This window comes from Amblyomma maculatum, chromosome 2, assembly GCF_055883805.1.
Source record: "Amblyomma maculatum isolate TAMU_Amacu chromosome 2, ASM5588380v1, whole genome shotgun sequence".
NCBI classification, from domain to species: Eukaryota; Metazoa; Arthropoda; class Arachnida; order Ixodida; family Ixodidae; genus Amblyomma; species Amblyomma maculatum.
The window spans coordinates 179,445,954-179,518,042 of NC_139345.1; the positions used below are offsets into that span (position 1 = coordinate 179,445,954).

A 72,089-nucleotide genomic window follows, 5' to 3' on the forward strand; every position below is an offset into this window, starting at 1 on the left:
CCTGCCACCCCCATGTGCCCCGGTACCGACATAATTTTGTGTCTGGTCTTGTTTTCTTCTTGGTTTTTAATTCTGTCGTTCGCTTCGAGATGTACACGGAGCGCGTTACGCTCAGCCCTAACATTCATGAAATTTCGACAGGCTGTTTGAGAGTCTGTGAGTATCGTTAGCGACCGCCCAGTTCTATAGTCCTCCGCCCCCGCTAGAGCAACGGCTACTTCCTCGGCCTCTGCTACTGTGCTGTATCGGATAGAGGCGCTGGTCACTTCTCGTAGAGACGAATCGACCACCGTGGCCACTGCAATTTTGTTGCGTCCTCCTCTCGAGGACGCGTCTGCATAACGGTCGTGTCTTGAGAAGCGTATGTTTTTTGAATAAAATCGGCCCTTGCTTCTCTTCTACCTTGGTGGAGGTTAGGGTCCATGTGTTTCTCGGGATTGTAGCTACCTTGAGGGACTTGCGAAGCTAGTCGGGTATTGTTTCCGTCCTGGCTATTTCTCGCATCTGCTCACAGTGTCTGAGTCTCTGTTGAGAGAAACGTTCAACCAGTTTGCGCCGAAAGGCTGCGTTGCTGGCTTCCTGTAGTGCCTCATAACCCGAGCACACAACTTTGGCGCAGACCTCAGCACGATTCAGCAGAACTCAATGTTGCAGCATGGTATTACATTCTGCTTCAAGGATATGCTTGGTTACTTGCCCTTTGGAGCCTGCCGCGCCCTGAGGGAATCAGAACGCCTCCTCAGCTGAAATGTCTTCTGTGCGCCTGCCATCTCTCAGCTGGCGGCTGCGTTTTGAGAAGTACGGAAACTGAATGTATAGCTGCTGCACAAAAGGGGAATCTGACGCCATGTTCCCAACGGCGACATACCACTCCGCATCAGGTGTCCGCGCGGATTGATATGTTCTTGAGGACATAGTCTGCTAATTCAACCAATGAAAGAAAGGTTCATTGCAGTTTTAGAAGAAACAGGCATACCTTTCTTTCCAAATGCCCCAGTATTTAATATATATATATATATATATATATATATATATATATATATATATATATATATATATATTTCAGCACCCAATATGTACTTGTGAGACCACTGCCTTCGCTCCAGCTACCTTAATGGACTCGAGAACTGTAGGTTTCATAGCGTTGCAAAACCACCAGTGCGGACATTGCTGCCTATAATACGAGTCATTCTCTTCGTTACAGCTTCCATGGGCCTGTCGAAACAATTTTGTTCCCTTTTTACGTCCCCCAGATGGGTATTACAAGTTCAGCGCGCTTCCGGCTTCGGTCTCCCTGCGGCGGTGTTCTAGTGGCTGCGGGCAGCCTGTTTCTCCTGCTTGCAGTTCCCTCGCCCACCCTGTGCGCAATTGGTCCCGAGGAGAGCTGCCAGCTGCGCCCTGTCATCCACGTTCTCAAGCAACCCGGCTGTCAACCCAAGCCCATACCCTCCTTCGCTTGCCAGGGCTCCTGTTCTTCCTACGTTCAGGTACGTCCACAAAAGCAGCCGCCAAATGGCGGGTCAGTATCACCGTCATTGTTCGAAACCACCAAACATATTTATTCGTGACTGCCCGACCAGGCTATACATGGTGTTTTACCTAACCCTTTGTGCGGTTTTAACATGCAGAGTTTCTAAATTTTGTAGTGCATGTCACAGCCAAGAAAGGTAACTATAAGCAGGTTGGTTAAGTAATAGCCAGCAGTTACCTTTAATTCGGCGGCTGCCTCGCTCTATATTATTTAGGTGTTTGCAACACAACGTAAACAATACCCCTTCCAATCTTTAGAGATTCGAAAATTCCGTAGAGGCTCTTTATTTTTCTTTCCTTTTCGTGCCCCAACATAATATACGTCGTCACCCCTGCTGCGCGATGAAATTCTGGACCCCACTGAGGAGAAACTGAAGGCGCATGCAGGACCACAGCGCATCTTCTCCCGAATTGGCGCCGCTACAAGAGACCGCAGTAGTGGTTCACCTCCATGATATATTTTAGCAGTCGACACAATTCCACTTCCTATTTACAGCTTGCTTAGAGCGCGTATTCAAATACATGGAATGGGAGCAGTTAGGCATCAGAGTTGATGGAGAATGACTCAGCAGTCTGCTTTTCACTAATAACGTTGCCTTTTTAAGTAACTCAGGAAACGAACTGCAACGAATCTAAATCATCCAGTTTGTTGATGAGGGCATAATAACTTATAAAATCACATGAAGAGACGTAGGGGTAAAAATTATTTAATGTAGCTTTCAGAGAAATAACAAGAAGGAAAAGAAAAAAAATATTTGCGAAGGCTATGAAGGCAATGGGATATAGCTTTTATTCTCCTCGTCTACATAGCGCCACGATCCATATACCCTTAAAAAGTGCTCATTAAAACTCGTCACTTATTGTAGCAGAGTTTCCCGACTTGAGGCGCTTACAAACAAGAACTTTTCTAAATCCGGCTAGCCTATGGTTCCTGGAACACTTCAAACTGTACCAGTGTTCCAGGAACCATAGGCTAGCCGGATTTAGAAACGTTCTTGTTTGTAAGCGCCTCAAGTCGGGAAACTCTGCTACAATAGAAACACTTCAAACTGTACTTTTCGATGGAGGCGAAAAGCAAGGCTCCCGTGTGCTGTGCGATGTCAGTGCACGTTAAAGAACCCCAGGTGGTCGAAATTTCCGGAGTCCTCCACTACGGCGCCTCTCATAGCCTGAGTCCTTTGAGACATTAAACCCTACCAACCAAACCAACCAAACTTCAAACTGTACGGTCACGGAGGCAGAGGAAGTGGCTACTGCACTGGCCATTAGGCAAGGTAGAGAAACGGGAGAGAGTCTGATGATACTGTCGGGCTCTCAATCAGCGTGCAGAAATTTTCAACGGGGTAAATTATCTAAGGTAGCGCACTAAATCCTTGCTTCCACAAGCCAGCCAACAAAACAATACACTCAAACACTTGTGTGGATTCCGGGGGATGCAGGAATCACGGAGAATTTGTACGCATACAGGGTAGCCCGAGGACATGCAACCTATTGTGCGCCAAACAGTCTCGCGCCAGAGGACCTGATTCCGCTTGACCCCAACTACACCACAATACTACAACACTACAGAGGCTTGCGGAAAGTATATCCGTAGCCGCATAAAAAGCTCAGCAACGAGGAGGCCATAGATCTGAGGCGGCCACAGACGGGCACCTTCATTAATTTACACATATTACACATGATGCATCCCACGACATTCAGAGAAGAGTGCCCGTGGTGCGGAAAGACCCCTACCCTGTACCACATAACATGGGAATGCGGCTCACATCAAATACAAAAAATTGAGAACCCAAATGAAAGACAGTGGGAGGCTTTGCTGGCCAGCTCTAACCTGGAGGCTCAGATCTACCTGGTCACAAGAGCTCGCAAACTGGCGAAAGCCAGTGTGCTCTGGACTGGGGGCTCGTCAGCCTCGGCTCGTCAGCCGCACGTCAGCCTCGGCTGAAGAGGCGAAGACAAAGATCCCCGAGCAGTCAATAAAGTTCACTCACTCACTCCTCACTCTCAGATAGATAGATGCCACTTTGTCGGGATATGGCGGATTTGGTACATATCGCATGGACGTGTCCAGAAATCCGGAATACAGATCAATATATAAAACGTGAAGACTTTGGGTAGAGAATACTGTTGAGATTACAACCTGAGATTGATACTAGGTCTAATCCGACTGGCCGGACAAGCCGCGTGGGTCAAATGGGACTTCAGGCCGCCGTCTAGGCGGATAGGGTAATGCCTATATTGTATCTGTTCCATATTAATGTTTTACCACCAAAACCGCCTGATGTGCTCAAAAGCTATGGTCAACGCATATTACCTTCCGCAAAAAGTGCAAAGGCGCAAACCTATCTGTCTTCTCAGTGCGTACCTTTGCCAGAGTCTCTGCTTTTCCACTTTCCAAAATTTTGCGCCTCTGACTGCTTCGAGGTACGCTTTATATTTCGCTCTCAGCTAGTGTTATATTTTATGTACAGATATGTTTTACAGGAATTCGGATATCAAGCTTGCGATAGGGCTTAATGCTTAGGCTATTATATACCATAACGGATAAGGCTTTTATCGATTTCCATTTTAGGATAAATGTTATATTGGCAAACTGTGGGCCGCGAACCGTAAACGTGAGCCGCGTCTTTAAACTACCCAGGTAGCACAAAAATGTGGGGCCCCAGTAGGTCCGATGTAGGCAAGTGGGGCTGGGGCAATCATCATAAAACCTGCATCGGTCCCCGATAGGGCAAATGTGGACAAGCCGCATTTGGGCTTGCCCCTGTTCGTTCCGCATGGGTCCCATAGCGGTGTTGCTCGGGCTAATGCAGAGCACATTCCTGCATCCAGACCGCAAGGTTCCTTTGTCGAATATTTAAGGGCAATCCAACCTAAATGTGGGCTCTTTATGGGAAAGCCCTCATAGATCCGAAATGAGGCCGCCCCCACAAAATCTCTGTGGGAACTACATCGGCCGTAGTGGGGCAAAAAAATGGACATGCCCACATGCTGCCTCAATCTGCCCCTTGTAGGTTACTTGAGGGCAGGTGAAATATGAATAAGAGCTCAATTTTGGAAAAGTCCTCGTGAATCCCAAATGAGGCAGCCTTAGCTAAACCGCTTTAGGTCCCACATAGGCTGTAATGGGGCTGGAAGGCGGGCGTGCCCGCATGGTACCAAAATCGGTCCCTTGTGGGAAATTTGAAGGCGCGTGCAACCGCAGGTGGGCTCTAGGTTCAAAACCAACACCCAGCCCAATTGGGGCTGCCCGCACAAAACTGCTTTATATCCCACATGGGCCGTAATGGGGCTGCAAGGCGGGAACGCCTGCATGATACCAAAATCGGTCTCTTGAGGGGAATTGGAAGGCACGTGCAACAGCAAGTGGGCTTTAGGTTCAAGAACAACACCCAGCCCCAAGGCTGCCCACACAAAACCGCTGTAGGTCGCACATCGGCCGCAATAGGGCTAGAAGACGTGCGTGCAATTGTGTAATGATTCTTTACAACCTTTATTTGTATTAGATGCTGTCCTATATTACTATTAAAGATGATTTGCATAACAGTTGTTGCCATGTTTAGTCGGTTAGAAATATTACGTGGCTTTAGTTCTAGCGCTCTTGCAAATTGCGCTAAAAATACTAAAACATACTGATTGCTAACTGTTGCTCCTAATGTGGTTGCTGTGGATAGCCTGCAACACTCAGCACAAAATTAATGTTCAGAACACACATCTCCATAGCCTGCACAAGATGTACACGAAGTCATTTGGGCTAGATTAATGTTAAGAATTACTGTAAATTTTAATATTTTGGCCGTTTAGAAAGGGCTGACATGCATAAAATAATTACTTAAATTTGTGCATAAATAATGATTGGGAAAACTTGGACAAGGGCTTCCCATCAATTTCCTGCGTTGGACGCCTACGAGAATAATGTGGGCAAGCCCAAGTGCGGCTTGCGCTATAGAGCCCGCATCTGTCCTATGTCATTATCTGAGGGGCTATTCGAAATAAAAAAAAATAAATGTTCATCCAGAGCGGCTTCCCGAATCTGTCCAAAGTAGGACCATCGTGGGGAGTTGGCGGGATGTGCCCTTTTGGCAATGCGGGAAAAATGTGGGCAGCCCCGCAAGGGCTGCCTGCATTGGTCCCTAGCGGGAACCACCGGGGCTTTGTCGACAGCCCCCTTCAGGTCTACGTTCGCCCATCTTGCAGCACCCACATTGAGCCCACCGGGGCTGTCCTGCATTGCCTACATCGGACCCACAAGGGGCCCGCCTTCATAGCCCACTTTGTTCTACCTGGGTATTAGATAGCGCTCGTGGATGCTGGCTGCAGTGCCATCGTGTGATGAGAAGATAGTGCATCAGCAGTCAAATATGAAGAGAAATTCCATGTTTATTGCAATTTTGAGCATTGAAATAATGTAATTTATGTCCATGGGACTGCGCCGAATAAACTTAAGGGGAATGCCTTAGTGGCTTATGACCGGCCATGTTCGGAAATAGCGTGTGATGGCAGCGAATAGATACCAAAACTATAAGTGGATTCCATATCAAAGGCTGTCGCAACTGTTTTTCTGTGCAGCATTCAGGTTGACTTGTTACCATTTTGCTTACCATTCAACATCCATGAAGTAGACAAGTTGGAGGGTAGTTTGCGATAAAGATTCTAATCAAGGACATATTCAATCTACTGCTGACCGCCGTTAATTTTAACAGAGCTGCCCACCGAGAAATGAGACAGTCAACGCACCTTTCAAGTCTTCAAACCAACCAATTTTCAGTTCGGGAAGCCGCAGTTTGCCAAATTCTGTGCCAGTCTCTGAACGATCTCAAAGCATGTCAAACAGTGCTCTCGAAAGCTTTAACCAGATTAACCACATTTAAAAAAGATTTATGTTTTTGCATGGTGATACTCTGTTCTGGCAAACGCGCGCCCTAAATATTTGTTGGTTTTCTTTCCCAGTGTACCTGAGCACCAAATAAAAACTAAGCGGTCTCTGTCGCAATAGAAAGTAAGTGCCTGCGCCAGCACGTAGAAGTATATAGGTTTTGCAAACAAATTATTGCTTCAGATTTCGAAATAGCCGAAGCCCGCCCCCTTACGTGACGTACAGAGGCCGCATGATTTTTAATACCTTTCGGCTGACTGTAAAATGTGAATTCACACCTTTTGCATTGCCCTCAGAACTACACAGCCTAGTTTCAAGAACAGCGACATAAGGTCGATGATTACCTCGCCTCGGTAGTGCAGTGGTTAAAATACCCGACTACTGTGCCACAGTACACTGGTTCGAACCCAACCACCGGTGGCTACGTTTCGACGGAGGCGAAACGGAGTGGCATCCGTATGCTGTGCGATGTCACGAGAAAAAAAAAAGACAGGTTGTCCAGAGTCACGCTCAAAAGGCTGCTTCTGATTTTATCCTACTACCTATACACATCTGTTGTATAAATTGTGTTTCTCTTCAAAGTGAACGTCAACAGCGAAGGCGACATGAAAAACCAATTGCTATATTAGACCGTTCAGTCTAAATAAACAAATTGTTCCATAGCGCTACAAAAGATAAGCCAGTGAATAGGTAAGGATAGGACAGACGTTATCTCCTTGTTTTTCGTTGTGCTTGTCATCATTGCTGTCGAACTTTTAGTTTTAAGTATGAACGTGGTCCTTTATAGGGAATAATCATGTGCCGTTGTACCGCACGATGCCTACTCACTTCCTTTTCCACAGAGCATTCATTGTAACATATTACGTAGGAACAAAACATCAATGCTCACTCCACATTGCAAAGTCAAAATTATTTTCAGCATCAACGTTCACTGTACCGCTGTGATGTTCCTTTCGGGGCAGGTGTCCGGCTCCCGGTACTGGCAAGTGGAGCGCTCCTGCATGTGCTGCCAGGAGATGGGGGAGCGTGAGGCAACCAAGGCGGTGTTCTGCCCAAAGGGTCCGGGCCCTAAGTTCCGCAAGCTCATCACTCGAGCACCCGTCGAGTGCATGTGCCGGCCCTGCACAGCGCCCGACGAGGCATCTGTGCTGCCCCAAGAGTTTGTAGGCCTTTGACACCGTGTTTTGATTCCTTTTGGGCTGTCATCATGAAAATAAACCGTCATCTCTACACGGACGCAACCACTGTATTTCTCGACCTGAAGGGAGTGGGTTAAAGTGACATGTTACTTAGGTTGTCGATTCGGCCTAAAGGAAGACTGCATGAAGACAATAAAATTTATGGGGTAGACTTAGGTTCGGCTTTTAAGGATATGACAAGATAGCGCAGCGACCACCCGAGATGCAAACCCCGCGTTGACCAAGGCACATGAATATTCCTTGGTGGCCAAGTATTAGCGTGCCTGTCCTGGCATATATGAACACTGGAAAGGGTGAATCTTATCCGCCTCCCCAACTGAAATGAGAAACGCGAGCTGGCTGCACCTCCCAACTTCCTGATATCATGTGGTCTCATCTGGTCACGCAAACCAACTAACAAACCGTCCCTGGCCATTCCAACTGCCGGCAACCGCCTGCCACGCTACGCTGAAAAGGATGCTGGATTTTCTGTATAACAGGACATTCACCACTATAGCGTTAATATTCATATAGGCTTGTCTGCATATTACTAAAGCACAAGGATCACGCAGGTCGCACTCAGCAAGAAACGGAGCTTTTTAAAGCTAAAATGCAAAAGAAAAACAACTGTAAAGGTATACCTCTTTTTGCCATCATCGGTAGATTGGCCATGTGAAGTGCACGCGTCGACAGAACTTTTCGGAATGCGGATCAGAAAGGCTGTGCTACAGCGCTGTTCCCTCAAAGACGGTTACAACCTGGTTCCTTGAACGATGGCGCCAAGAATTTGTGTGCAGTAGTGAGATGGTTCAAAATCAAACTAACCATGCGATAAAAGAGCCTTGTTCAGTCTGCTAAATTTCCCCGTAAAGTGGCAGAGACAGACAAGCAATATTTACTGACAACAACCAATAGACACGTTGTCTGTGGAGTCCATTAAATAAAGAAACCCTATTTGTACCACACGGATATAGAAATTATACTTGGAGTGTACTAATGAGGGTTTACACAGCTCTGGCCGGTACGGCTCGCATGAGGCGAGTGACAAAAAGCAATTGAAATTTGCCTCCTTCCTTTAAAGCTGTAAGGTATGAAGCATTAGCGGGCGCCGATACAACTCACAGATAAAGTAACGGATGTGGACAACTATCTCCTTCATCTTTGGGAAGCGCGGCGCAGCCTTACTAAGCGATGGCGCCGTCAGAAACGTAACAAGAAACTCCGCTTGAGGATTCGCGATCTCACCCAAAAGGCGGCTGAGTATATTGCCCAGCTCACCGACTCTAACTGGGTGGATCGCTATAACTCTGCTGCTAAACAAATGTCTAGTGGCAATACTTGGAGGCTATTCCGTAGCCTTCTAGATCCCACTCAGACCCGCACAGAAACACGAAACATCGGCAACGAGCAATTCATAATTTCAAGGGCAATACGGACGAACTTGCACAGACTCTACGGGATCAATATCTGTGTCAAGTTCAAGACACCTGTGGACAGGAATATATATATGCATGCAGAGATAATCCGGATATGGATCGTCCGTCCCAGCTCCATGATCTGCGGGCAGCTCTTGCTAAATGAAACGGCGTACCGCCCCCGGCAGGGACAAGGTTACGGTCAAACTTTTGGCCAACCTTCCATATCTAGAGTATGAGTTCCTGCTAAAATATATGAACACTATCTGGAAAGAAGAAACACCCGTCGCCCTAGAATGGAAAGCAGCGCTTGTCACCTCCATCCTTAAGCCGGGTAAGCCGATCAATACCGATCACCTCCGACCTATCTCCCTAATGTCTTGCGCAGCCAAGCTCATGGAGGCCATGGTTCGAGATCGCCTCTGAATATCTAGAGGCCCGCAATACCTTCGCAGACACGATTTTCGGATTCCGACCTCAGACGTTAGCACAGGACATTCTGCTTCAACTCAGTCACGAGGTACTCACGCCTGTCGAGCACCCTCACAACGACAAGGTTGTTCTCGCCTTGGATTTGAAGGGTGCTTTCGACAACGCGAAACTCAGTGTCATCCTCGCTCACCTCAACGAGACACAATGCGGACACAACACGTTTAGTTACGTAAAACAGTTCTTAACGGACCGTGAAGCCCTTATCCGCATTCAGGACAAGGAGCACGGTCTTTATACTATGGGTACGCGGGGCACGCCACAAGGCGCAGTGCTGTCCCCCCTACTCTTTAATTTGGCAATGCTTCATTTCCCTGCCCAACTAGGTGAGGTTCAAGGTACACAGCATGCGCTGTATGCCGACGACATCACCATTTGGGCTACAGAGGGCAACATTGGTCAACTGGAGGACTTCCTGCAAACAGCGGCGGGCATAGTACATCGCTATGCTACGTACTGTGGTCTCCAGTGCTCTCCTTAAAAATCAGAATTCGTGCATCGACGCACCTCGCCGAGATGGACGACACCAATACTTCTCTTTTTGGCTAGTGGACCCATACGCGAAGCCACTCAGATTAGAGTCCTCGGACTCTATTCAACAAAATCGTCGCCCTGACACAACACTAGCCAAGCTTCGCAAGGTTGGCGACCAAGTGGGCCGCATTTTACGCCGCGTCTCCAACAAGCGTGGGGTCCTGTGAAGCAGGGATACGATGCGACTCGGCCATGCTTTTGTGACGATTCGAATTCTTTATTCAACTCCATACCTGTACTTGCGCAAGCATGCTGAAGACATCCTGGAGGTCACTCTCCGCAAGATGATCAAGAGGGCGCTCGACCTACCGATCTCTACCTCCAATGCAAGGCTCCTTGCACTGGGAGTGGTGAACACCTATCGGGAGCAACACGAGGCGCACCTCACTAATCAATACACGCGTCTTGCCCAGACCATGTCCGGTCGTCGCCTTTTGGACCGGCTACATATACAACACAACCATCACATTGAGGAAAGGGTACGTGTGCCAGAGCTATGGAGAGGCGCCCGCCGTGTTCGACCCCTTCCTACCAAAATGGACAGAGAAGACCACAATGGATGGCGTCAGACGCGGGCAAATGAGCTGCACCGTCATTATGGCTCTAAACGCATTTTTTTTTCTATGTGGATGTTGCGGACTCGCACAATTACAGGGGAGGATGGTACACGGCTGCAGTCGTTCAAGACGAAAGACAGGTGGATGGCCTCACTTTTAAGGCCCCTAGCGCAACCCACGCGGAGGAGGTAGCAATCGCCCTGGCTGCCTCTCACCCTTAATCTAAATTCATCCTATCTGACTCGCGAGGGGCCTGTCAGAATTATGAGCGGGGCTAGATAACGCCTACAGCACAAAGAATACTTCGGAGAGCAGCTCGGGATCAGAATCCCCAGACCCGATTTCTCATTTGGACTCCAGGCCACCAGGGCCTACCAGGGAATGAGGCCGCCAACTCGGCCGCCCGCGCTCTCACTAACCGTAGGCCCTACCAATCTGGACCAGGACACTTATCGTCTCTTAACTTGTCAATAAATCTGTGCCTATTACCGGGACTCGCACCGTCAGTTCCCGGCTCCTCTCAAGGGGCTAGTGAAAGCGGGCGAAAGAATGCTTCTTAGACTTTTTACTAATACTCTACTGTGCCCGGCAGTACTCAAACACTTCGACCCTTCCTTTTCTGGCCTCTGCCCATTTTGTGGAAACGTGGCTAACACATTTCATATGGTCTGGGCATGCCAGCTAAATCCTTCTCTTTTACCCATAACTCCTCCCCCTACCCGAGAGGACTGGGAGGTGGCCCTGCTCAGCTGCCTGGATCTAACGGCACAACAATCGCTGCTCCAGCGAGCTCGTGTGGCGGCCCAGACCAATGGAGTCCCGGAATAAGGGACTCCACTTAGTATTGTAAGGGAAGCGGCCCACTAGGGGTGGCTCCCCAAGCATCCTCTCCTTTTATATTAAATGCTTACCACAGCCACCCCCCCCCCCCCCCACAATGCGCAACCTGATTTGCGGTAGCATAAGGATCTCTTCGGCATCACGTAGCGTGGCTCTAAACTACACAGTTGAGTCGCTAGTTTTTTGTTTTTTTTAGCGAGTAGCGCTTTGGCGCCCGTTCCTGTGTTTCGCGTCGTCATCGCCATCTGCGTTGTCCTTCGTAATCAGCTCCCTTTTCACTCCCACTTTCTTTCCTTTACGGTGCAATTCAGGTGTCCACAGAAACAAGTGTGGCACATACTGCGCCTTTCCATTCCTGTGAACCAATATGAAAGGTGGTGGGACGGGACAGCGGCTATTGCGGCGCGTGTATTTCTCTCCCTTTTGCTGTGCGTTGTCAGTGCACGTTAAAGAACCCCAGGTGGTCGAAATTTCCGGAGTCCTCCACTACGGCGTCTCTCATAGCTTAAGTTGCTTTGGGACGTTAAACCCCACAAACCAACCAAACCAACCATCTTTTCTTTCTTGTATATTTTCTGTTCTGTCCAGATTCGGCCTCGGCGGCTGCGTTTCCATGGAGGAGAAATGAAGAGGCGTCCGTGTGCTGTGCGATATCAGCGCACGTTAAAGATCCCCAGGTGGTCGAAATTACTCCGAAGCCCTCCACTACGGCTCCTCTTTCTCTCTTTCCACTTTCACTCCCACCTTCCTCTCTTCCCTTACGGCGTGGTTGAGGTGTCCACAGAAAATAAGTAAGACAGTTACCGCGCCTTTCCCTTCCTATAAATAAAATCTGTTCGCATGAGGCAGTTGTTGTTGTTGTGGCTGTAGGGAGAAGGAAAAGAAAATGCACGGGCCTGCTACTGGCTCTGTAGCTGAGCCACCTCCGCTGCCTCGTGCAGATAGAGGAGAATATAGATAAGAAAAAAAAGAAAGAGGGAAAGAAAGACGCGCGCCGCAACAACAGCCGTCGTCCACCACCAGCGGTGGCGTGTGCAATGACGGCCTAGAACAGATAAAAACTCGGTGCAAGGCTAGCCCCCGCCGCAAGCGGCGGTTACCCACTTGTACCAGCCTCATCAGGGGAGACAACCCTTCACATGAGGCAGCGGAGATTGCTCAGCTATATAGCCAAGCAGGCCCGTGCATTTTATTTTCCTTCTTCCTACAGCCACAACAACAACAAACCTTCCCTTACGGCGCGATTCAGATGCCCACAGAAACAAGTGTGACAAAAAGTGCGCCTTCCCATTCCTGACAACCAGTTATGAAAGGCACGCTTCAGAGCTCAAGTGGAAGACTTGACCACACATGGTACACACTGCAATGATAATTCATGACTGTGCGAGCACCCACATCGAACTGCAGGGTAACATGTGCAGTAACCGAGAATTCAAACACTAAAAGAGAAAATTATTATATTTTGATGCAGTTTGCGTATATGCAGCTAGTTCACCACGGTAAAAAAAAACGCTTTTCAAAAAATGTCTCGAATGGCATCGTTTAAGCATTAAGCCCTTTAACACCCGTTTCTGGGTGTCGCGTAGTCCTCGCCGTTGTCACTGGTAACCAGCTGTCTATAATTGTACATACATGTCTTACTAGAATTATTGCCTCACTCTATCAAAAAGCTGAGACAGCTTTTTGATAGAGTGAGGCAACTGCGCACAAATTTCACATTACGAAGTACCGTGAACGCCACCAATTTTTCGTTTTTCTTTTTTTTTTTGACGCCCTTTGGTGATCTGGTGATTCGCACGGCAGTGAGTAACGAGCCATTACTCATGACTCTCTGCAGAAAGTAGATAGAAAATCTCCATTTTTCCTTCAATGAGAGAGGAGGCAAAGCTTGAAAAGTGGCTTAATTCTTCAATAAAAAAGTTTCTAGTCAATGACGGATGGAAATGTAGGCGGACCAATAGATAGAGCACATTTGTTTATCTTTATTGATTGGAAGACCATACAGCGATTTGCAGGTATTGCCACCACCAGCCGATATCGCTGTGAGGCACTTCCGTCAACATCAGTTATCCCTGCGGATACCGAAGATACCCTGCCCTGCCATTTCACTTCCATTCGAAGGCAACGTGTTCTTTTGGTTAATGACACCACTATATATGATCTTCTAGAAAGACGATTTCGAAATACAGTTATCTCGTGAGCAGTGCCCTTCTGTAACAAAATAAAAACGAAACGTACCACTATCTAAACGCCAATCTATGAAGTACATTCTATGCCGTCGCCAAAAGTGAGCAGCTGTGGTGAAAAGTATACAATTAGAGCTCATAAGAATGCGTGGACGCGAACGTTTTGAAGCAGTTTGCTTATTTTGCATCAGGTCTATGGTGTCCCTTGTTAGTGTAGAACAAATACGTATATCATAGAAATAATTGTGAGTTTCTAAGGTGCGGTTGATTTAGGAGGCTCTCTTGCCCAGTCGGAAAAAACTGCAGAACATTTTCTGATGTTACGACAGAATTTCTATGCGGCTTTTGACGGGAAACTTGTTGTGACAACAGAAAATTCTGTAGTAACATCAGACATTTCTGTAGTTACAACAGAAAAGTACTACAGAAGTACAGACAACAGAAATATACTACAGAAAAACTACAGAAATATAGAAAAGCACTACAGAACTATAGAAAAATGTGATGGTTGCGACAGAACTACAGAATATTTTGTCGTATTTTTGACAAAGTTCTGTAGCTTTTTTCGACTGGGTGGCGCTTTTTACTTAAAACATAGCAGAATATAAGGGATGTGAGTCAAGAGCAAGACATATAGAAGCTCATTTAACGATAACGCATCAAATATTTATCCCATTTCACAGAATGACAGTGAAGGCAGCCAGTCGTTAAGTATGTGAATGTTTTGAAGAAGTGTGCGGCAAACTATTATACCTTATTTTAAAGCCATCTCTTTCCAACGTTATAACCCCGCCAGGGTGGCGCAGTGGTTACGGCGCTCGACTACTGTTCCCAAGGACGCGGGATCGAATCCCGGCCTCGGCGGCAGCTTTTCGATGGAGGCGAAAAGCAAGGCGCCCGTGTGCTGTGCGATGTCAGTGCACGTTAAAGAACCCCAGGTGGTCGAAATTTCCGGAGTCCTCCACTACGGCGCCTCTCATAGCCTGAGTTGCTTTGGGACGTTAAACCCCACAAACCAAACCAAACCAAACCAACGTTATGCGATGTATTTATATTGTGAAGCAGGAAACAATCACAAAACTCGCATTATGAGTGGCAAATCTGCTTTTCCGAATCGGTTTCGCGTCTTGTGAAGTACGACTTGCTGCCGCACAGACTACGTTCCCTCTGAAACGTTGCCATTCCAACTATAGAAAAGTATACTTTGAAGGCCGTCGTCGCATCAGAAAATATTTTTAAAGATTATTAGTATACACTAGATTTCTCAGCTGTAATCGGGCGCGGCCATTTTCACCGTTTCCTCGGTAACTGCGAGGCTGCGGCATCTCCGCGACCGCGAATGCACGGTAGTCACGATTACCTAGCTTCCGGCACTAGACAATATCGCTAAAAATATTTTCACCGCACGATTGTGTTGAAGCGAGTTTATTTGCGTTGCCGTAGAGATGGACGACATTTGACGCGTTATTTATGAGATTTTGTCTGACATTCATGTCATTCGTGTTGGTGTTGAGCACGTAGCCACGCTGACGCTGCTGTTTCAGTACATTCCAACCGAGAAAGCGTTTGTGAATAATTGCAAGCATTGCTCTCGTGCACGGCTTACATAGAATTCCGCTTCCAATTTGCTGTTCATCCATAGCGAACCTGACCTCTTAAGCAGTGTCGTAACTTGCGTGCGCGGTGGTGAACCATATAGTCGCGAACTAATGGTTGTTGTAAGCCATATGATTTGCCAAGTTAACAGCAAGCAACTTTCGCTTTATTTTCGCTTTATTCATAAACGCCACCCCAATAGGATCATTTGTTTTTAGCCTTCGAAAATCTATAGCGTCTATCAATCCGTTCTGCCTGCATGTCACATTGCCTTGCACGTACATTGTCGTACATGCCAAGGAAAGAAACAGAAGCAAATAAATGCGTAACAACTCAGTGACTCAATTTCCACATGGTAAATGGAGTTCAGCGTCTCAAAGTAGCATCATCTATGAGACATGTCTTTGTGGAGTGCTCTGGAAATTTCGACCACTCGGAGTTCTTGAACATGCGCTGACATCGTACACTACTGGGGTGCATTCAGCCTCGCCTTCATCGAAGATGGGCGTCGCTTCCATGATCGAATCCATACCTTCGCTCACAGCAGTTAAGAGCCCTAATCGCTCAGCCACCGCTTTGAGGCACAATCAACACCGCTTCTCTATTTGCATTAAGTCTTGAATATATATTACCATAGTAGCCAGCGACTAGTGGAACCAGACGACGAGTATATATTGTTTCGAAGCTATTGTATGTGTGTGAAAGCGCTGTATAACCGTTTAGGCCAGTGTCAAAGCGCATAATGAAATCGTGTTTATTTGTTGCGTCTCAGGCAGATGCAACCGTTTTGCTCCTTGTTTGTGTTTGTATTACATTCCGACATATGACTGACTATTTTTTGCTGCTCTGTGCCTACTGCGTTGTGTTGCATGTCTCAATTGTGATGCCGAAGGCCCGTTCAGGTGACTTGCACATCATCTTTAGCTTCGCTCCCACGGCAAAACTGTATTTCGCAACAACCTGCAACATCATTAAACAGATGCTACCCTCAAGCGTTTTTCACGGCTAATTTTCTCTGAAATAAGCAAATAAATGTTTGGATTGCTGCTGGTTGAACTTGCATATCAATAAATGGAAAGGCGAAAGAAATCTGGTGACCGAAAACACGCGCTTCACCTAAGCAACCTTCGACGCGAACCTCTCCGATCCCGATACCTTCGCTCCGGACACCATGGAGTCATAACAAAACGTCTACATCCTCATGCACATAATGAAAAAGTAAAAATTATGCTGTTTATCATGTGTGAATGGTTGAAACAGAAAAAAAAGCGCCAGCCCTTTTTGATGAGTTCCAGCTTACAAACTGCATGGTGACTATCTGCAAGGAGCTAGCGCCAAATTGTGTCCGCACTCCCGGCACGGGGAAGAAGAGAAGACGACGCGAGTATGTGGCGCGTGCGGGGTAAACACAGAGTGACACGTAAGACAAAGATCGGCGGAGCAGCGTTGCTGGAGGGTGGGTGGTCAAGGAGCCGCGGCTGATCGCGTCCCGCCTAGCCTACAACCCGGGATACTAGACCTAGGAGTGACCATGGAGCTGTTACTGATTGCATCCCATTTGTCCTTTTACCCCTGTGACCAGACCTGGGTGGCAGACTCCTGTTGTGCTCCTGGAGCACGGTGCCAGCATGCTCGGCGTCGTGCTGGGTGCGCTGGATAGTTCAGTTCAGTCGTTCAGTCGTGTCCGAGTCTTCGTGACCCTATTGACCATGTCACGCCACGCTTTCCGGTCTCTCACTAACTTCCTAACATCTCCATAATTTCATCTGCAGTGCCTCGAGGATGCCATCTAACCATCGCGTTCGCTGCCTACCCCTTCTCCGGCAACACTCAACCTTTCCCAACATCAAATCTTTCTCCAGCGACTCCTCTCTTCTCATCAGATGACCAAAGTAGCTGAGCTTTAACTTTAGAATTTGACCCTCCAATGAGCAGTCAGGGTTTATGGTCGACAATATTGACTGATTTGATCTTCTGGCAGTCCAAGGAACTCTCAAGAGTCTTCGCCAGTACCACAATTCAAACGCGTCAATTCTTCGGCGGTCAGCCTTTTTCACAGTCCAGCTCTCGCATCCATACATCACAACTGGAAAGACCATAGCACGAGTTATACGGATCTTGGTTGGCAGACTAATGTCTCTGCTCTTTACTAGGCGGTCAAGGCTAACCATTGCTCTCTTTCCCAGAAGCAGGCGTCTCCTAATTTCATGGCTGCAGTCTCGTTCCGAGGTAATCTTGGAGCCAAAGAAGAGAAAATCTGTCACAGCTTCCACTTCTTGTCCCTTGATGCTCCAGGACTTGATAGGGCAAGACGCCATGATCTTTATCTTTTTAATGTTCAGTTTAAGCCCAAACTTCTCACTCTCTTCTTGTACGCGCATCACAAGTCTCTTCAGTTCCGCTTCACTTTCTGCCATTAAAGTGGTATCATCCGCATATCTAAGGTTGTTGATACGTTTTCCAGCAATCTTCACTCCAGCTGAAGACTCGTCCAGACCAGCCTTCCTCATGATGCACTCTGCATATAGGTTAAATAGGCAGGGCGACAGTATGCAGCCTTGCCTCACTCCTTTCTCAATCGGAAACCAATCAGTAAGACCATGCCCAGTTCTGACTGTGGCCTCTTGCCCTTCATACAGGTTCCTGAGGAGACAGATGAGGTGAATTGGAACTCCCATCTCTTGGAGAGCTTGCCACAATCTGCTGTGATCTACGCAGTCAAACGCTTTCGCATAGTCAATAAAGCAGAAGTAGATGGGTTTCTGGAACTCTCTTGCTTTTTCCATGATCCAGCGAAGGTTGCAACTTGGTCTCTAGTTCCTCTGCCCTTGCGAAACCCAGCTCGCACGTCCGGAAGCTCCCGCTCCACATACTGCTGCAGCCTACCTTGGAGGATTTTCAACATCACCTTGCTAGCATGCGAAATAAGCGCGATCGTGCGGTAGTTGGAACAATCTTTGGCACTGCCTTTCTTTGGAATGGGGATGTAAACTGACCTCCTCCAATCCTGTGTCCACTGCAGGGTTGTCCAAATCTTCTGACATAATGTATGCAGAATGTTAACAGCGTCATGGTTGAGGTTTTGAAGCAACTCAGCTGGAATTGCATCAATTCCGCTAGCTTTGTTCTTAGCAAGGCTGGCTAAGGCCCATTCAACTTCACTCTTCAGGATGCCCGGCTCGAGATCAGTGACCACAACCGTCTTATGTTGGGTTTGCACATTCGGGTCCTTCTTGTACAGTTCTTCTGTGTATTCCTGCCACCTCTTCTTTATCTCTGCGGCTTCAGTGAGGTCCTTGCCTCGTTTGTCCTTTATCACGCCCATCTTAGCACAGAAGCTTCCTTTGATATCTTTGATTGTCTTATACAGAGCTCTTGTGTTCCTTAATTGGCTGTTGTCCTCAACTGCTTGGCACTGTATGTTCAGGAAGGCATTCTTATCCCTCCTTGCTATTTTCTGAAAATCCGCATTGAGATCTTTGTATCTTTCTCTTTCCCCCATAACTTTTGCCATCCTCCTTTCCTCAGCTATTTGCAAAGCCTCTTCAGATAACCATTTTGCTTTCTTGCATTTCTTTTGCTTTGGAACTAGCTTAGTAGCAACTTCTTGTATTATATCACGAACATCAGTCCACATCTCTTCGGGCTCTTTGTCTTCTAGATCTAATTCTTGAAATCGATTCCTCACTTCCACAGCATATTCTAATGGAACTTGATCCAGATTATACCTGAAAGGCCTTCTAGTTTTCTGCGTTTTTTTCAATCGAAGCTTAATCTTGGCAACAAGAAGCTGATGATCGGTGCCACAATCGGCCCCAGGCCTTGTTTTTACTGCTTGTATAGCGCTTCTCCATCTCTGTCGGCAAATAATATAATCGATCTGATTCCTGTACAGACCGTCCGGCGAAGTCCATGTGTACAGGCGCCTCTTGTGCTGTTGAAAATGAGTATTCGCTATGGTCAGGTTGTTTTCTTGACAAAACTCTACTAGCCTCTGCCCAGCTTCATTTGGCTCACCAAGACCGAACTTGCCTGTAATTCCGGATATTTCTTCACTCCCTACCTTAGCATTCCAGTCTCCTATGAGAAAAACGACGTCTGATGATGGGGTGTGGTCTAAAAGGCATTGTAGGTCCGCATAAAATCTCTCAACGTCAGCTTCTTCAGCAGTAGTGGTCAGTGCATAGACTTGGATAACTGTTATGTTGAAAGGGTGACCTTGGATCCGAAGTGAAATCATTCGGTCGTTTTTGGGGTTGTACCCTAGCACTGCTTTGCCCATTCTTCTGTTTACTCTGAGAGCGACCCCAGTCCTTCTCTTGGATTCGTGCCCGCAATAAAAGACATAATGGTCGCCGGAGTTAAATTCTCCTATTCCGATCCACTTGAGCTCGCTGATACCCAATATATCAATGTTCAATCTGTCCATTTCTCGCTTGACGATATCCAGTTTACCTTGCGTCATAGATCTTACATTCCATGTTGCTATGTGATACATCTCCTTGCAACATCGGACTTTCCGGTCGCTTCCCGACACATCCACAACTGAGCGTCCTTTTGGCTTTAGCCCAGCCGCTTCATTCGTCCTGGAGCTACTAGGAATCGCCCTTTGTTCATCCCCAGTAACATATGGGACACCTTCCAACCTGGGGGGCTCATCTTCCGGCGCCATATCATTAATGGTATTGTGACTGGCCATAGGGTTTTCTTGGCAGGAAATACTGGAGTGGGTTGCAATTACCTTCTCCAGTGAATCACATTTTGTCAGAACTCTCTGCCATGACCTGTCTATCTTGGGTGGCCCTACACAGCAGAGCTCACGACTTCATCGAGTTTCGCAAGCCCCTCCGCCACGACAAGGCAGTGATCCATGAAGGGGGCGCTGGATAGACGCACCTAGAAATCGGCCGTCTCTCTTCTGTCCGCACGAGGCAGCGGAGGTGGCTCACTCAGCTGCAGAGCCAGTAGCAGGCCCGTGCACCTTCTTTTCCTTCTTCCTACAGCCACAACAACAACACTGCCACGTGACGGCAACCTGAGGCCTCTCGCTTCGGCCGAACGTCTCCGACCAGCAAGCCACCTGCTGGCCTGACCCAAGTGCCTGTGGACACCGGGCGTTCCTAGCACTCCGAGCCGATGCAACCGGGATCGTCCCCATGGACTTCATTCTTCTAGTGACCGATGACTGTTGCTAGTTTGTGTTCGCCTTCGTCTTGTTTGTTAACCTCGTTATTTATTACCTGTTAATTGACTTGTTCTAGGTTTCTGTGTAAAAAGATATATGTTCCTAGGTTGACCGTTCTGGTCATGTGTTTGAATCCACTAAATCAGCCCTTCATTTCGTGGGTTTCAAAGAACGTCCTCATACTATCCTCAGATATCGCGTAAAAGAGGAAACAGAGCGCTTCAATTTTGCTGTACTACTCAGAAATGGGGAAGAAAGTGAGTAGCGATGCACAGCACACACCTACATGCATAGGTGCACAGCACGTTGATGACACAATTGAAGAATGCTTGCTCACAAACATCAGTTATACGCGAGACGCCCACGCTACCCGCAATCCCCGAGCCGCGCGCGCATGACACATCTCACCTGGGCGTAGAGAATATGAACGCACTGGAAGCATACGTGCGAGGGTAACAAAACCTGGTCCGTAGGCTTTAATGCAAAATTTGAGCGCTATTATTTAAGCGTTCTTGCGATATAATAAAGCAAAGAATTTTATATATGTATGTATGTACCGACCATGTATGTATGTATGTATGTATGTATGTATGTATGTATGTATGTATGTATGTATGTATGTATGTATGTATGTATGTATGTATGTATGTATGTATGCATGTATGTATGCATGTATGTATGTATGTATGTATGTATGTATGTATGTATGTATGTATGTATGTATGTATGTATGTATGTATGTATGTATGTATGTATGTATGTATGTATGTATGTATGTATGTATGTATGTATGTATGTATGTATGTGGATACCCCAAAAGAAGCCGAACTTATTTTTTTCTGAACCCATTTATTCACATTTTAAGCACAATAAGGCAATCTCCTTCAAAGCACTTTCCACTAGCACTAATACTCTTGTCTAATCTTTCATTTCGATTTTCAACATTGTGTTAATCATTTTTTTTTGTGACGCTTGACAGCGCCTCCGGCGTTTTTTCTTTACCTCCGCAAGATCACCAAAAAGCTTTCCTTTCAATTTTTTTTTTTTCATTCTGGGAAACAAAACAAAACGTGACAGGGGGCTAGGTCCGATGATATGGGTGGTGAGGAACAATGGTAATACCATATTTGTTCAAATATTGTCGCACAGACAAGGCTGTGTGAGCAGGGGCTTTGTCATGATAGAGGAACCAGTCACCCGACTGCCACAACTCAGGCCGCTTCCGTCGCGCAAGGCTGCGCAAACTTTTCAAAACTTCCAAGTAGAAAGCCTGGTTAACTGTATTACTCTGCGGAACAAACTCTGAATGGACGATTCCTCTCGCGCCGAAAAAACAAATGACCATTGTTTTGAGGTTTGATTTCATCTGACGAGTCTATTTGGGGAGAGGCGAACTTGAAGTCTTCCAGTGGCTTGATTGTTGCTTTGATTCAGGATCGTAAACGTATAGCACCAAGGTTCATCGCAAAATAATAATAATAATAATAATAATAATAATAATAATAATAATAATAATAATAATAATAATAATAATAATAATAATAATAATAATAATAATAATAATAATTTATTCACAGGAAGGGAAAGGTGCAGTAACAGTCACACTTGCTCTGTGAACACCCGACCCGCGCCGTAAGGGAAGGGAGGAAGGTGGGAATGAAAGTGGAAAGAGAGAAAGGGGAACCGTAGTGGAGGGCTACGCAGTAATTTCGACCACCTGGGGATCTTTAACGTGCGCTGACATCGCACAGCACACGAACGCCTCTTCGTTTCGCCTCCATCGAAACGCAGCAGCCGCGGTCGGGTTCGAACCCGGGAACTCCGGCACAGTCAGAAGGCAAAGTTTCATCGCAAATAATTTTTGAAAAAACGTTGGTTGGTTAGTTGGTTCACAGGAAGGGAAAGGCGCAGTATCTGTCACACTTGCTGTGGACACCTGAACCGCGCCGTAAGGGAAGGGAGGAAGGTGGGAGTGAAAGTGGAAAGAGAGAAAGAGGAGCCGTAGTGGAGGGCTACGGAGTAATTTCGACCACCTGGGAGGAGGAGGAAAAACTTTATTTAGTCCTATATTATTTGGCGGTTTTTGGACGTCTTCAGAGATGTCTGCTTGTTGTATCCACAAGAGTCTTCTCCGTCGACTTCGTCCACTTTTTACAATGGTCGGTTGCCCTCAGTCCAGGGCTCCGCTGGCTGCTGCCGCCCGTTGGGCTCGCTGTACCAGTCCTTTCTGGTCTTCGCAGCGGTCGCTGGACAGCAGAGTCTCCCATTGCTCCGCACTCGGGTTTCGAATTTTGGGGACCACATCTATGTTTTGACATGCCCATGTGATGTGATACAGTGTTGGTTTTTCATAGCACCACGGACATCTGTCAGCGTATAAGGTAGGGTGCATTTTGTTTAGTATGTGTAGGTTTCGGTATGAACCCGTCTGTAATTGTCTCCATATGACAGTTTCCTCTCTGGTGAGAGAACTGTGCGGTGGGGGATATCGCATTCTTCTTCCTCTATAGTTTTCTAGTATGGCCGAGTATGCCTTGGGTGCTGGCAAAAGTTCCGCGGACCCGTCGGATGCTCGGAAAGTAGTGTATGCTCGAGCTATCCTGTCAGCCTCTTGGTTCCCTGCCACCCCCATGTGCCCCGGTACCCATATAATTTTGTGTCTGGTCTTGTTTTCTTCGTGGTTTTTAAATCTGTCGCTCGCTTCGAGGAGTATACGAAGCCAAGATACCACCTGGGGATCTTTAACGTGCTCTGACATCGCACAGCACACGGACGCCACTTCGTTTCGCCTCCATCGAAACGCAGCCGCCGAGGTCGGGTTCGAGCCGGGAAAATTTCCAGACGGTTGTTTCAAATCACAGCATGCTTCCACGCGACCTTGTTTTTGATCAGCAGTCAGCAGTCGTGGCACAAATTTGGCAGCCACCTTTTTCATTGCCAAGTATTCTGTTAAAATTCGCTCAATTGAATTCCAAGTCACTACCGACAGCTCCGCAATTTCTATATTATTATTATTATTATTTAAAACTTTATAGCCGCCGATACAGGAGGTTCCCCTACTCCCCCACCCAGGTACGCAGACCCAATCGTCCGTCATGCATCTTCGGGGATGATTGCACAACGTTTTTCAACATTTTCATGTGTTCAGGCCGTGTAAGGATGACCAGAACAAGGTTGGTTATCAATTGACATTTTACCATTTACGAAACAAGAAAACCACTCAAACATTTGAGTTTTCCCCATAGCATCACTGTTGTATTTCGTTTTCAACATTTCAAGAGTTCCTGTTTCATTTTGTTTTAGCAGAAAGCAAAACTTCACCGCCGCACACTGTTCACAAAAATCAGTCATTGCAAGTGCGACACTCGCAGAGAACAGTTGTCACTTCTGCCGAAGCTAGTACGTCTGACTTTTAGCGACGCCACTCGGCTGACTGATTCTGGATAATGGATGAATGGAGTATAGGAGCGTCCCCTTTGAAACAGGGAGGTAGCAGTAGCTATCATGCTATATTGTTTTAGATTGGTGAACTATACCATCATTATATTTATTAAATTTTTGTTTCTACATTACTAACATTACGTACGTACGTACGTATGTATGTATGTATGTATGTATGTATGTATGTATGTATGTATGTATGTATGTATGTATGTATGTACGTATGTACGTACGTACGTATGTATGTATGTATGTATGTATGTATGTATGTATGTATGTATGTATGTATGTATGTATGTATGTATGTATGTATGTATGTATGTATGTATGTATGTATGTATGTATGTATGTATGTATGTATGTATGTATGTATGTATGTATGTATGTATGTATGTATGTATGTGTGTATGTATGTATGTATGTATGTATGTATGTATGTATGTATGTATGTATGTATGTATGTATGTATGTATGTATGTATGTATGTATGTATGTATGTATGTATGTACAAAACACCTTTTCTTGATAGCCAATGAGAATTTCTAAGGGAAAGAACAGCCATGAGCTCTTGTCTTTGTCTGAGAAATTATCTCTTGCTTGTGACTCTCTTCTGCTCGGTTAAATCAGCGCCAATGAAGACGCGGCTCAACTGCCCAAAGGGCGCATAAGGGTTGCACTCTGATAAACGATATGCGATCCACACATAGTAGCAGCCGATTAGCAACGTGTATGCACACGCAGATCTGTCAACGTATGCTATACCGCGGGGTTCTTTTTCTTTGCCCCGGCGTTTGCATACTGCTCCAAAAATCAAATCCTGTCTAAGTTGCCTATTGGACTGCACAAGAAACTTCCGTAAGCACTCAGCGGATGGTGACCCTAATGAAGGTATGCCCTGCATCAGAACATGCATTGGTCATGCGATTTAGAAATCGATATCCTTCAAAATGGCAGAAAATACATTAAAGGGACACTAAAGAGAAAACTGAAGTGGGCTTGCATCGATAGAATGCCAATTCCTGATTACAAAAAAATCTACTCTTACTGAAAACAAAGCTGTTATAAGGTAGTAAAGAGGAAGAACAGAAATACAGGTATCGCCGACACAGCCGAAACTCGCAACTACAAATCACGTGACGCGCTCGGGATCCCGGAGGCTGACAAATGCGAATTACGTTGCCCGTTTGAATGCGGGCGTATGTTTTGTCTCGAATATGATAACATGCATTTATCATGCGTAAACGACGGCGAAAAGACAACGTAAACGTTGCAAGGCAAATACAAATATATAGTTGGAGGCGCCACAGCCGCCCCTTTCAGTTTCGGTTATGCTCCGGCTCAGGCACTTCGTGCGTGCTCGGATAGTTTCAGGTTTGGACCTGCCGCGCCCAAATTACGAGCTTGGAGCGGCACATTCGCCTGATCACTCGTTCACATTTGAGCATTCGGAGGCGCGAGCGAGCGAAATCCGCTGCCGCCGACACGTTCCTTCGTTCACACTTCTGAGCCAACCTATCGCCGCCGTCGCCGCTTCGACTGCGAGCTCCCGTTAACCCTGACCTGACCACTCGACTGCAGCTACGTACGCAACGAAAAGCATACATATGCTAAGTGCCGAAGGAAAAACGTATTATCTTTCAATTGTTCCCTAGATCATGACACATCTGACCCACATACTGTGGCAACCAGACCTTCAACAAAAGGGGGCATACTTGCCGCTCATAACCAAGGAGAGCGTCGATCTCTTGCACTGGTCGCCCGGCGAAAAAAAGGGCCTCGGGTAAAAAGTAAAAACTAAAAATAACGAAGCACCGCAAATATATTAAGAAATGTAAAAAAAATTATTTGTAGAAAAAAAAAAGAAAGCCACCATCGGCGAGATTCGAACGCGTCACTGCTTTTTCCGTACAGTTCGGCGCTAACCAATCGGCTACGCCGCATCTTACTTGTATGTAAACATTTCGGGAAGTGTTGCGATGACCGAGGGCGCGGTTTGTACGCAGGCTCTGGAGACATGTAAATTATTATGCATTACAGGCGCTCTGTGGTTTTTTTTCTTCCTTTATGGGTCCATCGCTCGGTAAATTACTCTCTTCATCGTTTTATTTATTTCGGCTGTTGCCGTCACTTATTGCGAGTCGATGGTCGATTGCGAGTACGCTGTTGCCATGTTGGCCCCTGAGGGATGCGACGCAGCGGGCCGGGCCGGCTCGCTAGCAATCACGGAGTCTCCGCTTACGTCATAGTGTGCGTCACTCTACCCCGACTACGTAGTCGTAGGGGACAGTTTGAATTCGACCGGCGAGAACAAGAAAAAACCTCAACTTCTCATCGAAATATCTCAGCAATTATTCTATTTTTTGCTGCCGGATATGCGGCGACAGTGTCACCAAATGCAGTTTATTAGATTTTCATAGCATCTTTGGGTGTCTTTAGTGTCCCTTTAACATACTCATAGCCGTCGCAAAGTCTTAAAGCCACCCGCCTCTGCTGCTGCTCTCTGAAATGAGTAAATATTTCGGTAAGGTTTGATTTCGTAGTTTTCAGCAAGTCGCGGTCCCTCTCATCGCCTTAAAGCCAAGGAGAATCGACCCCGACAAATTTGATCCCATGATCCCGCCGCATTGCGCACCTTTTGTTTCGGCGGCTGGTGGTGGGCTAGCGCAACGCAGTAAGGCGCTTTTCGAGCTTTCAGGCACTGTGCGAAGGGCTTCTGTAGACCCATATTTGTGTACTGAATGCTTCTTTTAGGCACGTGAATTCACACATCTTCTAATTACCCGCTTTCCTCGTAATCTGGTCATAGATTCGCAGCGTCCTGCGAGCTTTTATTTTCGCAATCTTTTTTTTTTCAGTGATAAGAGTAAATTTATTGATTCGTAGTTTAGGAGCTTCGGCGCTCTGTATTTTAGCAGGTGAGAGAATAGTGCGAGGAATCTTTCAGCCACCTATATGCACGCGCATGCAATCGCCTATCTACCGCCCGCATGATGTTTGAGATTCCGTTAACGTCTTGAGAAACTCGCAAGAAAAAACGCAAGTTGCTCTAAAGATGGTTTAAATGTGCACAGCTCTTCAGTATGTATATTGATAGTTAGAGCAATACAGCTGCCTCAAATGCGGTTGTTCGATTCCGCTGTCTACCTCATCTGTTGCGCTGCAGTTAAACGTCGATCACTTACAAGCCCGCACGTATACCTCAGTGGGAGAAGCAAAAAATTCTTGCTCACAATTCATGAGAAGCATCTAAAGTACTAGCGGAAAATTGGCTCTACAAGCCAGAAAAAACAGGCATGTGGCCCTGTACGGAACTTAAAGAAGCAGTGTTATAAAAATTTAGCTGAGGTTGAGTTAGTGGTTAAATCTAGAGATAAGCGAGAGCTCTCTGCATGGCTACGTTAAGGTTCGGCTTATAACTGAAGACATGGCTTTTGCACATAATAGCTTACACTATAATTTCAGTTTATTATGCATAGGTGGCACTATGGACAACTTAAGTGCGATGAGGCGTAAGCCTCTCTCGCGCGGTGATCAGAAGCCCTCCACTACGGCATCTCTTTATCTGTTTTCACTCTCACCTTCACGATGACCGTAAGCTACCAGCTAACATATAAAGCCCCGATTTGACCAAGCCCTGTGAACGTGCCTGCGTGGCCTCGGAATAACATCAATGCAAGGGTTTTGGCAGGTTGATTTTGATATCACCCTCCCATATGAAAGGAGATGAGCGAGTTGGCAACTCCTGCCAAACGCAATGTCAGGAAGCCCTACGTCCAGTTAGTGCTGGACCATGTCAGTTGCCAGCTACTGGCTACCACGACTTCTTTCTTCGCTCTTCGGCCAGGCACGGAGAGGCACGGCAAAATGGCGAGACTATGGCCAATGCAGCTCTCACTACAAAATGATTTTGAATAATAAAGCAATATTTAATAGTGTTTATTGCACAATTCCGACAAAATAAATACGCTCTCTGCTTTATGACAGAAAACAGTGTCGTGGGAGGAACCCTGTCTTGAAAAGCAAAACACTCCGCAAAGTAGTTTTGCGGCTGCTGGCACGCCAGTGCGTCCGGGTTAGCAAGAGAAGAGCGCCGCTGCCAGCAGCGAAGATCCTGTTGACGTCTACGCTCACCCACCTGTAAGGAGATCGAAGCAGCATCAACAAAGAGGTTCAAATGAGACACGCTGAATGAGCAGTCAATAGAGCAATGAATTGCATGGCACCTGGAATGAGAGTAAGGCTGTAACAACTCAGAAGCATACAGTGTTCTGCACAATGGAATAACAAGCCCGTTTAGGTATTTTCAAAGCTCTGTGTCGCTGTCACGCTCGGTAAAGCGGCGGTTTGTCGAGAGAGCTTGTGGGCCCCAAAATTTCCTGCCGATCTAGGAGCGATATTGCCAATTGGAAATAATTGTTGCAAAACCGAAAAGAAGGCACCAGATACGTGAATCATACACAGAAAAAACCTTCAAGAAGTAGGTTTTTTTCAATACCGTGCTTACATGTGCGAATAAAATGTTGCTATTAGATATGTTCATTTCATATTGATATAGATTTTAGCTTCCTCAAGGTTTGTTTGAGATGATGGCCAATACAACGATGCGTAAAGATGGAGCAGCTCTGAAGTAGGTCGCTGCAGAAAACTGCACTTTAGACATCGCTCCCTTCAAGATTCATTCCCGTGCCTATAAGCTCACACTCCCCAGAAAACTCCAGAACGGCTACACCAGTGCCTCAATGCATCCTTTCTGGAGAATGTGATTAACAGACACGTGTAATAGGAGTCCTTGAACAGGGCGCTACGCCGTCAACAGTCAATGAAACGTTCTGCGATCAGTCGTTGCACTTCTATAAGCGCACGCCCGAGCGTCGGAGAGAGAGCTTCGTTGTCGTTTTCTTTACTGACCGTCACGCGCGTTAAACATGGTTGTCGTTCTCTTCCGAGCATCAGACACTGAACATATCAGAGCCGAATACCTGTTTTACAACTTCCCCCGGGCGAAAAGACGTCATCTTGGCTGATTATGGTGATGTGACGATGGCAGGGTCCTGTGTACTATTTCACCATTGCGACGACGGTGGTCAGTGGATGGCGTAAGGGGTTCGATGAGGTAGTTGACGGGGGATGTTTGCTTGACAATACGGTAGGGGCCCTGATACTTGCTCAAAAGTTTGGATGAAAGGCCTGGACTGAAGGAAGGCTCCCATAGCCAGACCCAAGAGTCTGTATGGTAAGTAGGAAGAAGTGCAGTTTGATCTCATGTGGTTTTCTGCTTTTTCTGGGCGTGAGAAGTGAAGGACCGGGCAAGCTGGCGGCATTCTTCGGCATAAGTTGCAGCTTGTGAAACAGTCGTGAATTCGGAAGAATCCGGTTGGTAAGGGAGAATGGTGTCCTTGGTACAAGAGGGCTCACGACCGTACATAAGGAAGTATGGCGAGAATCCTGTGGTTGCTTGAGTGGCAGAGTTATAAGCGAATGTGACGAATGGAAGAACGTGGTCCCAGTTGGAGTGGTCGGAAGCGACATACATTGCCAGCATGTCGCCCATAGTGCGGTTAAAACGCTCAACCATTCCATTTCTTTGCGGATGATACGCGTAGGGGGCGCGATGAACGATTTTGCATTCTCTAAGAACCGCTTCGACAACTTCAGAAAGGAAAGCGGGACCTCTGTCACTCAGCAATTCTTTGGGAGCCCCGTGGCGAAGAATGATGTGACGGAGGATGAAGGAGGCAATGTCTTGGGCTTAGCAGATGGCAAAGACGCCGTTTCGGCGTAGCGTGTGAGATGATCAGTTGCAACGATGATCCAGCGATTGCCTGTTGATGTGCTAGGAAGCGGGCCGTACAGGTCGATTCCAACTCGCTCGAAGGGCTGAGCTGGACAGGTCAGCGGCTGGAGAGGAGCGGCGGGCTGGTGAGGTGGGTGTTTTCGGCGCTGACACTCTTGGCAGGACAGGACGAACTGACGAACATAACGGTACATCCCATGCCAGTAGTACCACTGTCGCAGGCGAGTGAAGGTTTTCAATAAGCCTGCGTGGGCACACTGGGAATTGTCGTGGTAATGGGAGCAAATCACAGAGCGCAGATGGGTCGGAATTACAAGCAGCCACTTTCTACCATCCGGAAGGTAATTCCTACGGTAGAGGAGCTCGTCTCTGATGGCGAAATGGTGAGACTGGCGACGGAGAGCGCGGCAAGGAGGTCGTGAAGCGCAGCCAGATAAAAAAAAAACAGGATTGAAGCGATCCATGCGTCTTCGCGATGTTCGGAAGTCATATTGGAGGGCATGTCGGTGGCATGTAGAACGGATATAGCAGGAGTGGCTTCAGACGGCAATGGACAACGTAAGAGAGCATCAGCATTGGCATGTTTACGGCCAGAGTGATAGATGACGTTAATACCGTATTCTTGGAGCCTCAGAGCCCAACGGGCCAGTCGACCAGAAGGATCTTTCAAAGAAGACAGCCAGAAGAGGGAGTGATGATCGGTAACGACATCAAAAGAACGGCCACACAAGTAGGGGCGAAATTTTGCTATTGCCCAGATGATAACGAGACACTCTTTCTCGGTGACGGAATAGTTTGCTTCAGCTTTTGTTAGGGTCGGACTGGCGTAAGCGACTACGTACTCATCAAAGCCAGACTTCCGCTGAGCAAGTACTGCGCCGAGGCCGACACCGCTGGCATCAGTGTGGATTTCCGTGGGAGAAGCAGGGTCGAAATGACGCAGGATTGGCGTAGTCGTCAGAAGGTGGCGGAGTGTTGGGAAGGCATCATCCAGTGTGGAGACGAGGCTGAAAGATGGTGGCTGGACAGAAGCTTGGTGAGAGGGTTGATGATTGTGGCGAAATTGCGAACGAAGCGGCGGAAGTACGAGCAGAGGCCGACGAAGCTGCGGAGTTCTTTCGAAAGTCTGCCACAGCGCGCAGTTTTGCCGGATCGGGAAGAACGCCATCCTTGGAGACGACATGCCCGAGAATTGTTAGCTGTCGTGCTCCGAAACGGCACTTCTTTGAATATAATTGGAGGCCAGCATCGGTCAGGCATCGGAGAACTGTCTTAAGGCGCTGGAGGTGAGATGGAAAATCGGGGGAAAAGATGACAACGTCGTCCAGGTAACAAAGGTAAGTGTGCCATTTGAGCCCTCTGAGTAGGTTGTCCATCATGCGTTCGAATGTGGCAGGGGCATTGCATTGTCCGAATGGCATGGCATTAGACTCATAGAGCCCATGGGGTGTGACGAAAGCGGTTTTTAGGCGATCGGCCTCTGCCATCAGCACCTGCCAATAGCCGGAACGCAGGTCTATTGAAGAAAAGAACTCAGGTCCTGCAGGCAGTCAAGGGCGTCGTCGATACGAGAGAGAGGATAAACGTCCTTGCGCGTAATCTTGTTCAGTCGGCGGAAGTCTCTACAGAATCGGATGGAACCGTCTTTTTTCTTGACCAGGACGATCGGAGACGCCCAAGTGGTGTTCGACGGTTGGATCGCGTTTTGCTGGAGCATGTCAGTCACCTGTTCGTCAATAAGGCGGCGCTCGGCGGCTGAAACACGGTACGGACGCTGGCGCAAAGGGGCATGCGTGCCGGTATCAATGCGGTAACGGCAGTTGTGCGCCCCAACGAAGGTTGCTGGGAGTCGAACGAAGCCGCGAAACATTGTAGGATGGCGACAAGCTGGGCTCGTTGTAAGGGCGTCCGGCCAGCGTCGATGGACCGGTGGAAAACTGCGAGGGAAGATGGAGTGGCGACAGGAAGAGGCTTTATGGCGCTGATATGAAGGCCGGCAGTGTTATCGACGAAGCGATAGGTAGGAGTGGAATCGCCAGTGACTGGCCACGGAGTAAATTAGTTGGGCAGGGGCACGGGTTAGAAACAAAAATAGCACTTGAGCTGCGAAAAATTGTTAGCACTGCATGGGGCAGCAACACGGATTTTTGGTCAGCGCATCGTAACGAGGGTGTGTAGATAACAGTGGCGTCGGAAAGAGCAGCACAAGAGGCACAAGCACTGAGGAGAAAGGCGGAATGTCGGTGTCCTCTGCGACGTGCACGGTAGCGGCAGCAGCAGCGGATGCGTCGAAAGAAGTGTCACTGAGGGGTGATGACTCAAGTTGAGCACGGGCGCAGTCTATTGTGGCGTTATGATTGGAGAGGAAGTCCCAACCAAGGATGACGTCGTGTGATGAGCGGGCGAGGACGATGAATTCTATTGTGTATTGAACGTCGTCGATGACAAGGCGGGCGGTGCAGGCGGCTAATGGTCGAATGTCCTGAGCGCTGGCGGTGCGAAGAGAAACGGCAGGAAGCGGCATCATTACCTTTTTGAGTTTGCGGCAGAGGGTGTAATTAAGAACTGATACGGCTGCGCCAGTGTCTACAAGTGCTTCGACAGGAACTCCCTAAATGAATACGGTAATAATGTTGGCTGGTACTGAAAAAGGTCTTGTGTTAGTCCCTGATGGCGCAGTTCTTGCCTCCGGAACTGCGGCCGTTAGTTTTCCGTGTGAACGGCTGATTGACGGCGAAGCATCGGAGAACGGGAACGACGGCCAGGTGAAGGCGAGCGGTGGGATCGGCGATCGTAACTTGAAGAGGACTGCGGAGGAGGCTCAGGGAACACGGGCGAGGGGGACGGGGTAAGATTGTACATCGGCTCAGGTGTAGTCGTAGGGACGAGGGCCACGATTGCGGCACAAACGAGCCACATGGCCGGCGACTCCACAGGCGTAGCAAATGGGTCGGTTGTCTTGTGTGCGCCAGGGGTTGGAAGGCTGTGGCTGTAATGGACGGCGGAGAACCGGACGATAAGGGGGGATTATAGGCTGCTGAGGTTGCTGATGTCCCCGAGGCTCGTATAGGAGGGGAGGCCGGCTGTATACAGGGGCGAAAGGGGGTGGTGGCCGCACCAAAACATCAGCGTACGTGAGAGGAGCCGCCCTCAGGGGCTGCTGAGGAGGTGAAGGCAGAACCTCAGCTACCTTCTCTTGTATAACACGCTGAAGGGTGGGATTGAGCGGCGGCGCAGGCGCAGGTGCTGAGGGGCAGGTAGATAAAGAAAGCTGGCGTGCGACTTCCTCACGAACAAACTGCTGAATCTGCTGAATGAGCGACTCCTGATCCAGGGCACCGTGCCTGGAGAGAGCCAAGCTGGAAAGGGTGGCCTGCTGAAGGCCAGCACGTCGTGTGGAAAGCCGCCTTTTGCGCAGCTCATCGAAGCTTTGGCAGAAGCTGATAACATCGGACACAGTTTGTGGATTTTTGGCGGCGAGCATATGGAAGGCGTCATCGTCAATGCCTTGGATAATGTGCCCGATCTTCTCGGCGTCGCTCATGGTAGGGTCGACGTGCTTGCAGAGGTCGACGACATCTCCTATGAAACTGGTGGAGTTCTCGCCGATTTGTTGCGCCCGACATTGCAAGCATTGCTCGGCGCGAAGCTTACGTATAGCGGGACGGCCGAAAACTTCGGTCAGGCTGGTCTTGAGGGCCGCCCAGGTAGGGATGTCACTCTCATGGTTGCGAAACCATAGATTGGCCACGTCGCCCAAATAAAAAATGATGTTTGTGAGCTTCATGTTGTCGTCCCACTTGTTGTACGCGCTTACGCGTCCATACGACGCCAACCCGTCTTCTACATCCGTGTAATCGGTGCCGCTGAAGATGGCTGGGTCGCGCTGACGCGCTGCACCAGGACACATGACAGGCGATGGGGTTGGCGGTTGGTTGGCGGTCTGAGGCATCGCGTAAGTGGTAGGCAAAGCTCGGCTGCGAAGCTCCAGGTTGAGGGGATGGCTGTCACCTCCACCACTTGTAATAGGAGTTCTTGAACAGGGCGCTACGCCGTGAACAGTCAGTGCAACGTTCTGGGATCAGTCGTTGCACTTCTGTAAGCGCACGCCCGAGCGTCGGAGAGAGAGCTTCGTTGTCGTTTTCGTTCCTGACCGTCACGCGCGTTGAACATGGTTGTCGTCCTCTTCAGAGCATTAGGCGCTGAACATATCAGAGCTGAATGCCTGTTTCACACACGGAAAATGTGCTATTTTGTTTACAGTCGTATAAACAACAGCTAGAAAGAGACGGTGCGTTTTGTAGAACGACCTTTTCATATACTGCCGAATTGTATATAAAAAAAGGCTGCGGCTTAACTCGGCAAAGCCGCGTTATGTCAGCTAAAGCTTTGGCATGCTTGCTTATGCAGTGGTTTTAAGCCAGGTTCGACTCATACAAGCCTGAACCTTGTTTACAGGGAAGAACCTCGATTAATTATGTTCAGACCAGACTCGTCTATGGCTGTCTGCAAACGTCATTGAAACGTAGCCGAAATATTTTTTTCCTCGTGCGCCTCCACCATGGCTGTCTGCGAAACTCAAGGACGCCACATCCTTATCTAGACGACACGAAGGTGTAGACAGATTTTTGAAGGGGAGATCCCAGAAGCCGAGCCACATGGGTAGTGGAGGCGGTGGAGGGAAGGGCAGAGGAGAGGAAGACTGCGTGGCATTGTGTCAGGCAATGTTGTATGTTTGTAGAGATATCTACCGTACAAACAAAAATTGCCAGTTGTGTGAAGAAGAAGAAACGAGCGCCACTTGCTCCATGCACTTGAAGTGCGAAGGAGAAGATGTAGCGGGTGGTGCCAGCTCATCGCCCCGCACTTGGGGTCACATTGCGGCACCGATGACTTTGGCTTGATGAGGCTAGTAAAACTTTCCTTTAAAGCGTGAAACAAGCAAACGTGACACAGATCAGCGTCTCCTTAGGTCGCAAAAATCTAATCTCATAATAAAGCACGATTTTCAAAGCCGCTCTGAACGAAACAAGACTAGATCGTAAAAGGATCCTTAATTTCTTCGGCTCTGCATTAAGGAATCGTGGTCCAACGTTGAGCCCGTAAACAGTGAAATGTTAAGTGGCATTTTTGGACTAGTTGCACGCACCCGCCTCAAAGCAATTTACATGTTCAAAGATATCAAATGCAGCAATACTAACACAGTGGGTTGGTCACAAATGCTGAAAAAGGGTTCAGGGAAGCCAGGGTGTCCAAGGTGTCGCAGTACGTCCTACGCAGAAGTTCGATCGGGCTGGTCGTGAGCACTTCCTGCACCAGGCACTGAGAAGAACCAAATCGTCTGCTCATCATGAAATTACAATGGTCAAAGGAGCAGCACAGTATATCGAAGCCGTATTTTGTGTTGCTTTTTGCTAAGCATCAGTAAGATTACGGTGATCATACTCGGGAATGGAACGAGAGTTCTTAAACCTAGAGAGATATCTTTGGTCGCACCGATTATATGTGGTTGAGTAACCAAATTTAGCACATCGGCTCCTCTTTAGCGCAAGTCGAAGCTCTTAAGATCAAAGGCGGGCATCATTCTGTGCGTATGTGAGTATGTGCGTATCACGCCGGCTATTTGGTGGTGTGCGGGTGCGCGCTTTGAGAGACGAAGACCAAACTTGGTATTCTTTATTTATTTCGCAAAAGCGCTTTTGCGATCCTCTCGTTCTGTGGTCCGTTTTGCGTTATGAGTTCGCGATTGGGCACCTGTGAGAGCCGTCAAGAAAGGGTTATTATATGGGCCGCTCTTCACGCAGGCATTACGAAAGATAAACTGAAAAACTTGCATGTTGTGTGCGTTTCGATTATACGCTTCTCTGGCGTGTATAAGGTGGTGTTACTTCAAGATGGAGTGTATTTTTTCTGCATCCGCTACTTTTTCATTATAAAAAGCGAAAAGAGTGTAAGAATCGGATCTTCTTTCAGCTTCAAAAAGCATTTTATACCATTAATTATGTGTCACGTTTGGCTGCTCATATGCGACCTTATACAGTTAAAGTAACTTTCAGCCGTTCTTCACTTTGAAATAAGCACCTAAATGTTCTCTTTAGCTCAATATTGTTAGCAGGCGTCCTAACAGGGGCCTGTAGCTGGAAAAATATTACTCTTTATATGGATGAGCTACTTCATGCAACCATCGGTGATACGTTGGCGAGATTATTGCAGTGAGCTCGCCTTACTTGTTGCAACTTCAGCTGTCACGTACGTCTGCTGACTGACCCGGGCTAAGACTTGCACAGGCATATTCGCCCGCCGCTAAGAGCCGCAGAGCCAAGGTCGAAGCTGATTTCTTTCACTCAAATATATATATATATATATATATATATATATATATATATATATATATATATATATATATATATATATATATATAAAATGTTTCTTTAATTGAAGCGCACCCTTCGCTCTATAATTTTTTTAAGCAGCCAAGTACGTTAAATGTTCTCGCATATATATATATATATATATATATATATATATATATATATATATATATATATATAGCCATAGGTAGCATAAGAGGGTTCTAGCACACCTTTCGCCCTAGCTCTTGACCACGTTCTACGTGACGCTGGCGGTAACACAGCACGTTCCACGTCCACCGCTATGGTTGAGGGCGGCGCTGGTGAACACTCTCAAGGTTCGTATACAGACAACATAAATACCCAAGAAGGTAGCAGGTGGGACAGCGGCCGATGTAGCTCAGTTGAAAGAGCTCCGGACGCGATATTCAAAGGTCGTGGGTTCGGTCCCCACCATCGGCACGTAGTTTTTTTCCTTCTACTTTGTGTTTATCTTTCCCCTAGACAGATTACATTACTAATTTATGTGATTACCGAAGCAAAAAAAATAAACAAATCAGGTACAATGGCTTCCTTGGCCTCGCCGACTGTTGGCTTCTTTCCTCTATATATATATATATGTGTGTGTGTGTGTGTGTGTGTGTGTGTGTGTGTGTGTGTGTGTGTGTGTGTGTGTGTGTGTGTGTGTGTGTGTGTGTGTGTGTGTGTGTGTGTGTGTGTGTGTGTGTGTGTGTGTGTGTGTGTGTGTGTGAAGAAAAGAAGCGAACAGTCGGCGAGGCCAAGGAAAGCATTGGGGATTATACTTTATGTATTTTTTTATAATTATTACTTGGATAATCACAGAAATTAGTTATCTAATCTGTTTAGGGAAATGAAAATTAAACACAAAGTAGAAGAAAAAACAACGTGCCAATGGTGGGAACCGAACCCACCACCTCCGACTATCGCGTCCGGTGCTCTTCCAACTGAGCTACATCAGCCGCTGTCCCCCTGCTACTTGGGTATTAATGTTGTCTGTATACGAACCTTGAGAGTGTTCACCAGCGTCACCCTCAACCATAGAGGCGGACGTGGAACGTCCTGTGTAACCGCCAGCGTCATGTAGAACGTGATCCAGAGCGAGGGCGAAAGGTGTGCTAGAACCCTGTTACGCTACCTGTGGCTTCAAGACTGCCAGAACCGAGATCCCTGTAAGCTACAAGCAGATAAATGAAGGGCAATGAGGGTGCTCGTTATAATACATGAAGAAAAGAAGAGAACAGTCGGCGAGGCCAAGGAAAGCATTGGGGATTGTACTTTATGCATTTTGTTATTAATTATTACTGAGATAATCACAGATATTAGTAACTGAGGGTGACGCTGGTGAACACTCTCAAGTTTCGTATACAGGCAACATTAATACCCAAGAAAGTAGCAGGGGGGACAGCGGCCGATGTAGCTCAGTTGGAAGAGCACCGGACGCGATTTCGGAGGTCGTGGGTTTAGTTTATATATATATATATATATACATGTGTGTGTTTGTGTGTGTGTGTGTAGTTTGCATGTGCCTTACGACGGTGGTTCGCAGTAAACCAGTCAATGGTCTGGTAATGAAGCCGTGTCCACAGATTTCTATTTTCCCTTCTTGCTTAACAGAAATCTAAAACAAATAGAATTCCTAATACAGAAGGTTTTCCGCGGAAATTCTCTTGATGATAGGAAACTCATACACTGTCACTGAACATGCTCTAAAGCAGAGTTAGAGGAGCTGTTTCCAAAACAAAGAAAATCACTGGGTTTTCAATTATCCGGACCATAGTGTACTTCTTGGTCTAACCTAATACAGCACATAAACTTTATTATAATGAAGACTTGAAGACGAGATTAAATTGTCGTTTTTGTTCGAAAAGCGGCCATGCTGTTACGGAAGAGGACAAAGCGGGGAGGAGCGCGAGCAGGAGTGCGCGCTATGCCCGCCACGATTCAATAAAATAATCTCACGGTCATCAGAGATCATCTCTCTCTTCTCTGTTCTCTATACTCATTGGCTTGCGGTCCCGTAACATTTTGGTTGGAGGTGCGGGGTATGTCATCATCACTCCTCATCTTTGCCCGGAGCATCGGCGCCCTGTGTCTTCTTGCGCCGTCGGCAGAAGGTCTAAGAGATATCGCATAGCTGGTTCCCAGTCTGCCGGACCCGACGAGACATCTTCGTTACACGGTCCCGTCACGAGGATGGAGGGACTGACCCGAGAAGCCACCCATACGACCTCAAGACACAACGAGAAAGCCGAACGACCCTGTGAGCCCCCTGACCCGATGTGCCAACCAAAGACCCAATATGCCACAACACATGAAACCAAGATCCCTGTCCTAACAATGCGGTGCGTGCCTTGGCTTCGGACCAACGGATCTTGGCGACCTGTGACCCGAAGGCGTCCTGGGCAAGGCTCCCAGAATCACCGTGACGGCAAGCGCTTGCCTTCTTCCTCTTCTCTCTTGAACCATTCAGTCACGCCCACCGCTATGCGATGGATCTCATCGACATCTAGAAACTTCCTCGTCAACTATTGAGACAATTGCTCGGTTACCTCATGTAATATTACGGAGGAAGAGGAGGAAAAATTTTATTTAATGAAAATTAAGTCAGACACTCCCAGGAAGACCCCTTAGTCCAGGAGTCCCTCTGACTCTGGCTGTTCCCTCTAGCTTAACCCTCTCTAGCAGTCGTAGCAGATCGGTGGGTTGCGTGCACAGAAGAGCGGCCTCCCAGAAGGAAGGGGTAGGGTTTTTGATTTGAGGAATGCGAATGAGATTAGGGCGCTTCCATAGGTAATGCTAGATAGGGGATGGGGTGGCATTACAAGTGGTACAGTACGATGGGAAGACCATAGGGTGAATGATGTGGGCAAATTGAGGCGATGGAATGAATGTGTCTGAATTTGTCGCCAGTACGTGCTTTCGATGTGAATGAGCGTGTGATGTGGTGGCGTGTATGTCATGCGGCAAGGACAATAGCGGTGAACAATTGTAGAGGGCAGTGGCGCGGGCAGGAGGTCTCACGCCACTGCTCGCTTCTTCGTCGCCCGTAACAATATTGCCACGAAACCTTCAAAACTGTATTTTTTGTCTTTTTAGCAGCCGCCGGCATGCTGCCTTATCACTGTGATTCTGGTACGCCTATCAGCCACCACTACGTGCGACAAGGCACGAGCGCGATCACTATCAAATTCTAAAAATTGAAGATTCGAAACCGCAAGAATGCGAAATTTAGTATGATCTGCTCTCATCTTTCTCGAAAGTAAACTTTTGAATAGAATATAACAAGGGATGACTTTTGGATACTATTTTTCTTAAAAGTATCGCCTCGCTTCCGGCTAAATGACAAGCGGCTGCTCATATTTTATTTTTCACTTTTCACTTTTGCCTTTTGACAATTCACTGCGTCGTTATAATTGAATGCTACCTCATCCGACAATGTCGATCGTCAAAAACTGACTATCGGCATCATAATTGGGTAGCAGCGTTCGCGCTTTCGAATTACTTGTCGGTTTAGAGTTCGTTGCCATACCATCGCTCCGACCAGAAACGTCTGTCCTATACATTTCTTGATGTATAGCACAAATCTATCTATCTATCTATCTATCTATCTATCTATCTATCTATCTATCTATCTATCTATCTATCTATCTATCTATCTATCTATCTATCTATCTATCTATCTATCTATCTATCTATCTATCTATCTATCTATCTATCTATCTATCTATCTATCTATCTATCTATCTATCTATCTATCTATCTATCTATCTATCTATCTATCTATCTATCTATCTATCTATCTATCTATCTATCTATCTATCTATCTATCTATCTATCTATCTATCTATCTATCTATCTATCTATCTATCTATCTATCTATCTATCTATCTATCTATCTATCTATCTATCTATCTATCTATCTATCTATCTATATGTATATATATAATATATATATATATATATATATATATATATATATATATATATATATATATATATATTAAATAAATTGTCCGACGTGCAACCAAAATTTTTATAATTTTTGTTCCCCAGTGGGTTCAAAGTGCTAGCCTCTTTTACCGTGGCGTAGAGGTGGTCCCCACCCAGCACTTGCTAAATGTGGAAGAGATTGAAAATTCTCAGAAACCGGACGGCATGCAACGTTTCGTTGTTTCATTAGCACCGGCCGGAAGACTCCGCACCATTCGCCCGAGCTGTGGCATGGGTTTGTGCATGCCAGTGGCCAAAATACGGCTTCTTTTTCTCGTAAAAAGCCGGCCGCAAAGCAAGCTCATCCTTTGTGTATGCTCCAAAAATGCAGCCTTGGTGTGCGTAATTACGCATGCCCCACGAGTATAACGAATACACCTGATACACCTGAGAAAAAAACCTGATGACTTACCACGAATGTTGATATCAAGGACGAAAAAACGGACTCCTGCAAAGGTGTAGAGAAACACATTGTATTCACCTGGTCAGCAGGAGCTTGTACGTTCAGCATAGAGAAAATATTTCAATGGTCACTCTTCTGATTTAATGGCTAATCTGCGTGTTTTGTGACCACTACATTCAACCGCTTTGATGAGGTTCGCAATAGATTCAAATAAACAGCGCGATGGATGAGGATAACGACGAGAAAGACATTAACATAGCGCTTTCTCATCTTTGTCCTCGTCCTTTGCGCTGTTTATTCCAATGAGCAACCAACTAGCCTGCACTTCACCGCAAACCCCAATAGACGTTCAGTACAAAAATGTCCGAAATAGTGGACTCCGAAACCTTCTGCGTGAATGAATAGATGGATGAGAACGAGGACTTGTTTCAACAGGCCGTTTAATGTTTCGTGCGTATGTGCTAAGCACAGCAGTCAGAAAAAGCTTATATACATCTCTAATGTGTCTATGTATTTGCCATGGGGAGATTATGAGTCATTTGTTATGCTGATTGAAAGATGCAGAACACTTTCTGATTAGAGATGAAACTTGGTGCAGTGTAAGACAGCGACAGTTGCTATGTGTCCCCTTTCTAACGACTCAATTAACATTAATTTTACCAGAACAAATAGATATATCCTGGAGATATTCGAGGGCTCAATGTTTCTACGAACAGCCTGGCAGAAACCTAAGAATCTCTGAATTTGAGTTAGCGACAGAATAAACAAAGTGCATACAAAATAGCATAATCCAATTATGAACAGAAACCAGTAGTATGCTCACAAATCCAAAGCAAGCATTCAGTTAGAAGAATAAGAAGTGGGAAGAAATTAAACATACAAGGATTCAGAATCCATATGCGTCTATAACATATCATAGAAGCAAACACAAGATAGCTATACGTTAACAAAATACATATCGAGCTCTCTAGATCTCACATAGCCAGAAATTTGTATTTTGAAGAGCTGCTGACAAGTTGTGATCCAAGTGGCTGTAGTTTACAATTATTTTGAAAAAACAGAAACAACAGAGATCGGCACTGCATGTGAGATGAATTTAATACGGACGTTAAATTTACAGTGCTGATTAAGACATCCCTACAATTTTGAGAAGACTGGTAAAATGAGTGCGACATCCGGGAAATATGAATTTGTTCAAAACATAATTTTGCAATTCTGGAAAGCAGTTTGTGTCGGAAGACGGTAAGGAATGTTAGCAGTATAAAAAATAATTTTCTTCTTAGAACCAGTATTGTTTTTTCTTTCTTGCGGTGGCCGCAAAACCTAAGCTGCAGTAATTCAAAACAAATGTAAAGTGAGCGTGATAAACTTGTACTTTCAGCTGAGTCGGGAGAAGTCGTCGTCATCTTGACAGCGTTACCGCTATCAAAAAGAGCTTATTACATATATTTTCTACAGTGTAATTTCATCTCAGGGGCGTTGAAAAGGTAATCCTAAGGACTGGTTATCGAGGACGTGAATGTCTTGATTTTAATATTTATGTACGTGAAGCAGCATATATAGCTCCCCTGTTTTTGCGCGTATAATTATAACCTTTGACTTTTTAACATTATTATGGGGACAATTTAAACAAGATTAGTCTTGCAGTTTGTAAGTGAATAATTCAATTTGGAGTTCAATCGTTTGTAACAGGATCTGAGATACGCATACTGCTATCGTCTGTGAATATAATGAATTACACAGCATTATAAATACGCACTATATCATTTATGTAGATATTAAACAGCAGCTAGCCTAGCAGCCTGCCTTAGGCGCACCATTTGGTACAAGCAGAAACGACTGATCATTTCCTGTCCTCCGCGAGGTCGACCTAGATGTGGCGCCACCATCGTTCCGATAGTGTGGATCGGCAGCCAGCGGCCCTCACAGAAACGAACGCGGCGTAGGTCTGGTTCCAAGTTTACGGCGGATTTGTTGACGAAGAAAACTTGCTTTCCGCAATGCATTAGCGATTTACAGTTTTTGGTGTTCCAATATTGCACAAAAAATATATTTGGCCAATAGTGCAAAAAGTGCAGATTTCAGGAAAAAAAGGCACACAGCCACCTGCCCTTTAGATTTACTGGCGTCGTTTTGCGCGCTATGTGCGTTGTACCGTGTTCATGGGCCTGATATTTTTGCTGTCCACCAGTTGCGTTATGACAGCTATGTTTTTCTTATCGCCTTTTCTACAATGTACGCGTTCTTATACGAGTTTCAGACAGGCAAATTTAGTCTCACTTAAGCCAACTCAGATGCCAGGTTCGTGCTCTGACCTCCAGGGCAGGCTTCGGGCACTTGCGCGAGAACACACACTCTCCTTGTGGAATTCTGGCCAGTTTGCGAACTGCCGCTTAAAATCCCTGGACCCTGACCTGAAGCTCCGGCTTCCACCTGGCCTACCCCTACGCGAGGAAACTTTGCTGTGCCACCTGTGGATTGCTGTAGCATTCACAAACTCGCATTCTTTTATGATAGGCATGGCAAACAGCCCTGCGTGTACAAACTGTGGGTGCGACGACTCTATAGGCCACATTCTTTGTGAGTGCCCCATATAGAGTGAGGAAAGACAGTGTCTGTGCCGTACGCTGGAGCATCTAGATGGACGCCCATTGACTGAAATGAAGATTTTAGGTCCCTGGCCACGGCGATCGTTTGCGGTGAAGGCCTCCCAGGCACTGCTCCGCTTTATGAAAAGCACAGGCTCAATCGAAAGACTGAGTTTACTTTTGTGTTAAGTGATATGACTGTGACGTGATGTGGCATGTCTGTGATGTGACTGCACTAACTTCAACCATCATTCTCTGACAACTTTTATATCCACTCACCCTCTTCCCCCAGTGCGGGATAGCAAACCGGTTACTTTTAAGGGTTAACCTCCCTGCCATTCCTCCTCATCTTCCTCCTCCTCCACTACTTTAGTATCAATAGCGACACAACATGGTTCATTATGTCTTACTTGGCTCGAGGATTAAGCCAGTTAAATGCAGCTCTGACCGCGTACTCTCCGGCAGGTCGCCGTGCATTGAATGCATATCAACTCTGGCTAGACAACCAGGCACAGCCGTTCCTTAAAATGAGTTTGCGCTGACGCTGTATGGGGAATCTCGCCGCACAGGAAAACTGACTGTTCACGTTTAGAGCAATTAGTGGATTCAGTTTGCCGAGCTTTGAACAAAGCGAATGCTTTTTGCGGCCAATGTCACAGAATCTGATAGTGTAACACTGCGCCAATGACAAAATGTTTTCTTGAAATCGAGGAAAATAAGGGATTTCTGCTGTTTGTGATGTTGGCAAATTAGTAGTATAATAATTTTTTTTACAGTGCCAATAAATTTCACAGTGGGAGAATAGTTTTACACACTTGACAAAACTGAGGACTACCAGCGATTAATTTTCGATAATGTTCAAATCAAAGGTACGATTCAGTCAGTTGGTGCTGTCAGAAGTATTGGCAAGAAATTTTGAGAAGCTGAAGATTTATTTATCTATAATTATTGAGCTGTCACTCAATCTTATTTGAAGCGAAATGTTAGGGTTGCTTGCAAAGCAGGTGCCGGATATAAAACTGGTTTATATGAACGGGTATAAAACTGGTCTGCGCTTGTTGTGTACCTTTCTCGTGATTGTTTTTGTGTGCGAAGTATACCTTGGGAAGGGATATAAAATAGTTTGCCGGACATGTTCGTGAAGTCACAGCAAGGTCGTTTCCGGCGCTTTGCCTTTTCGGAAACCTCGCTCAGCACGAGACAAATTTTGCTTCTGTTAAAAATGTTCTATTGACTACAACAAAGTATGTAATCGTTTAGAAAACAGGAACCACTTATATTCGCTTGCATTTGGATACCACATATTTATTACCATCTTTAGCCGCATTTGGTTCCTTCGTTTCCTCCGGAAGAAAAATACATTTCAACCATGAAGTTAAATATCTACGCAAGCGTACATGCAATGAAGCGCAGTGCATGTTCCACTGGTTTTATCTGGATATTTTCTGCGTCTAATGCTTTGCTATTATTGAAATTTATGGGCGTTGTGTGTTCCTCTGTCTGATTGTCGGGCTCAAAAAAAAAACAACAACTTTGAAACGAGGTGCAGGATGATGGCAATCATGCCTGTAAGCGACCTGTATCTTGTGGCAAGGAAACTATTGAAAGACAGCAGACGCATTCTGGCCGCTATGGATACATATTTTATAATGAATCTGGGAATTTCTGTAAGAAAAAAAAACTGTAAAAAAGTGGCATTCTTTGGTAGCTAAAAAGAGTTCGTTCAAAACTTAAAGGTCGCAGCGTACTTTCAGAAACGCTGCACCCGAGAGGTATCGTAACTGGGTACCGGAGGTGCGCTCGCAGAAAGAAGTCCGTACCATGCTTACTAGCGCATGAGCCTTTGCCGTGGATTCTCCCAGGCTTTCGGCGACAGCACGGCAAAACACGCGGCGGGCACGCGCTCCTGCTTTCCCTCTAATTGTGAAGGGGGATATACTATCGGGGTCAAAAGTGTGCGGACCACGCAAACTGCAACCAGAGCGTATAACGTTCGTATCGATTAACAACCTCGGACCATAGCTTTCAATATGGAAGTTCGATTTTAGTTCTTTCTTGTCTGCTAGAGAAATGACGTGGTAATTCGTTTGCATTGTGCTCCTAATCCAAACTCGCTAGACGTGCGGCCCTGACACTTTTGTCCCCCATAGTACATTGCGAAATAAACCAATAGGCCGTTGTTATTCTTAAGGTTCTTTATTGAAAGTAATAACTGTTATAACTATTTCTCCCACACTTTCTGCTGCTCTGGCACGATGAATGAAATGTAGAAAATCTATCTGCGCGGCAATGCACGGACCCTTGATTTCTAGCCTCGTTCCGCATTCTTGTGATTCTCAGCAGCTCTTACGTGGGGCTATTTTAAAGAACGCTCCAAACTTTCCGGGTAATGCAGTTTGCTAATGTTTTATTTAAATGTAGTCCTCGCGGACATGTTTCTTATGTCCTCGATGTAACAATGCACGAATCACGCTCTTGCCCTGTGAGAGACTACTCCTGGGCATTTGCATTCCTTATATAAGAGCAACAAATGGCTATCGAAGGCAAAATAACTCATCTTAGGAGCATTTCCTGTCGACGATTCATTAGTTGCGCCTTCGTTAGGTACTAATCCGACTGTTTCTTTTATTAACAGCAGGAGTAAGCACCCTCTAATGGCAGGAAATGATAAAATCCTATAAAATGGTATAAAATGGTATAGAAAGACACCATGTAACCTCTTCGTCTGCCGAAACGCTGTTGTCCTATAATCTTTGCATAAATATATTGCTAATTTCATTTTCTTCTGTTAGCGCTAAGATTATTTAATGCCATTCATTTCGCTTCAAGTTGCACAGCAACATAATCATGCACCATTTGTAAACAGCAGAGGTGGCTGAACTCACAAATTCCCGCCTTCGAATGTGCTTTGCATGACTCTTTATAACAACCCTCAGTTACTAGTTGGCGTTTGTGTTGTTCCTTTCAAACTCTAGTAATGTGGCTGTTCCTTAAGTTATTGCAAACCATAAATATGATGACAGCATTCTTGAGACCTCTCCCGAAAAACTGAAAAGACGAAAGGCGCCGATGACTGCGGCCAACTGATAGCCTTGGGAGTAATAGGAAGTGTTCAAGCGGAAAGCAGGGGCGGCGGCGGAGGGCTTGGTGCATGCTCAGGCGCAACAGGAGGCATAATAACAATGACGTAGCACTACGTACGTTATATTTGCATCGCTTCGCGCTGTGCGTCGTGTTGACTGGCTTCAAAGAGCGAGACACCAAGCGACTTCCTATTGCTATTGTTATGAACGCAATCCTCATGCAGGTCACGCAAAATGGAATCTTATAAGTCTTAAAACAAAGATCACAGTGAAGAGATGAAGTATAGATAATTTTCTTACCTGTACTAGCTGTCCTGTTTGGCAGAGCATCGCCGTGTTGTTAATGCACTGCATAATAAACACATTTGAGATGTTTTTCGACACATAAAGACAAAGAAAGCCCTTCGATACCTTCCTATCTGACCTGTTGTTCTGCGGAGCAGAAGGCGAGGGATGAGGGATATCCCGGGATGGAAAGCAGTGGGGACGAAGCGTAGGATTTTAACAATATATCACTATTTCATCGCATCAGAGCCGCCAGTCGACACCCATGGCGCCAATCATCGCAACAGGCAACCAGCGCTGCCAGAAGGCGCAACACTCGAACGCATAGCAGCACCCGCTATCAGTATGGTTACGGAGCACAGTATCGAGACGACGACGACGTGCTGATGGGAAGTAGGGAAGAAGACGACGCTCAGGCTTAGCTGACTTCGTTCTGTGGTGTGCGTCTAACGGTGAACTAGCGTTTACCCCTGTGTACTTTTCCTGAACAATCTGAGCAATCGTATAATATAGCAGTCGAGCCGTCGAGGCGTCGCTGCGCCGATAGGGAACCCAAGCTGGAGATTGCTCCGCGACGCCAGCGCTCGGTTTCTAGCGGAGTGGAGAGGAACTACAAAACCTACGCCCATCCGCACCCGCCCCTGCGCACGGCTGTCTGCGAGGCCTGCGCAGCCTGCTCGCTCGGGAGCGCGTGCCACGGGCAGCCGCACGTGCACGCGGAGCAAGAGAAGGAGAGTGAGGACGAGGGGGGGATGGTCGCGCGTCTACGCGCGCAAAGCTTAAGATCTTTGCCAGTGGCGTTTCTTTAGCTTTTTTCTGTGCCGCAGCTGACATAGGTCTGGCTGGAGGCATGTGTTTTATCGGTGCTTTCGAAAGCGAGAAATTATGAATAATTTACCGCCGCGGACATTGTTTTCTAAGAGCGCTTGTTGGCAGGCTCCGACATAAAAAAAAAAAGCATTAACGCAAATTCGCTACTCGAAGGCGAGAGGCAGGCAACAGGTATTTTGAAGGACTTGAGGCGGCACCTCTTGGCGTGTCCATGTTGTTCAGTTCTCGTTGAGAATTATTGATGCGCGTGTACACAGCGACGAGTGCACCGGATGCTGGCTGGGAAGCTTCATTTCCCTTTGTGACTGCTCACTTTAATGGGGCCTATTCAACCATTTGGGGACATACGTTTTTAGGGGTTGCTACCGGCGCCGTGATGCCTGTTTTCGACGCTTTTAGGACGCATTACTTACAAAGGCACAAAGCATGGTGCCGACAGCGGCCAGGGGAAGTTCGCTGCTGCGCCGCTGCCATTCGAAATAAATGACCTATCTACCTTAAACTATGAAGAACTTTTTAACGACCTGGATCATTGACGAGAAGCCGAGGCATGCCAATTTTGCGGCAGTTTCCTCTCTCCACGAAACAACGAGCGAGGAAATGCCTGATGACCTTCCATGCAAGCAGGAACATTTCTCCACGGAAACCTTTGTCTTCTTAATTCCACAGCTACGCTGTGCAATTCCTAGTTCAATTATCTCCTCTAGCGAATACGCAGTTTTGAGCTGCCGAAGCAGGATCACGTATGAGGATAGAATGATTGATGTATGTGTTTTTCCTTTATAGGCGCCGAGTGATCGCGTTATGACGAATATCTGTTTCTTGAGGCCGAATCGGTTCCGCGATGGCTCCTGCGGCACCTCCAGTTGCAGAGGCACGAGATACGATACGAGTGGTACTAAATACCCCTCCCCCCCCCCCCCCCCCCAAGAAAAAAAAAGTCAACCATCCCGTTACCGTTTCCACACAAGCTGTGCGAAAAAAGTGCGCCGTCATTTTTTACTCTAGTTCTTTTCTTTCTTTTTTTTTGTATTCATTGTTGGGGCGCGACGGCGGCCAGAACGCGACCGGAGGAGGAGAGAAACAACCGCGCGGGCGAGCAAACAAGTGCTGCAAAGCAGCGCGGAGCAGACGACATGTTTTTCTACGCGGCGGGCAGGAGACGACGCGGCCACGTTGCGCGGAGGTTTTGACGGTCTCCATGGAGGGCACTGACGGATGGATAGTTGCAATATAGGAGCGTCCGCTTTGGAACGGGGTGGTAGCAGTAGCTATCATGCTCATTTTTCTCCCTATATCTTAATTATTGTTTTGGTTAACTATACCATCATTCTATTTATTGAATTTTTGTTTCTATATTATTAACATTATGTACCTTTTCTGCTTTTAAGCCACCAATCTAGCGCAGAGCGGCGCAGCGCCTCCTGGCCCAAGTTGTTTCCCCTATTGGCGTATTGTGAGCTCTTTCTTCCGTGCATGTGTCTTTAGCTGAGTTTTTAGGCTGTGAAGAACTGCGGTTTTTTAAAAAATGTCCTTAAAACACAATATGACTGCCGCAGCTGCTGCCAGCTTCCCTTATAGCCGGGCTGTCGTGGCATTACGGAAACCATCAGGTCGCTACACGCAGCATTTAAAACTGGTCTTTAGTTTGCTATCAGGCGCTTCCGAACTGGTGTGCCTCTGCACAAAACTCGCGTGTATTCTTTCGAGCTGATAAGATTTAGTTGCGGTGTAGCATACCTAATATTAACGAGAGAAAGGTCATGTCAAAGTGAAACGATCTTTTTGCGATCTCAATGTTCAGATGGATTTCCGTGTACAGAACGTGCAAAGCGCCGAGAACACGTGCCGCACGTAAGTAGCTCAATCGGGGAAAAAGCTCCAGTTGCATCTTACTCCCTGAGTCGCGATAAATAATGAACTTCTGGTGAGGGCAAAACAATGAAACAATTCTTTGGAGAAACTAAGGCCTGTCGTTGAGTTTCGAAAGATGCCGGTTTACGACCACGAACGAATAGCATTTGACTGGATTGGTTGCTAGGGTTTCTCCTCGCTAACGGGTAGACAATAAAAGGTTCTATAGCCAAGTCCTGAGTGTGGCGAGTCGAGTCTGTCCCGCCATGGCGTCAAAACTATCTATGTTCATAGTCTTAATTCTCAACACATGTTTTTGTTGTCTCTAAAGCCCTTTCCCGTCATACATAACTGTGGAATACATTTCATCGGTTCAATTATTCTCTGTTTATTATTCGAAACGAATAAAAAGAATCCCGCAGGAAATCATATATTCAAGAGGCTCGCTTTGGTGGCTCTGTAAGCAGTTAAGTAGCCGACGGATAAACGACGTACAGAAGTGGATTACCCCCTGCTATAAGCGCCTTCGGAGAATGCGGGGAAATCTTCGAAATAATAATAAAGAACGTGGATAGAGTTATCACTCCTCTGACCTCTTTAGCATCAGCACGCCTCCCTGTCTATAAGAGCCAATAATAAACTGCGTAGATGTATAATCTTCCGGTGAGTATCGATCAATGCAAAAAAAAAAGAGTGTGCAAAATTGAAGAAACAAAGCTTTTATGCGTTCTCCTTTGCAAAGGATAGAATCTATTACAGGCTTAATTTTAAATGTTGAGAGCGCATAACTAACTATACATTGGCGTATACGCCCCTTCCTTCATCGCCCATGCGCCCACTGCGTGCAAAACTTGGTGAAGTGAATTTCGCAGCAAACAAAAATAAAGAGAAAGAGACTTGTTTTCTAGCCCGGCGACACTTACTGTGCCTCTCAAGAGGTGAGCTGCGATAGTTTATTGTGGGAGGAATTTTCACCACATTCCGGTTGATGCACTAAGTTACTCTTAGCATTTCCGGCAAAAGATTGTATAATCGACCGGGTAGATAGATCCTTGACAGTTAAGAGTTTTTTTAAGATATTGGTGGCCGCTGTAACCGTATTTCCAGAACCACCGTACCTAAGCCTTATTTTTTTTTTGTTCTTGACTGCAACTTATTTCGATCAATCTCGCAAAGGCTCGCGCAAGCTCACGAGTCCCGCTCTTTGATGCCTGAGCACCGCGAGCTTACGTGCCGTAGAAACAGACGTCCTTCAATCCATGTCCTCTCCGCGAATTTCTCAATTGAAAATGCGTCTAAATGAAGTGTTATTTGCACTTGCAGTAAGAAGGGGAGAACCGCATTATGATATGAAACGTAATTAAGCAGCGTGCAAGCGTAAAGCTAAACCATTTACCTTGCTCCCCCAGCCGCATGAATGCAGCTCTGCCGTCTCCTTTCTATACGTCCTTGGCGAAATCGAGTTCAGAGCAACCTCTTTATCTTAGGCAATCAGTTTGAAACACTTAGCCACGCCTTTGGTGTCGCGATAATTTAGCCGTCTTTCCGCGCCTCCAGCAGTGGTAGCCGCAGTCGTTATACAAAGCGAGAAGCGCGACGACGAACACTACACGGCGCTAGTGGCAAGCAGAAAACTCCAGCGCAGGATCACTATAGCGCATTAACTTTCTCTATATTCCAAAGCGCTCCGGCAGGTCCCCCTGTACAAAGGGCGTCTCTCAGTGGCTGCTGTCAGAATGCTTTACGGAAACGGCTGACGCTTCTTTTTTTCCACTCCTAAAGGAAGCAAACCCCGGTAGTGGGATTCCAGCTATCAGGATTGCGAGACGGGGCACAGATTGCAGCTCCCGTATTTTCGATCATTACTCCTAATTTAGGACTAGGCAGGATGGTAGGATGGGAGTGCTGAATTGCAAGAAAATCTTAAGCACGTTTTCATTTACAAACTTTCTCCGTAGTTTATCAACTTCATATTGAATATGCGGGTGCATTATTGTAAAGCAGGTAGCGGCCCGGTGCAGTGGCTCAGTGGTTAGGGATCTCGACAACTGAATCCGAGGAGGGCGGTCGTTTTTCGATGGAGGCGAAAAACAAGACGCCTTTCTGCTCTACGATGTCAGTGCCCGTAAGCGTACCCTGGGTGGTCGAAAGTTTTGGAATCCACTACTACGGAGTCTCCTAAAGCTGAAGTCACTTCAAGCCTTTAAAGCTTGAGCCGCTTTCGGGCGTTAAATAACTCAAAAGAGTTCAGTACGCATGTTTCGCCTGTTGCACTGCACATATACCACAATACAGAAATAGAGCAATTATAAACTAATCTACAGCAAATATTTCTTTACGTGGTCGAGTCATACATTTAAAAGTGCCGCGTTAGCGTCCTACAATATTTTCTCCGCACAGGGACTGTAACTGCGAGACTGAATGTAGATCGGTCATGATATCGCTAAATCTTGCTTGCGTAACCGATTCAAATGAAGAAGCGTGGAGTGCACACGCAGCATTGTGAGCAAAAAGATTGCCAGCGCTTTTGGATGTCTAAACCTCGGATGCTGAAATTCTAGTGCCTTTTTGCACTGCAGTTTTAGGAGATATCGAGCACACTTGAGCACTTTGGCACCCTTTACCTTTCCGTATCTGTTTGGAAAATAGAGCTGAGCACACGTGAGCACTTTGGCACCTTTTACCTTTCCGTAGCTGTTTGGAAAATAGAGCTGAGCACACTTGAGCACTTTGGCACCATTTACCTTTCCGTAGCTGTTTGGAAAATAGAGCTGAGCACACTTGAGCACTTTGGCACCATTTACCTTTCCGTAGCTGTTTGGAAAATAGAGCTGAGCACACTTGAGCACTTTGGCACCATTTACCTTTCCGTATCTGTTTGGAAAATAGAGCTGAGCACACGTGAGCACTTTGGCACCTTTTACCTTTCCGTAGCTGTTTGGAAAATAGAGCTGAGCACACTTGAGCACTTTGGCACCTTTTACCTTTCCGTAGCTGTTTGGAAAATAGAGCTGGATGCTTCCCTGGCAGATTTCCTTTGGGGTGCTGGGGAGATTGGGCGAGAGTCTGCTGAGCGTGAGCCTGACGAAGTTTGTCACTGAAAACGAAAAAAAAAGAACATACATGTGCTTGATATTGAACAAAATGGATACATTTTCTTTATTTGTTTTATTGCGGACTGAACAACGCGAGAACGAGACGAGCAACAGAGCTGTTCAAAATGACACTATCACTGACATAGTGCTTGGGGCTTCCGGTATTACTACTCGGAAGTCTGTTCTCTCCTGTTTATTTTCCTATGTTGATAAAGCATCTGAGAGCAGTACGAAAGGGGGAGAGAGTGTCGGGAATAGAAGCAAGGCGTACGGCATGGAGATCCGTGACAGTCCTAAGGCTTGACTAAAAGACGTCCTGCTTACGATTTACGTGTTAGCTATGCATTCGAGTAATTAAGATCATTATGCCGACTAAGCGGATGGATCAATGTCAAATGTTTTATTCTTGTGGGCTTGTTTGGCATCATGGGTGCCACGATGAAATCCAAGACCTAACTTGTAAAGTGCATGTCGCAGCTGTTGGATAAGCGTGATAGAAAAAGCGCCGTCACTTCTAAGACCTTAAAGAGCAAAATGTGTTGGAGTTTGCTTCTCACAAATGACAGGCTAGAGTTTTAATTCCTAATATATCAGGGGTCTCATTGAGATATGTATTGTAAATTCAATGGTTGCAATGAGTTCGGCTGAACCAAATTATGGGTTTCAGTGATTGTGTATTTTATATTTTCGATTGGCCTAAAATAAATAGATATATTTTGTTGCAAATGAACTTCTTTGATATTTTGTGAATGCTGGTTTGACAATTTTAACGATGGCTGTAAAGTAGATTATAAGTTTAGTTTACGTCACGTGCGGAACAAACTATATCACAATAATCGCAATCACAAGCATACATTATAATCAGTAATACGCAGTTTTAATTCACTATAACGCGTAGGTCAGGCCAATTCAGCAACTGCAAAGAGTAACGCTGCATCACGTATTATACCGCCATTTTCCCAGCAGCTCCTGTCACCCCAACGATAACCTGATATCAAAGCCATCTGTGAGTTGATCAAACGCAAAGAACCTTTAAAGAAAGTCAGATAAGTAATTATTTTGCGCCGTAATTCACGTCAGTGTTGCAGGGTCATCACTTGCCACGTATATAATATGTGAATGTACCATTAAAGAAGCATGTACAACGTGAATTTTATGGGTATACTTAATTACTCATGGCGGACTCCTCCGCATCGGCGTAGCCTATTCATAACTAGCTAAGAACATTTTTTTGAAAATGAAATGTGCGGGACATACAACGACAGCTTCGGGAACTTTGCAGCCCCGCCAGTTATTAAGACCATGGAGGAAGGAAAGCACTGAAAAGGCCCACGTCACCCGCCCTGCCTAGCAATAGACGTGGATGAAGTCACTTGCTTTCACAAAAACCACTGGGAGTTCTTGGTCCCGTTTCGTCTTATGGGTCATCTGCATCGCCCGCATCAACTATGTTGTTCTAATATTTCTAGAAGGTTCCGTAAATAAGCACGTCGTAATGGTAAATACGAGCGTTCCATATTTAACATAGAAAACGGCCAAAGTAAGGATGAATTGTTCAGTGTTCAATAGGCTATGACGCAAGGCAAACTGGATATCGTCAAGCGAGAAATGGACAGATTGAACATTGATATCTTGGGTATCAGCGAGCTCAAGTGGACCGGAATGGGAGAATTTGACTCCGGCGACCATTACGTTTTTTACTGTGGGCACGAATCCAAGAGAAGGAATGGGGTCGCTCTCATAGTAAACAGAAGAATGGGCAAAACAGTGCTAGGGTGCAACCCCAAAAACGACCGAATGATTTCTCTTCGGATCCAAGGTCACCCTTTCAACATAACAGTTATTCAAGTCTATGCACCGACCACTGCTGCTGAAGAAGCTGACGTTGAGAGATTTTATGCGGACCTACAATGCCTTTTAGACCGCACCCCATCATCAGACGTCGTTTTTCTCATAGGAGACTGGAATGCTAAGGTCGGGAGTGAAGAAATATCCGGAATTACAGGCAAGTTCGGTCTTGGTGAGCCAAATGAAGCTGGGCAGAGGCTAGTAGAGTTCTGTCAAGAAAACAACCTGACCATAGCGAATACTCATTTTCAACAGCACAAGAGGCGCCTGTACACATGGGTTTCACCGGACGGTCTGTACAGGAATCAGATTGATTATATTATTTGCCGGCAGAGATGGAGAAGCGCTATACAAGCAGTAAAAACAAGGCCTGGGGCCGATTGTGGCACCGATCATCAGCTTCTTGTTGCCAAAATTAAGCTTCGATTGAGGAAAACGCAGAAAACTAGAAGGCCTTTCAGGTATGATCTGGATCAGATTCCATTAGAATATGCTGTGGAAGTGAGGAATCGATTTCAAGAATTAGATCTAGAAGAAAAAGAGCCCGAAGAGATGTGGACTGATGTTCGTGATATAATACAAGAAGTTGCTACTAAGGTAGTTCCAAAGCAAAAGAAATGCAAAAAAGCAAACTGGTTATCTGAAGAGGCTTTGCAAATAGCTGAGGAAAGGAGGATGGCAAAAGGTATGGGGGAAAGAGAAAGATACAAGGTTCTCAATGCAGATTTTCAGAAAATAGCAAGGAGAGATAAGAATGCCTTCCTGAACATACAGTGTCAAGCAGTTGAGGACAACAGCCAATTAAGGAACACAAGAGCTCTGTATAAGACAATCAAAGATATCAAAGGAAGCTTCTGTGCTAAGCTAGGCGTGATAAAGGACAAACGAGGCAAGGACCTCACTGAAGCCTCAGAGATAAAGAAGAGGTGGCAGGAATACACAGAAGAACTGTACAAGAAGGACCCGGATGTGCAAACCCAACATAGGACGGTTGTGATTACTGATCTCGAGCCGGGCATCCTGAAGAGTGAAGCTGAATGGGCCTTAGCCAGCCTTGCTAAGAACAAAGCTAGCGGAATTGATGGTATTCCAGCTGAGTTGCTTCAAAACCTCAACCACGACGCTGTTAACACACTGCATACATTATGTCAAAAGATTTGGACAACCCTGCAGTGGCCACAGGATTGGAGGAGGTCAGTTTACATCCCCATTCCAAAGAAAGGCAGTGCCAAAGATTGTTCCAACTACCGCACGATCGCGCCTATTTCGCATGCTAGCAAGGTGATGTTAAAAATCCTGCAAGGTAGGCTGCAGCAGTATGTGGATCGGGAGCTTTCGGACGTGCAAGCTGGGTTTCGCAAGGGCAGAGGAACTAGAGACCAAATTGCGAACCTTCGCTGGATCATGGAAAAAGCAAGAGAGTTCCAGAAACCCATTTACTTCTGCTTTATTGATTATGCGAAAGCGTTTGACTGCGTAGATCACAGCAGATTGTGGCAAGCTCTCCAAGAGATGGGAGTTCCAATTCACCTCATCTGTCTCCTCAGGAACCTTTATGAAGGGCAAGAGGCCACAGTCAGAACTGGGCATGGTCTTACTGATTGGTTTCTGATTGAGAAAGGGGTGAGGCAAGGCTGCATACTGTCGCCCTGCCTATTTAACCTATATGCAGAGTGCATCATGAGGAAGGCCGGTCTGGACGAGTCTTCAGCTGGAGTGAAGATTGCTGGAAAACGTATCAACAACCTTAGATATGCGGATGATACCACTTTAATGGCAGAAAGTGAAGTGGAACTCAAGAGACTTCTGCTGCGCGTACAAGAAGAGAGTGAGAAGTTTGGGCTTAAACTGAACATTAAAAGGACGAAGATCATGGCGTCTTGCCCTATCAAGTCCTGGAGCATCAATGGACAAGAAGTGGAAGCTGTGACAGATTTTCTGTTCTTGGGCGCCAAGATTACCTCGGAAGGAGACTGCAGCCATGAAATTAGGAGACGCCTGCTTCTGGGAAAGAGAACAATGGTTAGCCTTGACCGCCTAGTAAAGAGCAGAGACATTAGTCTGCCAACCAAGATCCGTATAACCCGTGCTATGGTCTTTCCAGTTGTTATGTATGGATGCGAGAGTTGGACTGTGAAAAAGGCTGACCGCCGAAGAATTGACGCGTTTGAATTGTGGTGCTGGCGAAGACTCTTAAGAGTTCCTTGGACTGCCAGAAGATCAAATCAGTCGATATTGTCGACCATAAACCCTGACTGCTCATTGGAGGGTCAAATTCTAAAGTTAAAGCTCAGCTACTTTGGTCATCTGATGAGAAGAGAGGAGTCGCTGGAGAAAGATTTGATGTTGGGAAAGGTTGAGGGTCGCCGGAGAAGGGGTAGGCAGCGAACGCGATGGTTAGATGGCATTCTCGAGGCATTGCAGATGAAGCTATGTGATGTTAAGAAGATAGTGAGAGACCGGAAAGCGTGGCGTGACATGGTCCATAGGGTCACGAAGAGTCGGACACGACTGAACGCCTGAACTGAACTGAACTGAGGCTTGTATATTTGGCGATTCAAACTGAAAGGTAGCCTCACATGCTAATAACTGCATGCTTCCTGTTACGTTTAGCGTCCCTCGTATTCAAAAACTGCTGATTAACATAAACGCTTGCAAAGCCGGCAGAGTAGCTCATATTTTCGCAGCGCTCCTATAGAACTGCTCTGAAATGCTAGAAATGCACTTTGTACGTTTCTTTGAAACATTTCTGGTGGAGAAAGCTTTGCCCACCACCTGGAAGCTGGCATGTTTGTTCGGAATTCATAAAAATGGTCCCTCAAATTCTGTTGAAAACACAGGGTGGTTTCATTAGGTAGTTCTTCCTGTAAATTCATGAAACAGGGCACGCATGAATCTTTATATTTAACTCTGCACCTCTCCCACGCGAACGCTGAAACCTGAATGCAGAATTAAACAAGAATACCTGCGTGCTCTGCAAGAGCTGGGGGTTATCTACAGAATTCCATTTCCATATTTTAGGTACTACACAGGCTAAATTGGCGCATTTTTGAATGTGCGCCTCTAAGACCACAACAATAAAGGGGGCAACATTGCAACAGACGGCCATCTGGCGACCCATAGCAAAAAATGCGAAGCTCAACCACCCTGTCATCCCTTGCCAGATAACACTGTCATCTTATATCGGCACACAAGAGAAATCAAGTAAGCGGGGCTGAGATAGCACGCGCAGCAGAACTAATGTCAGCAGGCCGACTGTAGTACTTTCAAGAAACAAACTTGAATTCTTAGGGGGATGGCATGCGGCACCCATGTCACATTTTTTATATGTCAGTCTTTCTTTCCCTCAACATAATCAGGCACATGTATATATATATGCTTCTTTTTCCAAAATAAGCAGTGTATTTAGAGTTAGCGCTAGTCCTTTATTGTCCTCATTGTCCTTTCTTCCCGCACTATGCTTTCAGACAAACTGATTTACCAACCTGCCCAAGCCTATTCCCTTATGAAGACTATTTCTAGTACATTGGGTGTTTCTTCACTCTGTTCCTATTTCTTCTGATCCACATTCCTTCGTTTCTCTCTTGCCAATGCCGAATGTGAAGCTCGAACTTGTCATTTATTTGCTCCAAGACCCCCCCCCCCCCCCCCCCCCCGGTTTCTATAATCTCGGTGCTGATTGGTTGCTTCAGTCAATCGCGGAGCAAGGCTCTGCGAGATCTTTCGCGCAGAGCGGGGGAGACAAGCTCGGTTCTACCGAGGCTGTCTGCACTCCAGCATATCTTCAGTGTTGGCAACCAGAGACGAGCACGCCAGAGATGGAGTTTCCCAAGTTACTCGACAAATCGATGGAGGCATTCTGACCCCTGGTCTTGTGCAGTCTTCGTCCTCTGCTGCCTCGTCCGATGGCTTGTGCTACCAATAATCAGATACACACCTTCGACGACTTTGAACTCCCGCAAGGCATCAGCAGAGCTTGAGCATTGGTGCGAAGTTTGCTGTGAGGCCTAGAAATGACTCAGCGAAACCTTTAGCCTGTGTCCGGAAAGTAGCGAGGCGTACACCAGCGAACGAAAGTGATTCGTGTGTGTCCTAGGGTACATAAATATCCTCCTCAAATTCGGATACGGGGGTCCTGGTGTTTAACGCAAACAAATAGTAACCTGCAGTCAGGAGCGCGGTCGATGTATACTCCGAGCGGATAAAGAGAGCGATTTTGCAGTGCTTAGCCATGAGATGTTTCGTGAAAAGGCGTTGCAAGAAGCAGTGTGGGTAGACAGCACGTCCAAACGCGGCGAAAAGGGTTTGCGATCGGCACCATAACTGTTATACTGCTTTTTAAAACTGATTTTAAAGCTCTATCATGTTGCGGATCTCTCGGTCACAATAGGGGCGTCTGAAGCCTTTTTTGTCTCTCCTTAGCGCATAATGTTGCACTGGCCTTACGCTTCACTTATTTCCCGGATATTGCGGCGTCGCAGTGAAGAGCCTGTATTGTACTTTGCGTTCTTGAGAAGTGTACATTGATCTGCTGCTGCTTTTCGGTTAATGGGAATAGCCCTCATGAGAGTGGTACATAACGTGATGCTGTGAGAGTGCCTCCTAGTTACCGTTAACGCAGAGTGAGTGCTGGGGTAAAAAACAAGTCGACATAATAACTTCCACTATATGTACGAACTGTCCACAGGGCAAATGTTCGAAAAAAAAAAGAATATCATTCATGATCGCACTCACAGAGAGGAGCCACTTTGCTCACAAGAGAAACGATGATGTCCTGAGCCGCCACGATCGCTTGAAGAGGACTTGTGCTCGCCGCCAATCTCACGATTGTGCACTGAAAACAGGGAGTTCACCTTCAGAGATGGACATCGTGGTATGGGGACAAAGTAGCATTCCTAATACTTGAACCATATTGCCCCGTGCCTCTCTGTGACAGAGGGAGATGAAGACGAAGTGAGGTGTATAATGTGGAGCAGTATTGATGAAATCCAGTGAGTTCGGCTGTCTGCATTGGTGAGTGCTTATTACCGCTGTCTTGTAGACGTTCAGATATGACTGAATTCAGTTTTCATGTTTTACTTCACCACTTTACTCAAGGTATTGAACACGACACGGATTTTGTTTTTACTCTGCTCGAGCAATGGTGGCATATAAATGATAGATTTTCTTCCTCTGTCTCCATTATAAACGTCGTGATTTCTATTTTATACAGGTACAAGGTTCTGGGACGCCTTTTAACTGCAAGCCCATTGTGGGGCATTATAAGATGCTGTTGTACACGCGTTGGTTGAAGAGATCTAAACTTTAAATCCGGGCCAACCCTTTTTTCTATGCATGATGCCAGTTAAACCTCCTATAAAAACCAAAGCGGTACTTTTAACAAATGTTGACGGGACACTTTATTAACTTTTTCAACAATTATTTTCTTGCTTCGCTAGAAAGCTTTATTCCTAAATTAACGAAAACCCAGCTTTGGAGTTGGAGTTGAGAAACACTGCAGAACCATTTAAAGCTGAAATATTTTCATATACTAGTCTTATTTTCTCATTGGCAGCCCGGGTAAGCAAACAGGGATGTCGTGCACACGATATACTGTTAAAATATTAACTCTAAGCAGCTATATACTATAAGTACGACGCTCTAAAGGGCTACTTTGTTCATTTGAAGCGAACAGGTAAAACTGCGTGAAAGACACGGGACTGAAAAGCGACTGCACAGCGCCAATAGACTGGATGTACGAGAAGAACACCGACACATGCGCCGCTGTCTTTGACATCAGACATCAGCGCATACCTTCACCTGTTTTTATTTTCCATTTTGTTTTTTAGCGCCACTGTTCAGTATCTCCCTCAACCTGCGCCAACTACCCCGACTCGGGCCTCCCCTAAATGTTGGCTGGCGTTTAAGACCCCGCCTGCTCTTCATTTTGAACAGACATGTGCACCACCAGAAGTTGGTGCGTATGTCTCAATTTCAATTTCATGTGTTATTTGCTTCTCCCTTTGTTTTCTATCTCTGTGTGTAAAGCTTGTGTGTGTAATTTTATCCTTATCTGTACCGCAGTACCAAGCTCATATGGTTGTTCCTGCGAACGTTAAAATGAAGATTGGTTGGTTTGTTCGTTTGATTAATTTATTGATTGACAAAATCTTTTTGGAGTAAAATGCGCGCATTCCACGACATGCAAGTGCCTGCAACTTGTACTGATTTGAGGAGAAATGAGCATGGCCATGTTGCAACGTAAACCATTACATGTAAAGCTATAGCGCGGTGGTCTCTTGCACGGGAGAGCGAAGTTGTCCTGTTTATGCTCCCCAAGGAGCGAATCGCGCGCACGGTAGTAAAATATATAATTTATTTTGAAATGTTAGCAGTGACAAGTAATCGCATGCCTGTTTAGATGCACTGGTTAGGCGCAGCCTCAGCTATCTACGGCACCCACACTTCGGATCACGTAGTGCATGACGCCACTGAGTCCTGACTCTGGTGGACGCCATATTTGTGTGCTTCAGCGAGGTTTCTAAGCTGTAGCGGGGTGGTAGCCGAATTGTAGTGAAGCGCTATTTTGTCACAAACCTTCTGGTGTAATGCCTGAGCAGTCTCGCGTGCTTCGTTCAACGGCCAGAAAAATACTAGCCGACTTTGGTAATCATCACATGCACAAGAAGGTGGGGGAATAAAAAGAGAGAGACAGCAGAAAGAAGATTTGCCCAAATTTTCAGTAGTATTCTGAGACAGAACCCCCTGGAATGAGGAAGAGGACTGGCCCGTAGCACACCAAGTTTCGATAATCCTGCATTTTGCAAAGAAGTTGAGAACAAGGTAGCCTCTAGTAAAGAACAAGAAGCTGATGTTGTACTCACAGTGACCAGTTGCAGAACGCCTGATGAGAAGGTCTTCGTTCGAAGCATTCGAAGCATGAAATTGAAAATAAACAAAAATGACACAAAAAAGATACAAGCACTATAAAGCGATGTGCAATGCGTCAATAAACGATTGTGACTTGCTGCGGGACAGCGTTGATCAAGGCAGTCACAATTCGGGTATTATTGTAAGTATGGATTCACTGTCAGCAGTTCGAAATTTTTTGAACTCTGATCATATTAGAGGCCCACCCGTACTTGTTTTACCCATTTTTGAACCGCTTTATATATCAATTGGTGGTCGAGTATAAAGTGATACTCTATTATACAAAGCCAGAGGGACACATCAAACGAGGAAAAGAAATGCGCCAAAAACCAGCCAAAATTGTCTTTTCATTCCCAGCACACTTTATGCCATCAGTGTCCGCACATTTGTTTCCCAACTAGTGAAGTTTATCTTGTGAGGTGTGTTTAATTTTATTGGTAACCTTCTAAATATGGACTCTACCTGCGTCCGCACGTCGACCAAATGTCCTGACGCGTGGTGTGAGTGCACGATATATAAGGACAGGAGGTCGAAATTTCCGTAGTCCTCCACTTCGGCGTTCCTTCTAGCTTGAGCTACTTTCGGACGGTAAACGCTTAAAACCTAACCGGACCAAATCAGTACTCATGCGCTGGGAATTTCCGCCGAACCACTCAATTTGCCTTGTTATGACAACGAAAAGTCTTGCATCAAAGCTTTAAACTTGCTCCTGCACCAAGAGCGCAGAGCAAGTGCTATCGCAGGATAGGAATATAAAGACGCCTCGTAAAAAGTTATCAGCTCTCGTACAAAAAGAATTTGCCCGCATGCAGGAACCAGCATGACCTGTGAATTGTTCACGGATAGCGCAAAGCACAGGAGAGCTACGAAGCAAGAACCACCGGTTACCGGCGGGTAGAGAGCGCCGGTAGAGCGGCGGCCAGCGGCTAGCCGGCAACGAAATGACTGCAACTTTTCGCAGAACCCCTCGCCGTCTGACCGGTGGTGACGTATACCGCCTCAGCAGGAAGTTAGGGGGCTTGTGCTTTATATGTTAGGCGTATGTGCACGACCACTTTGACGGGAAGGAAATAGAGACGCAGCGAGTTTTATTAAATGCGGGCTTTCAGCACAAGCGGCAAGCATGTGCCACCCTTTGACTCGATTGAAAAGCTCTAGCCTGATGCCGGGGTTTAACACCGCTCGTTCAGCCGAAGCTCCAGACACTGGACAGCCCCCATGACTCTTCAAAAACGCCTCATCGCTTTACTGGGGTCGCCGTAGTGCTCAATGCATGGTAAATAAACGGCGTTGTTTGGTTTGCTGAGTTTTTTTATTAGTGCTCCACAGGTACAACATCTCTATGTTTGTGTATTCAAGCCTCTATCAAGTATTGAATCGCATGTTTTGCATTGATGCGTGAAGCGGCGGTGCGTGCTGTTGCTGGTGATTTGTAACTGCTCGCAATTGTCTCCTTGCCGCTCATTGTATTTATTTTATGATCCTTTTACTACGACCGACTTCCTGCCTAACGGGTAAGCTTGGTAATTAACGATCACAGTTCTGTCATTTCCTAGTTGGACGGCAAATAGTCTTTTCTCTATTAGTGGACGGGTTCTGCCATGAGACCAGAGAAACTGCAGCCACAATGTGCACGGTTTCTTGAGAATACACAATATCGTTGTGTATGTGACACTGTGTATCCGAAATGAAACTCAACAAGGTTTGAAGGAGAGCCTCAGTCAAGTAGGCAAAGTGTTGACAAGTGGACGGGTTCTCGATGAAGACAAGTAAACTCGTTGAAACGTCTGCTAGCGGACTGCGGCTCATTCTTAACCGTTTTGATTCTCTTTTCGCTTTGATTAGCACCATTTACATCTCCTTGTAATCTCTGTATATCAAACACTGAATCCTACGCAATACAGTAAAGTAAGCGTCGGAAATAAGCGATGCAGTACACACCACCAGGTTGCACTTTCTGTTTATAAAGGGGTAATCAATCATCTTAACTAAGATAGACTTATATTGACAACGAAAAAAAAAAACATTTCATTTAGCTTCAGGTAGGAAGAACGCAAAGCACCGTGACTCGTTTAGCCGTTAGCATCAGCATGTTGTGAATAGACCGCCACTGCATAGATCATCGGCAATCCGTTCATCTCGAAGCTGTCCAGCAGAAATAATTTGCTGAAAGAAAAATTACTTTGGTCAAGTGGCGCACGCCGAATGCATGAAGTATCCGACCTGCTCTGTTCCACATGCAAAAACAAATGCTCATATTTTTCTCCCTACCCATGGCAATGTAAAACTCCAGCAATCATTTACTGTTCTAGACATACTCGAGGTTCCCGCTCTAAGCAGTATTATAACGTTTTATCAGACGTCAGGAGCGCACTGAAGATGCTATTTAATGGGCGTATTGCAGTACATACATGGCGCAAATAGGGCAGGACACTTCACAACATTTGTTATAAAGAGCGCTTCGTTCTATTAGTCAAGGTAGTTTAGCTACATTATATTTTAGCCAACAGCCACCATTTTCAGGCGCTTGGCCCTTCTTTACTGAGATTATAGCTAACGCCTTTCATATTCATAGCATAAGCTGGGGGGGGGGGGGGGGGGGGCTCATGGAATGCTTTAGCCATACACTTGGCTCGTAATGTTAAGAAATACCAATATTCCTGGACTAACATGCGGGTTTCGCGAAGTGCGAAGATTTTTCCACCAGCTCTTTCAACATGTTTTTAGGAAGAATTAGGACGGCGATTCCGTGAACAGGAGTGCTCACGCAAGGCATGCAACCATTACTAAAGTCATCCCATCGCCGTCGGGCATGCTTCCTCTACAATGCCTTGCCGCCTGCTTACAATATATCTAAAGGCCGCAGTTTGACCGTGGATTGCGAGCTGTCTGGGACAATGAATCATGGAACAGGATGTCATTTATCATAGATGCCTTGTTTACTTATTTTGGAAGGTTTATTACGTATACATGATGGCTCGCAATATCAACAATTTAGGATTTTTCATGGCACCGCACTGCCTAAACTGCTCACTGTGCCTGCCTACTCCTCATGAAGACACGTTTTTAGAGTAAGTGTGCTCAACATCGGTGAAATGCTTTTATAATACTACCAGCAGACTGCTTTAAATTCAGAAAAATACGATACTCACCCCGCCACTTCGGCACCTTCCGAAGGTGTTGTTGTCTATGCACTGCGCATAGAAATATGCCCCAAGGTTATTGTGCGGACTATAAGAAGATGTCAATGCGCACGACTAACGCACCACATGCGCATATTTGTGCAGAAAAGTTGCTCTAGAATTTAACAAAAGAAAATAAGCTGCAGACAGAGATACATTCAAAGACAGACGGATGCTACATGTACGCAAGAAAACTCATCAATAAGTAAAATAGACTAAGTAATTATGAAACCTACATTTTTAAAATAGTCACAAGTAAGCAACAAAAATAATTGCAGCATGGTTAAATATAGGGTCCGTAAAATGTACAAATTCCGAAACTTTAAGAAGTTATACAAGTGGTGGATTCGAATCAAAGTCCTCTTAAACGAGGGTATCTCAAAGTGGGCTCCCCGGTACCCAGGGGTTTGCGAGCTGTTTTTGTGTGTCAGCTAGCTACCCCAGAAAAGTCTACTCGCTCCGAAAAAACTATATGTTTTGATGTCTTAACCTGTCTGGTTATGTACAGCGTTCACGATCTGGTGTCCAAAAGCATTACCACCCTCACAAATTACCTTCATTATTTGCACGAACCAACAATTTTAAATACTCTTTCTGCCCCGAGACAATAGACGAGTGGAACGATCTATCCCCGCATGCGTTTGCATCTGATATTGTTCTCGCTGTGATTGAAAGTGTGTTTGACCCTTGAAGTTTTCGCGTATCTGTCACAACTTTTGTCGCCATGCTTTGTGTTTTCTTCGTTGCTTGTAGAAAACTTCAATTTGGCATTCTGCCTCACTGATGATCCCTACCTGTGTTACCTCGCTGCTGCTTGGGCTTTTTCGCAGCTTGATGTAGTGCGTAATAAGTAAATAAATGGAAAATTACGCCCACAGACCTCCGCCACCAAAGGAGGGACCGCCGGATAAACCTGAAAGCTGTCGGTCCGTCACGTGCCTCTGTGCGCAGATTAGCCGGTCAGGACCAGGTTTACCTTGGGACAATTATGATCGTATTTTTGCGCGTTTTTATTCTTTTTTTTTAATTACACTCGATTATTTGTAACCCACTGCATACGAAAACATATTCAGATTCCTCCCCTTTACTTTTCTTTGATAACAGGGTCCCCTGTAAGGGCAAAAGATTATAGGAAGATATATAGTCTGGAATAAAGTCTTGTTACACTTTGTCTCTCTCCTCCTCTTTCATTCCATCTCCGTCTCTCAGTCAATGCAAGGTAGCCTGTTATATTTATCCTCGCGCAATAAATTAAAGGCGTCGAGTATCTCTGGCAGTGCAGAGCTCACGGTCGCTTCGGCAATATTAACAACCTCCAAACTAGCATCCCAGAAACTGCCCTGTGGTGTCTGAAACGCAAATAGTTGCGGACATTCGAAGTCTTTTTTTTTTTTTTGTCAGCTGCCGGGTCGCCTTTCTGGAAAGCTCTAACACGAAACATCTCTTCGCACAATGACCACTGCATGAACCATTGTGCGCGTTTCCTACTTAAAAGTGTACTGTGGTCTCATTTCAGACTCGCCACAAACTAATCACATCTGAAAATCTCTATCCCGTATAATGAAGAATATGACGTGCTACTGTACCTGCCTGATGTTGAGTACGTCAGGGAAATTAATCTCGATGCAAGATCCTGATGTACCTGAAAAGAGGAGAACGTTGATCGGGAAAACGCGTTAGAATAACATGCGGTATCATGCAGCGACACATGCCGTGACACATCCTTCATCCTACTGGAACCGACGTGTCGAGGAGAGCTTTCAGAAGCGGATAGTTATTCACAATTATGCGTTCGATTGCAGTCGCCAGACCTCACTTCTTTTTCAGATCGCGTGTCACCGACTTTATAGTGCGTTCACTGCTATTTGGAAGCACGCACCCTGACTGCGGAGACCCATAATTGACACTATATGGTGCATTGAAAATGTGGGTATGCCTAAACTCTACTGTAGTTTCTAGCTATTGTACTTAAAACTAATGAAACTGTAAAAATCATGTAATCGCCATCTCCCCAGTTTTAAGCGTGCGTCTTCGCTTTTTTGCTACGAATACCGTATTTCCACGTATTACCAATAAGCGTCCTCTATTTCGGTGCTTGCAGTTCCAAAAAATCGTGCTTCCAAAATACTTTTTTTTTAATGTAGCTGGGTGGCAAAGCCAATACAAGCCATCGTGAACGCGTCTTTCTCGCCTACCCATCCCTTTCGCCACAGCAATATCGAACAGCGTTGGGAACGGATGCGTCTTGACGTGCAGTATTCATTCGTATGCAAAATAAAATAGCTAAGCTCCTGTGGAAGAGGCTGAATGGCAGCAACACAGAAGTTGTTTTGTCAGCTTCAGCTGAACCGAAAGTTAGTCGGCGTATGGACAGAAATACAAATGAACTCACGCTCGAAGGATCGCAGAATAGCGAGCTACACGATAGGCTCACCGAAATAGGCGCTGTGGCCCCAATGTTTATTTAATTATTTGCAATATTTTAAGCGTCTACGGGCTATTAACCCTCTCATGCATGAATTAAACTCAGTGTATAAAAAAATTATTTACCGCCTAAAAATGTCACTATATGCCGCAAAGATCACAAAAATAATTTAATTCAAGTAATCAACAACGTCCTTATTATATTTTTGATGTGTCCCCACATGAGGACAACATGCCGTAAGGTGGTCTAGGTAATTGGCTTAAGTACGCAACAAAGTAGTGACAGTCTCAAAAATATAGAGCTTTCATACCAGAGCACTGAAAGAAGCAACAAATCACATTGAAAGGATGACGATGGGTCTTGCATACTCTGCTTATGCGCTGTGGAAAGACGCAAAGCACTCTGGACATAGAGGGACGTTGCAGCGACCGCAGAGGTACCTTGTCTTCCTATGGCAGGCAAGACGTCGACAGCGGATGGCGTTCTTCAGGATGCTCTTCTTTGGGAAATGCTGCCCGCCGTCCAACCTTTTTTCCAGCGACACATGGTGAAGCACCCTCTTCTTTAGTGATGGTGGAGGAGGATCATTGGATGGGCAGCCTCGTCGCTTCGAGCTCTGCGCTACTTCACCGCGGAATATGAGCGCCTTGGCAACGCGACTTCGGAACTCAAGTTGGTCCATATATTGGTCCGTGCCTTTGTCCCACCTCCATACAATCCAGGCGTTCACAACTGCCGCATTTAGTAGGTGGAAGAACATTCTCAAGTAGCCCCTTTTGTTCCGCACGTCATTTCTGTACCTTGCAATCAAGGAATCCATGAGGTCGACACCTCCCATGTGTTTGTTGTATACTTCCACGGAGTATGGCCTGCTGACATCGATTTCTTTTCTCTCTTTCCTGTTGATTTTTTTCGTAGTGCCTTCAGGGTCCCGTCCTGCATAGCTTGAAACAACGTGAACAAGCGAGTTATCCAGCCACCTTGTCACCGTGATGTTGTCCGCTTATGTGCAAATAGATGTGCTTCCCCTTCCGAGCTCTTTAAGCTCCTTCAAGGACTTTAGCTTTTTATCTGCTCCTTGCAGACAGTTTGCTCGGCATGTCCTGACCAACATTATGCCATCCTCTCTGTTTCCTGACGAGGGCCATGGATGTGAAGAAGTTATCGGCATAAAGTTTATGATTTTTTCCTTGAAGTCCCTCGGACAGTCTGATGACATCGTCCGCCTGCAGAATGCCCAGGCCTGGCATTCTGCAGGTAAGGTTTTTGGGTGGCGCTCTAGGTGAGGCTACACCTTCAATGCATGATGTCCCCACTTGAGGACACATGTTCTCTTCTCTGTATACAAGTCAAAATCGAGAAACAAATGGCAACAAATTTCGCTGACAATTTTCAAGAGTTATACTTGGCGCAGAAAATTTTATAGTCGAAAAGAGCTATCGCCTGTCATTTAATTAATTGTTGTTTCTTAGGAACATTCAGAAACCTCAAACAAGCCGACTCCCTCTCAGAGCCTGACGTTTGAATAAACATGGACAGCTAGTGCCATCTATGAAACATGTTAGGAAACTTCACATGTCCTCATCTGAGGACTCCATGCGGCAGTGACACGCTCCGAGCGACTGAAGGAATTTTATAGCCGGATAAATAAGTGTCCTCATATGAGGCCCGTATGCATGAGAGGGTTAAAGGGTAGGAAATAAAGAGAAAAACAGAAGGCACCCGCATTCCTACAAGAAATACAATTCTAGTTTTCTTCTCGAAAGCCTCAGCTCAGCTAGTGTTATGAAAAATGTGGTGGTTCAGGTCATTAAATTAAACAATGGTTTTTGGAAGGAACGAGTACTTAAATAGGTCAATTCTATTTATCGCATGGTTGCGAATGAGCGATTAGTCCGGGCTGATAATCTTCCTGGGGGTCGGATATAGAGAGTAGAGTCCAAGTTAAATTTATTTTGACGGAGCATATAAATAAACTTGAGGCGCGCTATTTTTCTACATGTGGCTGGTTCAGGAATAGCGCAATTTGAGAGGAACGAACAAATTGACCTTACGTCTTGGTCGTGTTCCGAAAACTTTTTTGAGTGGTTTGACAGCAAATAGAGAAATAAAGGTCCTAACGGAATAGTCTTCGGAATTCAGTTTTCCTATTATAGGGCTTAGTAAATTTCACACCTTTGATGGCCTCTGTTTTGCGTAGCCAGCATCTCGAATACTGGTGCGGAATCAAGGAAGACCCCCCCCCCCCCCCCCTCCCTTCACTTTACTCGATTCGCCTTTTGATTAGAGCGGGGCGTTTTATCGGAATTTAACGAGCTGTGCACACGTAGTCATGTCCTGTTTTCATTCTTCGACGGCTTGTTTGCACAAAGGTTGTCCTTCGCTGCTATTTCTTCATAAAATGAATACGTTACAAATGCCGCTCTCCGTAAAATAGTGCACAAACAAATGCAGCCAGAAGCAATTAAGTACCTTCCGTTCTGTGAAATTCTAATACGCCATCAAAAAGAGAATTTGCTCTAACCAAGTTGCCGTTTTAAGAAATTACCGCTGGTAGGCTTTCGGTGCAGAAAGACGAGAAGGCTTCACGCCCAAAGAGAACCTTCATAGAACGAAATAATTCCTCGCCCTCGTTTCACCACCACTTGATTATCTGGACAAGGGATTGTCACTCCATTCACTGATTCCCCTCGCATATCCACTTCATACAGGTACCCCTATGCCCTCGGTAACGCCTGCCTCCTAGTAGTGGAAATAGTCCCTATCAGAATACTGGGCTGCTTGTGTACAAAAACACATCCTACAACTCGGATGGCACCTTCAGCATCGAAACACACAACCGCCTGCACACTCTCCCCAAAGCTAACATTGATCTCGTCCTGGTACAGGCTATCCCCCATTAAATCTAGCAGAAGAGTCCAAGCACATCCAGCCCTCTAAAACAGGAGGCTACCCTTAAACATCGAATTCCACCACCTAGCTCAGCGATATGATCCAGTGGAATAAAGAGACTAAAGCAACACACAGACTCTCTGGTCTACCACACCATCACAGCCAGTGAAACCTTCCTTCTTGGATCGCCGCCGTCCTCAAACTCAACCCCCGTAGCGACGTCTTTATCCCTACCGAGCACGGTAGATTTATCTCTCGATGCGCCTTCCCAGATTTCTCCTTCTCAAAGGACCTAACCTTCCCGCCTGGATCAATTATAGTGAATCTCTATGCGATGGTCTTTTTTCTCCTTGATTAGCATTCCAGCCCCACATTATCGGCACCCATCGGCGTCATCTGCATTAAGGACTGAGAAAAACCGAGAAACGACCCCCGGTTATCTACAAAAGCAGATTATCAAGCATGGACACAGACCTTGTATCATCCGTATTCCACACACGCACACACACCAGTGCACAAAAAACCACCTAGAAGACGGTGCACATTTTCACACATGGGATATCTTCCATAACCTCTCCTCTGTTGGCGGCTCCAAACCCATGACCGCACACTCCAACATCAAACAGCACAATTTACAGATGAAGCAAAGAAACACGCTTTCTAATTACCCTTGCGAAATTTTCTTGACTTTTGAGGCTACAATTGGGAAAAGCTTGGCACATCAAAAACCTGGACCATTCTCAGAAGCATACACTCCGACATCATCATTGCAGTCATGCAGAAACACTTCAAAAAATGAAAAGAGTTCAACGCTGTGAACCGGGTGTAGAGCGAAAACATTAGCTGCGGGTGATGTTGTTTCTGTTGTTGTGCCCTCAAATACTGTCACATACCCACAAGGGGGATTGGCCACACATAAATCCAGTAGAAAAGGAGTTAAGCTATTAACTATGAGACTGAGAAAAAGCTGCGGGTGACCGAGCGTTCTTCTTCCTCTTCGTCTTCTTTTCCTTCTTCTTCGTCTTATTCTTCGCATTCTAATTTGTTCTTTTTCGTCTTCTTCTTCTTCTTCTCCTTCTTCTTCTTCGTGTTCTGGTAACTATGTCTCCACGACGTAGCTATGGCCAACCGAGGTCTTGAAAACCTACGCAGTGTAGGTTTGCAAGACCTCGTATCCGTCCATATCCTTGTAATGACCAAAATTCCTCACTACAAGAATGTGGATCGCGCCCATCCTGATGACCTCCGTACCCACTACTTTGGCCTTTTTTTTACAGCAATTTCCTTCACCTCCTGCACTGGTCTGCCTCATACCGAATCGACGCCCACGTCTCCTGTGTGGACATACTAGGAGATGCGCTATCTATCTGTCACGACAGCCAATGCACGAGGAGATGACAAAACCACCAATGCCATCCTTTTAAGTTCCCGTATTATATATTGGCAACTGGTAGCGACAGTGGTGTCGGCAACAAATAAGGAGACGATTTTTGCAGGAATCAAATCTGTTATTGCGCTGACTTCTGGCCGCAAAAGAACTGAACAATCGGCGGTGGCGATAGCAACAGTCTTGCTCAGCGGTCGTTGATCTACGAATCTCTGCTGCTCCCGCCAACGCTCAATTTATAGACGCCTAGCATAACCTGAAATATTGTAGAAACACACGAGAGTGGCTGAAATCTTCGAGATACATATCGACGGATCTTGCACGACAAAGAAAATAATAAAATGGCGTCTCTAGACAACTAGCACGAATAAAGAAAGGCTACACAATCCATACGCGCACTAGATTCACAGTGTTAAGGCTGCATGTCAGTAGCTGTCGAAAAAGAACAAAGATTTGTATGTTTCGCGGCATTACTCTCCTCCCACAAAGGGGCATAGCCTCGATGTTTACTAAACAGACAGACAGGCAAGCCAAATATGAAAAATTAAAATGACTACGGTATTCAGCGCGCGTAATGTCATTAGGCGTACAACATCGACGATTTCTGGACGCGCCCGACGCCGCTGGGACGTGGTCATGCCGTCGGGGATGACTTCATAGTCAAGCTGTCCGATGTGGTAGAAGGCTTTGTATGGAACGAAGTACCGGCGCAAGAGCTTTTGACTCAGTCTACGACGGCGTATCGGCGTCCGAACCCGAACTTGATCTCCTGGTTTGTACTCTGCGTTTAGTCGTCGCAGGTTGCATTGTCGGGCGTCGGTGCGTTGCTGGACTTCGATGCGCATCCCGGTGAGTCGCTGCGCTTCCTCTGCAAGCTCTCGGCAGGCGGGGACGTCGAGGTTGTTTCTGTTATGTGCGGCACCATCGTGTCAAATGTTGTCGTGGGCAAGCTTGAACGGGGTCGTTTTTGTTGTCTCCTAGACGGCTGTTTTATAATTCGAAGATCACGTAGTACAGGATGGTGTCCCAGGCATTGTATTCGGACTCGAGGCACATGGCGATCATGTCCACGATCATTTTTGTGAGGCGCTCCGTAAGTCTGTTGGTCAGGGGATAGTAAGCTGTTCCACGTCGGGGGCTTGCATGACTGTGGGTCAAGACGGCTTGCGCCAGCTCCGCCGTGAACGCTTTTCCCTTTCAGTGATGACTACTTCTGGAGAGCCGTGTCGCAAGAGAATTTGTTAAAAAAAATGGAGGATTCAGCCGTGGTACCATTGGGCAGTGTTTGCTTCGACCTAGCGGGTGAGGTATCATTGGCCACAATG

General features: G+C 46.1%; 1 protein-coding gene and 1 long non-coding RNA gene across 2 annotated transcripts; one reads left to right on the plus strand and one right to left on the minus strand.

Moving 5' to 3' along the window:
• Positions 1–1,253: 1,253 nt before the first annotated feature.
• Positions 1,254–7,581, plus strand: Burs (Cuticle-tanning hormone bursicon). Its single transcript, XM_084592388.1, has 2 exons — positions 1,254–1,487; positions 7,369–7,581. The coding sequence occupies exons 1-2, from the start codon at positions 1,254–1,256 to the stop codon at positions 7,579–7,581; spliced, it is 447 nt and encodes a 148-aa protein (XP_084448514.1).
• A 20,241-nt stretch (positions 7,582–27,822) lies between these two features.
• LOC146200525 (uncharacterized) lies at positions 27,823–40,563 on the minus strand. Its single transcript, XR_014704832.1, has 3 exons — positions 40,395–40,563; positions 34,823–34,943; positions 27,823–27,962 (listed from the first exon to the last, which is right to left on the minus strand). It is a non-coding gene; the product is annotated as an uncharacterized LOC146200525 (long non-coding RNA).
• Positions 40,564–72,089: the final 31,526 nt, after the last annotated feature.

Excerpts from the sequence above, each read along its gene's own strand:
- Burs (XM_084592388.1), top strand. The coding sequence starts at position 1,254 with ATGGGTATTACAAGTTCAGCGCGCTTCCGGCTTCGGTCTCCCTGCGGC. Across the intron at positions 1,488-7,368 it reads CCTGTTCTTCCTACGTTCAG|GTGTCCGGCTCCCGGTACTG; the intron begins GTACGTCCACAA and ends CTTTCGGGGCAG.